This window comes from Zophobas morio, unplaced genomic scaffold, assembly GCF_036711695.1.
Source record: "Zophobas morio isolate AGI-343-1 ecotype UQ-CSIRO unplaced genomic scaffold, CSIRO_AGI_Zmor_V1 ptg000017l, whole genome shotgun sequence".
NCBI classification, from domain to species: domain Eukaryota; kingdom Metazoa; phylum Arthropoda; class Insecta; order Coleoptera; family Tenebrionidae; genus Zophobas; species Zophobas morio.
Window position 1 is genome coordinate 12,717,765 of NW_026972122.1, and position 72,089 is coordinate 12,789,853.

General features: G+C 35.7%; 4 protein-coding genes and 2 long non-coding RNA genes across 6 annotated transcripts; 3 read left to right on the forward strand and 3 right to left on the reverse strand.

Moving 5' to 3' along the window:
* The first annotated feature begins 4,706 nt into the window (after positions 1 to 4,706).
* Positions 4,707 to 5,359, forward strand: LOC135130692 (uncharacterized). The gene is made up of 3 exons (XR_010280833.1): positions 4,707 to 5,052; positions 5,107 to 5,256; positions 5,309 to 5,359. It is a non-coding gene; the product is annotated as an uncharacterized LOC135130692 (long non-coding RNA).
* Positions 5,360 to 13,188: 7,829 nt separating this feature from the next.
* LOC135130098 (uncharacterized) lies at positions 13,189 to 14,966 on the reverse strand. The gene is made up of 2 exons (XR_010280677.1): positions 14,788 to 14,966; positions 13,189 to 14,737 (listed from the first exon to the last, which is right to left on the reverse strand). It is a non-coding gene; the product is annotated as an uncharacterized LOC135130098 (long non-coding RNA).
* A 3,893-nt stretch (positions 14,967 to 18,859) lies between these two features.
* Positions 18,860 to 21,193, forward strand: LOC135130492 (piggyBac transposable element-derived protein 3-like). The gene is made up of 2 exons (XM_064057889.1): positions 18,860 to 19,100; positions 19,329 to 21,193. Exon 2 carries the CDS (start codon positions 19,334 to 19,336, stop codon positions 21,077 to 21,079), a length of 1,746 nt encoding a protein of 581 aa, XP_063913959.1. The 5' UTR covers positions 18,860 to 19,100; positions 19,329 to 19,333; the 3' UTR covers positions 21,080 to 21,193.
* Positions 21,194 to 21,249: 56 nt separating this feature from the next.
* LOC135129947 (putative nuclease HARBI1) lies at positions 21,250 to 22,097 on the reverse strand. Its single transcript, XM_064057216.1, has 3 exons — positions 22,075 to 22,097; positions 21,757 to 21,996; positions 21,250 to 21,706 (listed from the first exon to the last, which is right to left on the reverse strand). The coding sequence occupies exons 1-3, from the start codon at positions 22,095 to 22,097 to the stop codon at positions 21,250 to 21,252; spliced, it is 720 nt and encodes a 239-aa protein (XP_063913286.1).
* LOC135130220 (uncharacterized) lies at positions 21,991 to 23,720 on the forward strand. The gene is made up of 4 exons (XM_064057574.1): positions 21,991 to 22,330; positions 22,500 to 23,006; positions 23,066 to 23,325; positions 23,644 to 23,720. The coding sequence occupies exons 1-4, from the start codon at positions 22,246 to 22,248 to the stop codon at positions 23,653 to 23,655; spliced, it is 864 nt and encodes a 287-aa protein (XP_063913644.1). The 5' UTR covers positions 21,991 to 22,245; the 3' UTR covers positions 23,656 to 23,720.
* LOC135130219 (putative nuclease HARBI1) lies at positions 23,710 to 25,267 on the reverse strand. The gene is made up of 2 exons (XM_064057573.1): positions 24,682 to 25,267; positions 23,710 to 24,616 (listed from the first exon to the last, which is right to left on the reverse strand). Exons 1-2 carry the CDS (start codon positions 25,032 to 25,034, stop codon positions 23,818 to 23,820), a joined length of 1,152 nt encoding a protein of 383 aa, XP_063913643.1. The 5' UTR covers positions 25,035 to 25,267; the 3' UTR covers positions 23,710 to 23,817.
* Positions 25,268 to 72,089: the final 46,822 nt, after the last annotated feature.

Genomic DNA, 72,089 nt, shown 5'->3' on the forward strand with positions numbered 1-72,089 from the left:
TGGTTTAGGAAAGAAGAAATCCCAAAATAAGGAAACAGGTGTTATCGTAGTGGAAGCAAACGTTGAAGATTGGTATTGTTTCCTCTGCCAAGAAACAAGACTAGAAGTGGCTGTAAGAAGTGGGTGCATGAAACCTGCTCGGGAGCCGAATCTGGCTCCAACAAAAATTATCTGTGTGATTATTGTCACTAAATCTTGAGAATTCAGTCAGTGTATTGGAGAAACTTGCAAAAGAACGAGAAGAAAAGGAAAAAGGGAATAAGATTAATAAAAATAAACCTAAGATGAAGACTAACAAACTATAACAAGTAAAAAGAAAATATAGTTTTAGTGACTCGGATTTTGAAGAAGCCATGGGAGATCCAGTATTCGAGGATACAGACGATGATATAGACCCTGAGGTATTTGACGAAGAAGAAGAAAAACAAGAGTCACTCCAAATAACTATAGGAACCTGGGTTATAGTAAAATATGCTTCCAAAAAAAGTATTAAGCATTTTGTTGGACAGATTAAAAATAAAAAGATGAATCATGGCAAGTTAATAGAAGATACAGACACTGTGGCTGAAGAAGACATTATCAGAGTTTTGCCTAAACCAGTTACAGGCCGAAGAGATCATTTACAGTTTCAAGTTGATTTTGCTGGTATACATTTATAATTTCTAAAAGTTTGTAACATTTTTCTTAATAAAGCTATCAAACTGAGTAATAATTTTTTTTCTAAATTTTCACACTTGCCCCTTTCAGTCTAAATGGAAGTACGATTTGGTGCAACTATAAGCCATTGTCACACTTGCGCCTCTTGGTTGAGAAAGTGTGAAACACAGACATTGTTTTAAAAAATATTTAATAGCTTTTTTGTCATGTCTGGAATCATTTTGAAAGAACTACGATACAAAATCCTTATGTTGAGACCTAATGTAAACAGACTTATGACTGAAAAATATATCTTTAGGTAACGAAAAACGTCTAAACAAAACCAACTATTGAAAAATGCGGTCACGCTTACCCGAGCTTACCTTATTAATATTTTATTATCTCAGTTCTTGTAAACATATAATTACATAGTTGGATACCATACCTGTCGAACATTGTACGCTATTAAAACTTTATACTTTGTTCAAGATAAATAATGTTATATATTGTACGTACTGGTACATTTTTATCGGGACAGTAATCGGTACGCGGTCGTAAGTTGAAATTGTACTAAGAAATTATAGTAAATCTTGATTTCGACCATCATTTACAAAGAAGGAGTTGTCTCGAAGAAAGTTTATATAAATAAATACTTTTTGAAACTCCACAGACAAGAACTATTTCCTCGCCAACAGTTTGGGCTAATTACTGTAAGTTAGGATTGAGCAGTGAGTGAGCTTGTATCATTTTTCTTTTGCGTTTTTGAAAATTAGCTGTATAAATTTGTTGAATCTGGACTAAGAAATGAGTTCAATAGAACTACTGGAAGCTCCTGACGAGATTCAGAATATTGCTTCAAAAGCAAGAGAAGAACTGCTGCCGAAGAAATCTAAAATTTTGTATGAAAATGCGTACAAGACATACCGGCTCTGGTCTACAACGAACAAGATTATTAAAACCACCGAAGATTGCCTGTTGGCATATTTTAATAGTGAACTAGTATCCTTCAAAAGTCGTCCCTGTGGACGAAGTACTCTACGCTTCGATCCACAATAAATTTGCAAGAGGGTATAGATATTAATCGATTTTATGGTCTCATTCTTTATCTTAAAAGAAAAGGAGAAGGTCATAAGCCAAAAAAATCCTCCACTCTGACTAAAGAACATGTGGACGCCTTTCTAACACAAGCTGATGACAAGGAACATTTGTCAAACAAGGTATGTTAATGGTAATGTCGAATACAAACATCTAAGTTAATAAATTGTAGGTAATTTTTTTTAATAACATGTTTTCAGTTATTTTATTCGCCAAAGCTTCAAAAAGTATCTGTTTTCTTGTATCTGTTATCTAGATACATTTCGAAAAAATCGAAAACAATCTGTATCTAGATACTTTTATCTTCCATATATCTATATCTGTATCTAGATATTTTTAAAAGTATCTGTCCCCAACACTGTAAATGACATTGTTATGATTGAGTCAAACATAATAGTTATTTATGTACCAAGGGCACAAAGAAGATGTTTATGTTCGAGGGCAACGTTTACAAAATCGAGGGCCTCTGGCCCGAGATTTATAAACATCAAGTCGTGCCCGTGGTGCATACAAACTTTTATTTTTCACGAGAAAATCTAAAAAAAAAGACTAATTTATATAATTAACTCGTAAAAAAAAAATTACGTGGCGTTGATTTTGTTGTCAAGGCGATTCTATGTTTATTGCAAACACGGCGTCTATTCACGGTGTCAACACGTATATTTTCGACCGCGAAAATGAATGAGGAAAATTGTGAAATTCCAGAAAACATTGTGAAGAAAGCGCAAAAAGCCAATGAAAATGTGTTACCTGGAACATCAGGATCCATATATGAAAAAGAATACAAAATTTTCCTTAATTGGAAAATTAAGAAGTGGCTTACTTCCAAGAATTGGTGAGTTATTCTGTTTATAAAATAATTATTTAACTGTGTTCTTCATTTTTAGTCAGAAAAATATTCACCCAGTTCCTTATGGTGAAAATACTCGATGGTCAAGACAACTTTAAGAGTAAATGACAACATAGACATTTCTAATTATCATCGTTTGACATATTTCTATAAAAAAACCCAAAAGGTTATGTGGCAAAAAAATCCCGAGTTTTGACTGGCAAACAAGTCATACAATTTCTAAAAGATGCTTCCGACAACACATCTACTTCAGAAGGTAAACTAAGTTATTTTTTGATGATTGTAATTAATTTAAATACTAATGTTTTATGCTGTAAAGGTAGTTGGAGGATGAGTGAACACAATTCTAGATGTTTATATAATACGTTATTCGGTGCGAGCAGAATGGAAGCAGTGGCAGAAATAATTCCAAGAGGCACCTCCGAAAAGTTTAAGTTTACCTGAATAGTTTGGTATGAATAGCAAGTTTGTAAATTGTAATTTGTATCTTCGTTATTAAATAAATTGTCAAAAAATAAATAAGTAGTTAAAAATAAACAATATTTTTTTTTAATTTTTGTTTAATTTGGTTTAGCAAAATAGGGCATAATGAGAGGGCGTAATAACTTTTTATGCCCGCTCATTGTGCCCCGGATATAAGATGCCGCTTTACGTTTATCAAATCATGGATATAAAACAAACATTATATACGAGTGAAAAATAAATTTCATCACGAAATTTACATAAATGCCCACTCACTTTTAAACTCACTTCCGTGGTAAAACCATTTGAGAACAGCATAAACATACGCAACGTATTTGACACAGATCGAGTCTATAGTTACTCTTTTTTGTTGCTTTGGATATTATTAACGTTTGGCCAAGATTATAGGCCAAGATCAGCAGATTCGACTACCAAAGCAGAAGATGGTGAAGTAATAAATGGTTGTTTATAAATTTCAGAAAATGCATTGGTTTAAATTGATGCATTTAACAATACGCCACGCCACTGATCAAGTGAAATTCGAATAATTTCTACCCTAACTAAATCATCGTAAATTCAGAACATCATAACAACAACAGTGAATACGGGCAATTCTGAATCAAACCTGTTAAAATTTAAAGGTTGTTAGAAAGAAAGAGCCAATCAGATTTACCAGTTTGATTCAGAATTGCCCCTAATGTTCCATAAACATTTGGCCGATGTGTGCAAGTGCAAGTTGAATACTACTTGCACGTAACGCCGAACTCTCCGTAAAATCACATAAATGAGAAGAAAATCCTACCTCTACCATGGCTGTCGTATAATCAACTTTGCAGACGACCTCTAGAATGATCCGAAGATAATTCGGGTCGTTTTGGCGAGCGTTTCATTTGTTTTTACGGAATAAATATCATCACAACAAAACACGTGCACCACAATGCATAAATGTGTACTGACAGTACTGACACTAGTGATGCCCATTCTCGATTCGATTCTTCGATATTCGATTATATTTTTAACAAAATGATCGATTATGAATCGATTATTTGATCTGCACGATTCTCTGGGGATCGATTTTTTTTGAGTGAAAATCGATGCTTTTTTAAATTGTGGAAAGAAATCATTTTTTTACTCAAACCACAGCTCAAACAATCATCTTAGTAACTTTTGCAATTTTAGAATTAACGGTTGGTATCTACTGCGATTACGAACATTTTTCTGAACTTGAACGTTAACGTTAAAACGTTTGATTTGATCGAATTACCACCCCTAATTTCGATGTACATAAAGGTGAGAATGGCAAAATGTGCCAATGTACGCGCCAAATAGTTTCTAGCATTTTCTACTTATCTTTATTTCTAGTGGGAGTTCGTTGTCTTTGTTTGATGTATTTGTAGTGCAAAGCACATCTTTGTTTAAGTCGTGGTGTGAATAGGACAAAAAAGTAAAAACCGAAGAATTGCGATGTACATGTACATGTAGTCAACAGTCATCTGCATTCTGCATGTAGGGCGGTAGGGTAATCCGGTGATTATACATCATAGTTTAGAAGTGATTTAGAATACTGGTTCTACGTTAATGTAAATATGTGGTGAATATTGTGCTTTGGATTTGGAAAACAAGATTAACACTTTTGACCATTAACAGTAGGTTTGTAATTTGGTTATAAAAGTTGTTCGGCATTTTGTTTACTTTTAGATTAGAAATGTCAGAGTCGCACATTGACGTAAAATGCTATTTCACGAAATTTACTGCAATTTCATCAAGGTGCAAAATATGTAGCAATGTTTACAAGCATCATAACAATACTACAAATTTACGAAACCACCTGAAACGTAAACATTCAGAATTTTTAAATATGGGATTGGCACAAAACAAGAGTCAAAAACGTCTAAAAGTGATAAATAACAAAGGTTCAAAAGAGGATCAAGATCAGACCCAGACTACTACATCGTCACTACAGAATGATGTTTCTACATCATCACTACACAATGATGTCGAAAAGAGCGGTAAGTTGGTTAATGCAGAGAAATACCTAATTACATATTCCATTAAACTTTTAGAGACAAATTTATCAGAAGCAACAACAGTAACTCTCTGTGATCTTACTGATCTTAGTGAAATAGATGCATTGCCCAGTTTCGAAAAATCTACCCTTAAGTTCAAACAAAATGACATAGTATCAGCTTTCGATGAAATAAATTCATTTTCAGGTAAGTTCCAATTACTGAAAAATATTTTTTTGTATGAAATGCTTTTTGCTAGGTGGAAGAATGAATGCTAAAATAACCAATGCTTTGATTTATATGATCACAGTTGATCACCTTCCTTTATCTTTCACAGAACGTAAAGGATTTCAATATTTCAAAAAGGTCGCTTTACCACTATATAAGGCTCCAGGGCGTTCTACAATTACAAGACAAGTTGATGAAAAATATACAGTTTTAAGTTCCAAAATTAAAGACAAATTCAAGTTGGTGGATAATTTTTGTCTAACAACTGACGCATGGACTGATAGTTTGAATAATCGAAGTTTTTTGGGACTAACTGTTCATTATCTTCAAGAAACAGAACTAAAATCAATTACAATAGGAGTATTTTTATTAGAAAACAAGCATACATACGATTATATTGGAACTGCTTTACTACATTGTTGTCACGAATGGAATATTTCTAAAGATAAAATAACAGCAGTTATTACAGACAATGCAGGAAATATGGTGAAAGCTGTGCATGAATTTTTTGGTAGTAAGAAACATTTACCATGTTTTGTGCATACTACCAATTTAATTGTTACCAACAGTTTGAAAGATGTCAATAATATTATTTCTTCAGTGAAGGCTATTGTTACGTTTTTTAAAACAAGTCATGATGCGGCCCAAAAACTTCGAACATATCAAATACAGAATGGGAAAACAGAAGGTTCTTGTCTGAAACTTATTCAAGATATAAGTACTAGGTGGAATTCGACATACTACATGTTGAAACGATTTTTGGAGCTTGCACCATTGATTAGCATTATCCTTTTTGACAATCAAAATATTAAAATGATTGATCAAGAAAACATTGCAATTTTGAAAGAGTTGATATTGGTTTTAGCTCCCTTTGAAGCCATGACTGTCGAAATGTCAGGACAAAATTATGTCACTTCAAGTAAGGTTATACCAATAGTACACTGTCTAAAGCTTACTTTAGATAAAGTAGAAGTTAGCACTAACGTTGTCAAACAAATTTTGAATAAGTTAAAAGAGGAGGTAGCGAGGTTTTATTCGGATAATTCCAGCGTGGAAAAAAATAATTTGCTGTCAGTTTCTAGTATACTCGACCCAAGATTTAAACGCATACACTTTGAAAATCCATTAGCAGATACAGCAGCAGTTGCAAGAATAAAAGTTTTAATTGATGAACACAAAAAAAATGACTCAGTGTCAGTGTCACCACGAAATTATGACAAAAACCAAGAAAAACTTACTGACATGACCAGTACTGGATTAAATTTATGGGCGGTTCATGACAAATTATCCATTAAACAAAATGAAGGAGTTTGTAACAATTCAGGTATACCTTCTGAATTAAAAAACTATTTAAACCAAACCTTAAGTTCAAGAACAGAAGATCCTATCAAGTTTTGGACTTCGGTAATTAAAAATAGACTTTTAGCGGAAGCTCAGGTTTTAACACCCGCTGCTAAAGTGTGCAGTATTTTAATTGATGAAATGGCAATAAAAGTATATAAGCAAAATTAAATTATAAAAAGTAATATTTGCGTAATATCCATTTTTATTTTGTGCTCACAAGAGCATTTAGTTCTGATGCTATTAAGTCCACATTCAGTCAGATCCGAATGCGAGGAGGTTCTCAAGATGCAACTGATGCCAGAGATGCCAATGTTTCAGCAGACTGTACATACATCAGCAATGTTGAGCAATCTAAAATTGCAAAGGAACAAGTTCAAAAAGACAAATAATATACAGTTTCCAGAACATGTACTAAATAAGATACAGTTGATAAAAACCGTTCGGTATAATCTGAAACAAAACATAAAGTCTGCTTCACAGGCGTTTATTGCTGCTTATATAGTACTTACGATTCAAGAGAGGGTTTCTTGTGCAACTTGTTTGGGCCCGTTGTCAACGTCAGACATTACCAATCCTTTACTTGGACTAATTCAAAATCAAGATCGGGGAGGTTTAAGGTACCCTACAAAAGAATTTGCATGCTTAATATCACATATATACGAATTAGTTGTGGACATCATTCAATACTTGCCGATGTCGTGTAATCCGTCAAAAATTTTATATGAACTCCTGCTGGACCATCTAAGTGCCTCAAACTTCTTCACATGTGGAAATCAAGATCACAGAAGAACAATTTCCCAAATAATTCTTTCTAAATTATTGCTGCCAGTACTAAGTAACGTTGGAAGCACAAGAACAGACAACGATTCTGTACAAACACCATTGTACATACACCAAACCTATATCTCGCAAAGTGCACAAACTATAAGATGTAGTTATTAACGGCTTCGTCTTCAGTCCGTAAGATAACGTCATGTACGTCACGGGTGGCCATCCGTATTTCGGGAAAGAGTTGGAAGTCATCTGGTGTTAAAGCGTTACTCCATTCTTGCTCGACGGCGAAGGCGGCGTCGCTCATCATATAAGCCGATCGCGAAGTCTCGATACCGAAATGATAATGCGGCGGGGTCCGTGGTCTGGCGGTAACAGGCGTGGCTGGTAGCGGTGTTAAAATCGGCCCATATCCCCCGGTCAAGTCGGAGATGATGTTGGTGATTTCCACGGTTTCGGACGCATCCATGGGGCTGGCGACTTCTTGAGAGCGACTCCCTATGAACGTCTCCTTTAATATGTTGGCGTTGGGTGGGGGTGCTTTTAACTCGTGGAAAGCGATCTCCACACGACCTGGTGATTCCTCCTTCGAGATAAACCCGTAACACTCGTGACGATTTCCTGCATAATGCCACCTTTGGCTCCCATAATCGATGACCATTCTTGATTTCTGTACGAAATCGCCCCCAATGAGGGTTTTTGAATTCACTGCTTCTGGGATAACAATAAACTGGGTCGCTGTCGTGCGTCTTTTAAGTGTGATCGGCAACGTGCAGGTTTTTATGCGGCTATTCCCGTCCGCTTGGGTCAACCGGACCATAGCGTCTTCGAAGTTGTGGCCCTTTTTCTTAAGAAGACCATACAATTGGCAAGGCTGGTCCTTGCTCCGCTGTCCAGGAATGCCGTTCCCGACATCCCGTCAATGTTTATCTGTACGGCGGGTCGTTCGAATTTGCGGGCCTCCAGAGCGCAGAACTGGACGTTGAGTGTGGAAGCGTTGATGTTTTCTTCGTTGCATTCCGGGCAATTTCTACGAAAAACGCCCGGTTTACCACACCCATAACACGTTTTCGGGTTATTTTGGGATGGTGCCTTTGCAGAAAGGTGCCTCTGCTTTTTCCTGCAAGCGGAAGTTTCGTGGCCGAGGTGTCTGCAGAATTCACAATGAGCGCGTTTATCGTTGCGAGGTGGTGCCGGCGTTGTGGTTGGGACGGCACCTCGTTCAATGTTCCGGCTTTGTGCCTGCATCTCGACTTTGTTGGCTGCGACGAGGAGCTGTGCGAAGTTGTGCACCATTTCCCGTGGAACCCTACTCCGTATGTCCCACTTTAGGAGTCCATACACCATGTCTAGTTGGCGACTCTCGGTGTCGGCGGGCTCCACTTGTGCGAGCAGGGCCCGTTTTTGGCTAACAAACAGCCCCGTGGAAGTCCTCTGGTCTTGCTTCGTGGCAAAGACATCTAAATAAATTTGATACGCCGGCGGGGTGGGCGCGAATTCTTGTCGCAGCACATCATCCCAGGTATTTATGCCTGCTTTTACTCCTGTCCACCAGGTATAGGCCGTACCTTGGAGGAGCAATGGAAGTCCAAGGAGTGCATTTTCGTCCGTGATCTTTTCACTAATTTTGTAGAAGTCGGCGGTTGCCAAAAAATCCTCTACCGCCTCCTTAATGCGTGTACCAGCGAAACGTGCCGGACCGTGAGTAAAATGCTTAATTGTCTCTGCTGGCTTCAGTCTCTCAATTATCTGTTGTAGCTGGTCTGCTGTAATGGCCATACTTCTTGTTTGTATGGAGGTGGTCACTAGTGGCTTTTTTGATACTATATGCCAGGTTCACTTCGCGGATCGCGGTCGTAGCTTCGGGCTTAACGTTGGGCGACACTTGTAACGGTTGTAACAAATGTTTATTATTATTAATGTATATACAGGTGGTGGTATAATAAGCCTATTAGTATAAGAATATATGCAGTCCAGACAGAGACACTTAATTTAACAGCCCAGGTAAAGTCCGTCGCGTACAGGTAAAAGTCTGTCGCGCACAGGTGAGAGTCCGTAGCGGGACCGTAACACAAGGAAAGTCCGTCGCGAAACTATACTTCGGTACTTGCACATGTAAACTCCGTACTCGTACACGTAGACTCCGTACTCGCAACAGTCCAGCCACTTACCCCTCTCTGTAGGAGAAGTGAGTCCGCGGATCAACCCGGCGGGAAGTAAGTGGGCTAAGACTTCGAGTTTCAAATCGCAGAAACAAACACAAGACCTAGGAGTGGGTATCCAGCTCGCTGCAATGGCCTAGTGTTTTTTAGCTGAGAGTGGGAATCCAACTCTGGGGAAAAACTTTGATGCAGCTCCCTTTATTGGGGTGGGTTTGCACTGAGCATTCCTGTGCGCCGGTAAAGCTTAGGGGGGATATGATAAAGCTTGAGTCTGTTCGGGGGTGGCGATCGGAGTGCTATTCTAGTGGGCGCCCCGGGGATTTATTGAGACCGTTACAAGTATAGTTAATTGTTATCAGATATTACATACGTATCTATCTATATAATCAACATAAACATTATTTTAGGACTTCATCTTCCACTAACGAAAGAAAGAGAAGTATTTATTGGACACATTTTTTGACTGAGTTAAGAGAATTAATTGACCTCAATAGTGACGTGAATGAAGTAAGGAATATGTTTATCAAGTAAGTGGAATATAGGTTTGGTTCATATCAAACTTTTATAACGTACGCATCACGGTTTAAACATCATATATTTGAATCGAGCAAGGAGTTTTTACAAAAATTAAAAAATGATATAATAATAAAAGAAACAAGTAAAGTAAGTACAGGGGAAGTAGAAGCCACAGGCACCAAATATGAGAAAGTGGAGGATAAAAATGATGAAGCATTCCTACAAATGTAAACCAAAAAGAAACCAATTTCTTAATTTCTCTGAAGAGATATGAAGAGCTTCCAACAATAAATAGAAAAAGTAATCCTCTAGAATTTTGGAAAGAAGAAGGGAAGAAATTTGAAGAACATCGAATATTACCAAAACAATATTTTGGAAAACCAGCTGGATCAGTACCGTATGAAAGGATTTTTTTCAAGTCTGGAGAATTGCTGAATGAAAATGGAAGAAAACAAAGCAAAAATGTCGATGTCTTTGGATTCATTTGTAGTAAAGATATTTTATCCAACTAATATAATAGTGCTAAATCTAAAAGCATTACAGACAATTTAGTGAAAATGATACCTACTTTGTATGAAAACATGAAACAAGAAATTAAAGATAAGCTTGCAAAAACCTCAACTGTTCACATAACCTCAGACATGTGGACAGATACAAATAAACAATTTTCCTACATTACTGTTACTGTTCACTATATTTTCGATGACAATTTGTATTATCACACGCTGAAGACGACTCAATTTGAAGAAAGACATACAGGTGTCAACATAAAAAATGATCTATATGAGACAATGGTATTGTGGAACAATAATGAAAAAGTCAAAGTGGCAACAACAGATAATGGAAGTAATATCGTGAGTGCCATTTCACTATTAGGATGGACAAATTTGTCCTGTTCTGGGCATACCCTAAACCTGGTAGTGGATCAAGATTCATTACAAAAAACGCCTGAGATAGTCGCAACTTTAAAAAAATGTGACCACACAGCTCACATTTTTAAAGCCAGCTGTCTGGCAACATCCATCCTTGTAGATCAGCAAAACTTAATGAATATGAAACTAAAATCTATAAAAGAAAACGGATTGTTACTAGGCGGAATTCCACTCTAATCATGTTAAGTAATTTATAGTTAAAGCCTGCTCTGTTGCAAGCCTTAAATGAACTTGAGCATGCTGACGTACCTGCATTTACCTATCAAGACTGGGTTTTAATTAATGATATAGAGAGACAGAGGTTGGCAGTAACAGCACTGGCAGGTCCCGAAAACAGTACGAAGATATAGGTTATGTATATTAAATATCTTTGGTATCGTGTTAAAAATAAAACATTAATATTAATGCATGGTGTATATTACATGGCGCCGTCGTAGGGCAATAACATGGATGGTAGGCTTCCCGAACAAATGGGGTTTGAGGGTGATCTCAACGAAAACTTTGCAAAGTTTAAACAAAGGTTTTTGATATACTTGACAGCCAACGAGTGGGGCACAAAACCGGACAACATTAAAATAGCCAAGTTGCTGCATACCATTGGATCGCGAGGGCTAGAGGTGTATAACACGTTGAAGCTCTCTAAAGAAGATGCGAAAAAATTCGACAAAACAATCAAAGCCTTTGAAAAAAACTGCCCCCCCCCCAAAGGAATATACATTAGGTACGTTCGGCTCGCTTGTTCTTTTTTCACTTTTAACGCGAAACGCCCCAAAAATCGTTCGTGTGCGGCACTTGGTGCGTTGAGAGTTGACGCTACCACCGTTCGACTGTTTGAGAGCGGTGTGAACAGAACTCACTCCTCATGCACAAGCTCTCGAATGTGAGCTGGTAGAGTCGGCATGCGCATATTTAAACTGTCAAGGTGAAATGACAGATGTGAGGTTATGTTCATGGTTTAAAGCCCGCTCAATTTCCACATTTGCGATTTTATAATTATTATTAAATTTGTTAAGAAATATGGGAATCACGGTAGTGGAACTGAAAAATGACTATGTGGCGGTTAAAGATGGTAATAACTCTTTTATCATCAGTAATAATACATAGATTACTGACACAAAATAAAAAAAGTAAGTAATAAAGGTGATAAATTGTATGCTGATTATAAATTAATGTACTTGTTTTTATAGCAGGCGATCTTTTGTATGTTGAACTCTCTCAAGATGTTCAAGCAATATTTAATATTAGAGTTATAGAAGCTGATTGCAGTGAAAGTCCTGCTACAAGTACGAAAGAATATCTGCCTAATAGTGTGGATTGTAATGCAGGTCCTAATTCAAGTGAAGAAAATGATGCGAATAATGTTGATAATGAGGATGAAGATAGCGAAATCCTCGGTGATGACGATGAAGGGGAACAGACATCTGCCTCTGACCGATTGTGGACTTCAAACAATGTACGATTTTTAATAAAGCAATATGAAGAAAACCAAAGAAAATTTGAAACTTCAGTTAAAAAGAGTGTATGGATGAAGATAGCCACAACATGTATAGTCGTCGGCAAATGGATAAAACCACTTGTTAAAACGTCAGGTTGGTATTATTGCCATGGTAATTTTAAACCCCTCGGATTGGCAGCGCTTTGACGTTTGTAACTGACAATAACGTCAAACGACTCGTAAACGACTCAAACAACTTCGAACTAGCGCAGCGTGCTTCAAATTCAAAAAGAGAGCGTTTCAATTTGAAAATAATTATTATGAAGCCAAGAACGCGAACTTTGTTCAAAAAACAAATAAAAGCTGCTATTGTAAAATGTTACGAAGAGTTTCAACGGGCATATCCTTCGTCTTCCCAGCGTGAACACGAGTTACGACTGGCGAATATTTTTTCAGTACGAAATCTTGGTAGTAACTATAACATTTCCAACGTTACTTGTCCACCACACAGTTCACGTTGTCCATTTTTCACACCAACCAGTGACTCAGTAACATCCTTTTATCCTATCATTAACCAGCTCATTTTCCTGCAGTGTTCAAGAAGTCAAATAAGAACGCTTTTACTCCAACACAAATCCGGACAACTTCCCGAAGATCCTAGACCTTCCCCACGAAAGAAGTCAAAATGGTTTACGGATTTTGAATTCAAAGAAGACCTAAACTTTCACATATTTGAAAAAAATCGTCAGAATGAGTTTTTTACAATTCAGGATTTATTTAATTTTGCCACAGAAAATCTTAATTACAACGCAAGTATCCGGACTCTACGAAGGGTTATTAAATCCATGGGTTACAATTTTAAAAAAGTTGAAAACAGGAAAATTATAATTGAGTCGCCCCGCTTACAGGGATTAAAAATTAAATTTTTAAGGCGTTACATACAGTTAATGGAAGAAGATGTGACATTTGTTTATTTAGACGAGACGTGGGTGTATCAGCATGGTGTACCAGTAAGAAGATGGGTGCATGAGAGTGATCGGAGAGGCATGCCTGCGAAAATAGTAATGAATGAGGGTCGAAGGTTTACCATACTTCATGCAGGGGGTAAATTTGGTTTTTTGGAAAACTGCTTGCTATTTTTAGATAGCAATAATGATAGCAGGGACTATCATAAGACTATGAACGGGCAATTGTTCAGGCAATGGGTGGAAACACAGTTAATTCCATCTGTTAATTTTATTAACGGTAAGGTTGTTATCATCATGGACAATGCACCTTATCATTCGGTGTTAGCAGAACAATTGCCTCGTTTGTCTTGGATTAAATCAAAATTAAAATTTTGGCTTGCACAAAAAAAAATTCCTTTTGGCGATAATTTGACAAAAAAACAGCTTTGGGATATTATCAAACCTCTTTTACCATCAACTCGTAAATATGAGATTGATGAATTGTTGTCAAAGAGTAATATTGAAGTTTTACGTTTACCTCCATATCACTGCCACTATAATGCTATAGAAATAGTATGGCGATTCTGTAAACCATATTATAACAAACACATCTTGAAGCAGTCTTCCAAAAAATCGGAAATCAAGCACTTGTGGATTGAAGCTATGTCTAAATATACACCAGAGATGTGGACATCAAGTGTAATCCACTGTGAAAATATTATCAAGGATGATTGGCAAAGAATGATGGGTAATACCAGTGTTAAAGATATTCCTCCTGTCATAATATCACTTGGAGAATCTGATAGTGAATCTGATTTAAGTTCAGATGAATCAGACAGTATAAGTGATATTATGCAGGATGATGTATTAGCCAACAGAACATTAAATGTAAGTATGGATCCTGAAACCAGTATGAATGAAACACAAGGCAATATTAGAGAAGGCCAGCAGCTTTGTGTAGATGATGTTGAGATGTGTGAATGGATGAATGCAGAGAATGATATAGAAACAATTATTGTAGAGGTAATAGATGATTAATTTACCTTGCTAAGTAAATAAATGTCACACCTTTTAACAATTATTGTATTAATGAGTTAGTTAGTTAATCCTGTTTTATTCCATTGTTAAAGTTTTTGACAATACACTGATTTGTAACAGTTGAGACTACTGTTTACGTTCCTATAAATTATGTTCATTGAGAATTGTCTTTCTATCACATTTAGAACATTTCATTTTATTTAATTCCCTCCTGTGATTCAACCTTAGTGAATTGATCTGCTTCTTTACATCACTTCCTTTTGCTTCACGCTTTATCTCTTTAAATACTTCATGTAGTTTCTTATAAATTATAACCTACAATTTTCTCATATTTATTTGTATACAGTGGGCTCAAAATACTCAACAGTTCTGGTAACATTTCATTAAAATGTGTAAATCTTCTAATGACGCATTATTAGTACAAGCGCCAGAGTTCTGTGATTCAGAAGAACCAAGCCATAAGTCAGTATCGTCCATGGCAGCACAAATAAGACTGATGGAAATATTAATACAAACTGCCAGTCATGTGGTCATTCTTCGTGCACCATCCTTGTAGGTAAAAATACAAATAAAAGTTCCAATTTTCACTATACCTTTGAGTCGTAATTGCCCATTTTATTGATGTCCACCTTTTGTTAACGAGATGGTAAACTGTTAACTGCTTATACCATCAATTGTGGCAGTGCAGATTTATTCTGCACTTTCGATTCCACAGTTTGATAATGGCGGTGTATGTGCACTGAAAATTCGTACCCTAAGCTCTAAACCACATAAAAGAGCCCCTTAATTAATAAGCCGTCGCCTTGTAAGCACAGAACCTTGTAAGACGGCGATCAAACAAATGTAAAAAAAAAGTAACTAATGTCATTAATCGTCGGCCATTTTCTCTCTAAAAAGGTACGGAAAGCCGTTTACACCAGCGAAATTTTGAAAACTTACACTAGGGAGTGGTTAAATCGAAATGCCGACGACTGTAGCAAACAATTTAAGAAACCCTTTAAGTTAGAGACCCTAGATATACTTGGGAAAAGAGTTGTGACACGAAACGTCAAAATTAATGGTAAATTTTATTTTACTATGCTGGCTACGGATGCCTTTTTTGAGTCATGTTTTGACATTTTGTAATTGTCATTTAGTACATATTATAGACGTGGAAGAGAATAGTCGTCGTCTGTTGTGTACGAAACTGTAGAAATACAGAAGCAAATGGTTTCTCATTGCATGGCCGACTAGTATAAAGATTATGGCCTGTCCAAGAGGTACGATACGTGTTGCCATCTATTAATAATTACACTTAATAATTTAGCAAAATTTTAATTTGACTTGACATTATGGGACTTCAAAACGTGTAATGGTGGTTTGTTTGGGTATGAATGCCTTTGTGCCTTTTAAAAGGTGTTAATAATTCTTTTGTCGATTTTGAAGTATTAATAGATGGCAGCACGTATGGTACCTTTGGCATTCCTTTGGACAGGCCATAATCTTTATACTAGTCGGCCATGCTCATTGTTTAAAGGTCCCGAAAACAAGATATTACTTAACAAATGGAAAGAACAGATTCAATATCCATCTTGAAAAATTGGCAAAAGGGCTTACATTTGCGAGGTTGTTGTCCGAAATTGTATTTTCCATCTAATCCTTGGTCAACAGGTTCACTTCAAAAAAGAGAATTTTATATTTCAAGTGAATGCAAAATATGTGAGAACGCAATTCCAACAATTTATAATGTGGCTGAATTTACGTCAAAATGACCGGTTCTTGGCAAAAAAAAAAAATGTTATTGATGAAGTTCAGCCGACTGTTTTCGAAAAAGACAACTTCATCAAAAAACTGCAAATGAAAAAAAGTTACAAGAAAAAATAACGCGGGGTGCTGAAAAAGAAATTAATGTTTTGAAAGCAAACATTTCAAGTTTAGAAGGGCAAGTAAAAAATTACAAAAATAAGGACGATGCATAAAACAGAACTATAAAAGGGATTCTCAACGAGAAGCAAATTCAAAATTGAAGTGTGAAATGTAAACTACCAAAACGCTGGAACAATAAAACAATAGAAGAAGCCATTAAAATAAAAATTTGTCTGTGGAACATCAGGACATAACCAGTGACTATGTATTTAACATCTATACTCACTGACATAACTGTATCTTTTGAATATAAATTTTCCGTTACCTTCAAAGTGGAACCCAATGCCGTAAAATTCAGCACATTTTAATGAATTTTACATGAAATTTTTACCTATTTAACAATCAAAATTCAAAATTTTAACGAATAGGAAAGAGATTATTGTTTATTTTTAGGCGAAGCAGCAATCAATCCAGGTAAAGAATACTGTCGACGTTCCTCATTAATTTGGGAAACAACATTAACAAATTTAAATGAAGTCGCTACCTATGTTTTGTTTTTTATGTTAGGAGGTGTAAGCTTACGATGGAAGTAAATCGTATGTTATCATTTTACTGGGAATTCCACACACGGAGACACATTATCTAGAATTGCAAAAGAAATTAAAATCAAAAGTACAAAAACGCAGTTCCAAAATTCAATTGTTAACCCAAATAACAAAAGTAGGAATGTTGATTTTGCTGCTAACGCTCCACCTTTATCTAAAAATGTTCAATCCAACCTCATGTATTCTTTGGCAATTTAATTAATTGTTTGTGGAACATTTCTTAATTATTTCGAGTTACAGAAATTCGATGACCATGCTTGTTTTTGTATTTTTTTTTTCATTGTTATTTTAATTAAAAGATGTAACAAATTTTAACTTGTAAGTTTTATTTAATATAGAGGTACATGAATCTATATATTTCTACTGAGATTATTCTACATATCAGAGCAAATATTCATGATGGAAATGTGAGGACGTTGTAAACACACTGTTTATCATAGAGTAGTAGATAGAGAACCTACTAAACATGCTTCAAATTTCTTACCACGGTGCCGTTCGTTAAATTCCAACATGTTGTTTTGACCAGAAGCAAAACGATTAGATACTGACAATGTGATACACTCTCCAGATCTTAGCTGGGAACAACGATAGTACCTAAGTACAGAATGGTGTTTAAACTTAACTGCAAATTGTGATATAATCTTATAAAGTGTAAATCAGTATGATTAGGTATTCCGTATTTTTCTCTTTTACCAGCGATCCCGAGTGCAAATTGTAAGAAGTACTTAACCGCATAACACTTCTTAAATATAAGGTACTGTCAGTGTCAGTACTGTTAACAAAATTTCAAAGAAACTATTTGGAGCACTACGCCACTGCTTGAAAATGTAACTTAACCTATAAATTTCTTTTGAAGTTTTTGAAACTATATCACTAAATTAGATAAAGACAGCAATCACTATAGCTATTTCATAACTGACCGTCATGTAATAAAGATAGAGACAGAAAATGTCCGTGTCACAACTCTTTTCCAAAGTATATCTAGGGTCTCTACCTTTAAGTATACTGAATTGGAGTCAAAATGGAAAAGCCTACTGAGGACATATAGATCAATTGTGATTAATAATAGAACATCGGGAAAACAACGCCGGACCTGGCAGTACTTCAACTTAATATATAGTTTCATGTACAAAAAACCTGAGATTTAACCAATTGCGACGTGCAGCAGCGACAGTGGGTTAAAACTAGCAGAACAGTCAGAGCCAGCAGGCCCGGCAGCTGAAACAGAAGAACAAATGGATCCCAGTTCGTCACGATATGAAATCACATTTTAAAAGAAAAGAAAATTAAAAGTTAACGATGTAGCCAAGCGACATAAAGAAAAGATGCAGAGAATGGACCGATTCATTGACATTTTTGAACAATATGTCAAAAAAATACCAGACAAGACTAATACTGCAGAGTAGGGGAACTTGATAATAATTTGTTTTTTTTTCTTTTTTTTTTTTGGTACAAATAGAATTTATGTTTTTGATCAATTATATGTTCAGATAGTTTTAAGAAGAGAATTTAATTTTTTGTTACCTGGCTTTTAAATAAGTCTGATAAAATAGTTCTTGTTATATATTTATATATTTTTTTTCAGTTAAATACAACTTGTATTTTTCATAAAAACGACTTTACTTATTTAATTTATTGGTATAGGCAAAGCATTACAAAATGTTTTGTCGTTTTATGCGTGCATAACGATTTTCTTCTTCTATGTCCATGTCTCTATAGTTCTGGGGATTATTCGCACGTTCTTGACGAAGTTCGTCTTGCCAATCCAGAATTCCGTCCATTTAGAATACATACGATGTGCAAAATACAACCATCAATTATTAACAAAGCTATCAAATCCATTCGCACAATATATAATTTTTTCAATCTTCTAAATCGCCCCTTGAGCAAAGCGAAACAATTTTCAATTTTTACTAAGAATGGTGTTGAAGTTTTTTTGCAGTCCTGTTAAATTCCCGTAGTTTTGAAATCCTACCATTAACCTCTTAAGGTCCTGTGTTCCGAATCAGGAACATACCTAACTCAGACCAAAAACAATTAGAAAAGAGCAATCATTCCGCCAGTTCTTTAACTGACCGTTGTTCCTAATATATACCAATGAATAAACATTGATAAGTAACAGCAAACGCCATCTAGAGTGAAACTAGAATAAGTTCAGTCATACCTTTGCAGACGGAGCACGTTGTGTGGTGTTGAGTTATTTGTGATCGTAATTTTTTAATTTTTGGGTAAGTACCGATCAAACTAAAATTATTTAGGCTATTGTTAGACTTTAGAAGATATGCCTGTACCTTCCTAGTTATTGTAAATATACAATTAGTCTGTAGGAGCCCAAAATTCTGTTAGTTCCTCATATGGAACATTGGTCATTTAGATGAAAATTAGATTGTTCCTGAAATGGAACAGTGGACTTTTGGTACATATGAACTAATAGCAATATTGTTGGGTTTTTACAGTAAAAATGGCCTACATACCAAGCGATAGTGAGGACGATAATCTTGGAGACTCAGATGATGAGTTTGTTGTACAAAATTCAAGGGATTCCTCTTCTTCTGACAGTGACGATTCAATTAGTAGTTCCGAATCAGATGAAGATAATCAACCTGTAGATCATGTGGCTACAGCTACGAATGTAAGAGGAAAACCCACATACAAGTGGACTAAACTCAATAATAATGATGAAGAATTGCCATTGCCACCTTTCGTTGCGGAGGAAACCGAGGAGTCCGAAATTGGACGCCCAATTCATTATTATCAGCAATTTTTTTCGAACGAATTGCTTTATCTCATAGTGGAACAAAGCAATTTATATGCTATTCAAAATGACGTAAACAAGCCCCTGAATCTAACACGTTCTGAATTAGAAATTTTTATTGGAACTGTTATATACATGTCAATTTTCCATTTACCGCGACATAGACTTTACTGGAAGTCAGCTTGCAGAGTAGCCCAAGTTGCTGACTGTATGTCCAGAAAGAGATGGGAAGATATAAAAAAGAATTTACATTTCAACAACAACGATGACCTTCCCACGGATAGAAATGATCCAAACCGTGATAAGCTATTCAAGCTTAGACCCATAATAGATGCATTGACAGAAAAATTTAAAAATCAAGTCAAACCACAGATGCTTTGCGTAGATGAACAAATAGTGCCGTACAAAGGAAGATCTGCACTAAAGCAGTATAATCCCAAAAAACCCAACAAATGGGGTTACAAAATATTCGTATTGTGCGATAGCAGTGGTTTGGTTCACAATTTTGAAATTTACACAGGAAAAATATTGCCAACACCGGGAAAGGAGGATATAGGAGCTAGTGGAAATATTGTACTACGCTTGGCATCTGTGATACCACAACACAAAAATTATTTACTCTTCTTCGACAATTGGTTTACCTCTGTAAAGCTGCTTACCTCTCTTCAAGAAGATGGGATTTATAGTTTGGGGACCGTAAGATGCAACAGACTTCCTGGTTTACAATTCAGCAGCGACAACGTTTTGAAAAAAAAAGGTAGAGGCACTTATGAGGAATATAAGACAACAGTCAACAGTGTTGATATTCATACTCTGAAATGGTTCGACAACAAGAGCGTTTGTCTCCTTAGTACATTTTGCGGAAGCCAGCCTGTCGATATTGTTGAACGCTTTGACAGAAAAGGCAAAAGAAGAGTTGAGGTGACCCGTCCCAATATGATAAAGCTATATAATAACTTTATGGGTGGGGTTGACCTTCTTGATGGACTCATATCCTACTACAGGATAAGCCTAAGAAGTCGAAAATGGTATCTCAAACTGTTTTTTCATTTAATCGACTTGGCTCTAGTTAGCGCATGGTTAAAATACAAGACTGATATGCAGAAGAGTAACATGGACAAAAAAGATATTCTAGATTCTTTGGGATTTCGTGCTGAAGTAGCCGAAGCTCTTTGCCGAGTGGGAAAGGATGAAAATACAAGAAAAAGAGGAAGACCAAGCGGAAGTACTGAAAAGAATTATGAAGAGAAAAAGAGAAGGGGAGCAACAAAACCTATACCTCAGTTTGACGTGCGTACAGACAAGGTGGCCCACTTTCCTTCTTATAACAAAGAAAGGCAACGGTGCAAGAGACCATTGTGTGGACTAAAAACTTATTTCTATTGTGTAAAGTGTAAGGTACATCTATGTATTACTAAGACTAGAAACTGCTTCGCTGAATTTCATATTTGATTGCATAATTATGTCTATATGACCAGTGTTCCTGCAAAGGAACATATTGTTTTGTTGTTTTCTAAAGCAGAAAATAAATATTTTGAAAACTACAATTTGTTTACTAACTGCCTCTGGCCACTTTTTTCATGGAATGAATTTTTTAAATAAGATTCTAGTATAAGTGGACCTTAAGAGGTTAAATTTGAGGCTAGTTTATATGCCAAGTCGGCCACTAAATGACTATCTTCGTAAAATGCTACTTCTCCAGAAATTATTTTTGCAAAAAGATCAGATCTATAAAGCGTATAATCATGTATCGATCCGGCTTCACCTGTATAAACATTTGTGAAAAGTAGTTTCTGGTCACAAACACCTTGTAACAATACCGAATGGTAACTTTTTCGGTTTATATATGAATTGGGATATGTTTTAGGTGCAATAATTTCAATATGGCTTCCATCTACACAACCAATTATTCCAGGAAAACCAGCACATCCTAAATGACGACTGATTTCTTGCTGCCTGGCTTTTGTAGGCCAAGAAATTATTTTGAATGTCTTATTAACTTGCAATAGCAAGTGGCATGTACGATACAAAACATTCGAACATGTAGATTTGCTGATTCCAAATCTCTCTGCGACTGATCTGTTACAGGTAACAAAGCAATAAATAATTTAGTTTATCAAGGTTAATACCTAAAACTTTCTGGATTTCCTAAACACCATATTGTTACCGTTACTTCTTTTTCCAATAGAGTTTTTGGATATCCCACATGACGGTTATTGTTTTCAATAAAAACTATATTAATTTTTCTTAACATATCTTCGAATACAGTTGGTGACATTCTAAAATTTATGCGGAACTGACGATCAGGCATCAACGGCACAATATCTTCAGGAGTGCGTTCAGAAAATGTGACCGGGTCACTTAGGTTACTTAAAATCGTTCAGGAAAAGTAATATATCACCTCGGCACAATACTGCCGAGCGTTCAAGAATACAACAAAACATTACCTTGGGTCTTCCCAAATCGCCATGCTCTCGAGTGCGGTAAGAATAGCCACGCTTGCGTATTAAATGTTGTTCGAGTTTTCCACCGTCACCGGGCACCGGTATGGTTTAAGGTTAGATTAGCAATTTATAGCACTAACTGTTTTGTGGTTTGTTTTCTAAACTTGTGTAAACATGGAAATGGACAGTTATGCTTTTTTCGTCGTTAATGACGAGCCTGTAATCAGTGACAATAAAATTTGCTTGCAGAATGTAAATGGTACGTACATATTCGTAAATTTAGAATCTGAGAAATATCAGAAATTTTGTATGCATTCAATATTCTGATAACAACCTTAATATCCCTAATATTCTTCCATTAAATATGTATGTGAGCTAAAGTTAGGTTTCTACTTATATAAGTACATGGTAAAGTACGCATTTTGCAGATGGAAGCCTCACATTGGTGTGTCTAACACCAGAAATTGTGGATATTCTTGGGAACACTTTCCCTAACTACCAGCCTGCAGGACCTTCATCATTGTCTCAGTCTCCGTCGCCCCGAGCAAGCGCATCGGCCCTTGCCACAAGTATTCAGCCGAAGGATACAAAAGGAGAAAAACTCTGGTCAAAAGCTGCAACAGTACTACTTATTGATCTCCGCAGCAAATTTAGCAAGGAGTTTAAATCAACCACGTTAAAGAATGATCAAGTCTGGAACTTGGTTTCTCAAGAAATGAACAATAATAGCTTCCCATTTAGTGGACAACAATGCCGTGACAAATGGCAATATCTTAAAAAACGGTACGTTAAAAAACGCGATAATATGGGACCACGAGGCACAGGTGAAGATGTATTTAAATTTGAATATTTTGATGAGATGGATGCCCTACTGCGAAACAAACACTCTATAACACCACCTGCCATTGCATCATCAATAAAGGGCACCACAAAAGGTATGACATTGATCAATTTGTAAGATTTTTTTTAAACAATAATATTGCAATATTTATAGTATCTGAACAAAGTGATGAAGATGTACTAGGCAGTGAGACAGATGACTGTGAACCGAGACCCGCCAAGCAAAAGAAACTTTTACAAATTAAGAAAAAAAAAGATGTTATTACACAATTTCTAAGTGATTATAAAGAAGAGAGTCAGCAGAGGGAATTGAATCGTGAAAAGAGACACAAGGACAATATTGAATCACGTGACAGGGCCATAAATGTTTTCTCACAAAAAATGGATGCATTAATTGCGAAACTTGACAATAAGGTTTGTTAACTTACCAATGTGCACTGCTGTTCATTAAAATTAAGTATACCAAAAAGTGTATAGTGTATATTGGTTGTATGTGGAATCCATAAAAGTATTGTTAGAATGTCACACGTCAAATAATTTTTTGAAAGAAGGTTTCTGTTTCTCAGTTACTGAAATTATGTATGATACACACAACTAAATTTTTACCAAAATCATCCATAAGACTTGTTCTTAATTTTAATGTACAGCAGTGTACATATATATCGTAAAAACTGAAAAACAAAATGTATGAAAATATGATGTTTACATTGTATTATTATTTGTTGTTTTCAGGTAGTGCATTAAGTTTTACAGTAATGGTAATTTTTCATGCTGTGAAAAATAAAGAAAATAAAATAATTGAACGTCCATTTAATATAGTTTTGTTTCTTGTACTTATAGAGAATTATTAATGTTATTTTATTAAATGAATATAATTGTTTACAATAATATGCAAAATAAATACTTTCATATAAACAACTGACGACATAATTCATCCCGTTTGCGTGTTCCCTCAATTTCCTGATGACCATGCCCTTCGTTTTCATCATTGTGGTATATGTCATCTATTCCTTCTCTAATGTAGTTATCAATTTCTACATCTCTATGCTCTAAACAGATGTTGTGTAATACGCACGACGCCAGAACAGCTGTTGGTATTAGATCAGTCCGTTGCATGTCCAAAAATTTCAATCTTCTGAATCTTCCCATGAGAAGAGCAAATGATCTTTCTATAGTTTGTCGGGTTTTTGCCATGATGGTATTAAAATGTCGTTTAGCCGGCGTTAAATTGCCTCGATTAATATATGGCGGAATACACCATGACAAGCATGGATACGCCTTGTCGCCAATAATATACTCATCATCTGGGAAATACTGTTGTAGATGGTTGCGAACTGCTATGTAAATCTCGAAATTCCGGAAAATTCTATTATCGTGTACAGACCCAGGATAACCCACAAACACGTCTGTAAATTTTAAATTTGCATCGCAAATAGCTTGCAATGTGATGGCATAGTGGCTTTTTCTTGTAATATAAGACTCTGGATCTTCGTGTGGTGCCTTTATACATATATATGTACCATCAATAGCACCAATAACGTTTGGCAAACCAGCCATTTGTCTAAATTTTTCCTTCACTTCTGTCAACTTGTGACCAGTTGGCCACGTAATGATTCTTTGTGTTAAAGAACATAATATTTTTATAACTCGCATAAAACATACTGACAGTGATGATTTTCCCAAATCAAATCTTTCACCCACTGACCTACAAATAAAGTATAGCATATGCATATTGTTGTATTTCTATTTATCGACTACACTGTTACTGACCTATATGAATCAGGGGTTGCCAGCAACCAAATTACTGCCAACAGCTGCTTTTCAACGTTGATTGTAAATCTTCCTTTGTAGTTTTTTCTTTTTAACAGAGGGCCAACCATTTGTATTAAGTGTTCGTATGCATCTATGGTTATTCTAAAATGTTGTTGAAATTCTCTGGCTGTCAAATTGGGTACTGTCCGTTCAACGTAGTTTTCAATTCTCGAAGGTTTTCTTCTACGTTTTTTTGTTAATAAAACAACACTTACAATTTCATCTTCGTCGCTCGTTTCGTCGTCGTCGCTTAAAATGATATATTTCAATGCCATATCACCAACAATTGCAATGGAAAGCGCAACTTCCATTGTTTTATTTTTGTTGCTTTGTGTTTTAAATTGTAAATAACATTAATTCAGTATGTTTGACAGCAGCACTAGATATTGCCACATTGTAAACACAAGAGGTTAGATTAATGTCATACTTATACGTTATCTAAGAGTTACTAAAAATCGTTCACTATTTTCTTCACCTCAGTAACGTGACGTCAGATTACTCAAATTACTATCACCTTACCATCGCCGTAAGTTTCTGAACGCACTCCAGCATAGTTTTATACTTTTTCTGTAATTTGCGCATTCCTCATCTGAACTATCTTCAAACATTATCATGCGTGCATACTCCATAATAACGTGACGCCACTCATAAACCGTTCTAGCTCCACTCCAACATCGCTCTAAAGTAGCAAGCCGAACGTCCCTTATACTAAAAACGTTCGATTTGTATACAATAAAATTTTTTTAGACGACTGGAGTGCGTTCAGAAAATGTTACCGAGGATACTTTGGTAATCCCCAGCCGTTCAGAAAACATAAAACATTACCTCGGTGAGTTACTGTGAAGCGTTCATAAATAACCAAAGTAATTACCTCAAGACCCAAATCGCCACGCTCCTGACTGCGGGAAGAATGACCAAGCATGCACACCATCGTAAGAGGGGTAAGGTTATGTTGATGAGTGGTGACACAAATCAAGCATTAGAGTGGTGACTCCTCTTGTAACATGGACAACTATATTTTTTTTGTCCCCCGCATGTGCAATGATGTTTTCTAACCTAACATAGTTTTGTTTTCAACGTGCGCACATGCGGTGCCGTGTGCGTTTGGTGCGATACTTTTATACAAGTTGATATGGAGGTTCCATACACTTTGAACACATACTGTGTGGCATACAATGAAGACGGGACTCCATACATGACGATGGCAACCTCCTACTTCAAAGGAAAACAGGTACAATTATTTAGTGTTCCCAATGAGTAGTGTAAAATGTCAGTGTTTATTATTGTAGACGAGTCATTCCATTTTATTGCTGTTAGAGACAATGTGGTCCAGGAGTTTAATATTTCGAACATAGCTTTATCGTCTTCAAATACGTCAGAAATAATGCCAGAGACACTTAAAAAGTGGACCCGTTCAGCAACCTTGCATTTGATTGATCTAAAACAAAAATATGAAACGTTATTTCAGTCAACTACAGTGAAAAATGAGAAAGTGTGGGCAAAAATATGTGCTCAATTGGCAAAACAAGGCATCCAATGTACTGTCAACCAATGCCGCGACAGGTGGAAATACTTGAAACAAAAATATACTGAAAAGAAAGACAACACGAAGATGACTGGAGCTCAAAGAATAAATTTTGAATTTTATGATGAAACGGATGCTCTTTTAGGAGCAAAACGTAATGTGAATCCTATTGTTGCGTCCTCATTGGATAGTGCCACTGGTCTTGCCACTGGTACGTAAAGCCACCCAAAAGTGTATAAAAGAGAAACAACGTATGGTTATTGTTGCAGGATCACATGACAAAAATACAGTATTCGAAGATGAATTTGAGGAGTCAGCTGTTCAAGAAGTACCTGAGAAAAAAAGAAAGGGAGACCCCATTCGCCTGAGACAAGCAGAAGTTGATCCCATCAAGAAGATGTTAGGAAATCTGTGTGAGCAGAAAATTTAGCAGCACGTGAACTGATGTTTTTGCAGCAAAATTTGATGCGTTGTTGTCAAAACTTGACAAAAATTAATCGTAGCTGTTCTGTTATTGTAGTGCTAGAGACAATTTAATTTTGTTTTTATAAGAAAATGTTTTTATTTCATAAATATATTACAATTACAATGAGTTTCTATGATTGTGTTAATAATAATTGAGACAATAATATTAGTATTTTCATAGTTCAAAAGACAGTTAACTTTTGTTAGGTTTGATAGTGCTTACACTGAAAAAAATGAGTGTAATTTTACCCTACAAAAACTGGAATTTTACTCATTTTAGTGTTTTTACATGAATGAAGTGATTTTATCTTTTCTGAGTTATTTTATACTTTAAAGTGGGATTTCACACGTATTCGAGGTATTTTTACTACAAATGAGTAAAGATACTCTATTTGTAGGAAATTTTACCAACGAAGTATGAATATTAATGGACTTGTGTGTAATTATTAACATTACCTAGGCTTCTTAACTGCAGAAAACTACTATTTGCTATATTATAAAATCACTACTATTTCTGATTGTCATTTATTACAAAACGACATTTACACTCTGGTTGATTGGTGTAAGCACAATCGATTAGAATTAAATTTTGATAAATGCTTCATTCATTTTGTCACTGTATATATTTTTTAAGATGGGTTTGTCAATGACAATTTTATTTTGTTTATTAGAAATTTATTTTTTGTTTTTACTTAATTGTTTGGGTTTATGTTTACATTGATGTATTTTTTTTTAATCTGTGTTTGATTTTTATTGCATTAAAGATTTCTTTTTTAATAAATACCGCGGTTTGTATATATACTGCAAAATTATCGTACATTTTACGTTATCGTACATGGTATGTAGAGTCCAATTATCGTACAAAACGATAATTATCGTACAGGTTGGCAACACTGGTCTACACAGCCACTGGGGTTGTGTCTTATCAACCGCGACAACAACAATATTCTGTACATACTTATTTATATCTTACATTGTTTCATACGAATCGTGTAATTTACACTGACCGGCAAAAAAAGCCGACCACCCCGAAAAATTTCGCAAAACCAAACTTTAAAAATTTTTAATTTAACTAGTGATCGTTATTATATTAAAGAACCATTCACTATTGTCACATGATGTATAAATTATCAAAAAAAAAGAAGACAAATGAACGTAAAATTAAATTTAATAACAGAAACGTTACACTTAACAGGTTATGGGCCCAGCACGCTTCCACTGCGTGAAGGAGGCCCTACATTGGCAACGCTTCGTTCGTGAGCTGGGCTTCGGGGAATCAGCAGATCTGGTCGTTCTCTGCGACAATAGGAGCTCTCTGAAGCTGACAGAGAACCCCGTGCTACGTAGTAGAAGTAAACACATCGACATTCGCCACTACTTTGTGCGCGACGCGCTAAAGGAGCAGAGAATCAAGGTAGACTACGTGGCGACGGAGAGCCAAGTCGCCGACTTCCTGACGAAGGGGCTACTCAGGTCGAAGCATTCATGGTGCGCTGAATCGTCGAGGTTCATCTCTGCGGAGTAGAGGCGTGAGCGGTGCACGGATGAAGAACACGACCCATGTCTCGAGGGGGACTGTTAGAGCGCCACCTATGTGTCGAGCTGCGAGTCCTGGCTCGCGACGGTACCGCCGCCTATAACACATCACTTCCTGCCGCCATATTTTAGCCGCACTCTGTCACAGAACATGTATAAATAGAAATATAACTAGATACGATGACGCTTGAAAGAAATTTAGTTCAAAATTTTTCAAGCACCCCATTTACGGTTGAACAGAATTCAGTTGCTTTGACAGAATTAACCCATTCAGCAGATATATTTCCAAAAGAGGCAAATGCATTAGGTAACTGTTTTATTAATTTTATATTTTGTAGTGTTTTTTTTTATTATTGTTTTTTATGTTAATGTTATCAAATTGATAATAAACTGCACGTTCTACCAATTCAAAGAGTCCCCGACTATATTTGTAGAGGGAATAAAAAACTATATTATTCTTGTATTTCTTTTCAGATTTCATGCGAAGTGAGGCATCATGCTCTACACCTATCTGCGCACAAGAAATATCTATTTTAACAACAGAAGGGTCTGTAAATCAACAAATTTCAAAAAAAGATGATGCAGATGGTAAGTTTTATGACAATATCAAAAATTTTCACATATTCATTCTTCAGTTAAGTGCATAATATTACATTTGCTCTCTATTTAAAAATTAAAGGAATCGTAAAATGCTTATGAGTAATATACATCCCTTTGCATGTATATTTTTAAGATAATCCTTGATTCCTTCTTTTTTTAGTGTGTCACAGGAGAGGCATTTTGTCTAAAGTTGGTGTAACGCGCCAGGCGGACTTAACTCCAAAGTGCAGAAAATTTTACCAGCAAGTGTTGGATACAACTAAAAAAATATCTGCTGTTCGACGAAGTGCAAAATCTTTTCAAAAAAGGCTACATGAAGCCGAGAAGCTGGCAAACAATGCCACATTCACTGGCCTGTTGGAGCATGTGAACATCACTTACGAATTTATACTTCAACAGATACGAAACCAAAATATTAAAGCGAAGGCCCGAAAATATTCGCTGAATGACAAGATTCTAGCCTTATCTTTGATGAAGACATGCGGGAAAGGATATCGCATTCTTTCTAAAATATTTTCATTACCCTCTCGTAGAACCCTGACAAATTTGTTAAACTCTCTTCCACTGAAAGCGGGTTTGAATGAACAAATTTTCAGGAGTTTACGAAAAAGGGCAAAAAAAAAATGAAAGAGCTAGATAAGTACTGTGTACTTCTGTTTGACGAGATGGCACTGGAACCGGGGTTACAGTACAATAAGAAGGAGCGTTGTGTGGATGGCTTCGAGAACTTTGGCTCGTTCGGGAGGGCCCCGAAATTGGCTGACACAGCCAATGTATTTATGCTGAGGGGCATCCACAAACAATGGAAACAGCCCATCTCCTTCACATTTAGTTCGGGCTCAACTAACTCTATAAATTAAAAAAAATTAATAACGGAAAATATTGAGAAGTGCCAAGAATGTGGGTTCCAAGTCGTAGCTACGGTCTGTGACCAAGGGTCTGCAAATCAGGCGCAAATAATTTGCTACTGAAAGATACCGAACGCAATGATAGACAAAACCATTATTTTGGTTTCACAGTCAACGAGGAGGAAATTGTTCCCTTTTATGATGTTCCACATCTTTTTAAGGGCATTCGAAATAATTTATTAAAAAAAAATCTTCATTTTAAGTTTAATGGTAAATCAAAAGTGGCAAAGTGGGACCATATTCTGCAATTTTATTATCTCGACACATCTGATGAAACCAGAATGTGTCCCAAGTTAACGGACTCCCACGTAATACCTTCAAAAATTAATAAAATGAAGGTTTCATTGTGCACTCAGGTGTTCAGTGATCGCGTGGGATCTATGATAAAAAGGATATCCTCTTGGGGTAAGTGTAACATGTATTGATACGCATGATTGCTGACATTTTAATATTTTGCAGATACTGGACCTCACAAGTTAGATAAGGCTGCTGAAGAGACTGGAGAGTTTATTTTATTCATGGATAAACTCTTCAACAGTCTGAATGCAAATAACCGAATAGCTCCATCCAGTAAACCCTTAAAAGGTGCCGTCTGCGAAAGTTCCGGACATAAACATTTTTGGACGGAGGCGATTGGTGTGCTGGAATCTATGAAATTTTATGATTCTAAGAAAAAACGTTTCAAAGTTCCCCCTTCAGTCAAAAATTTAATTAAAACTGAAAAGTTTTATTTTTTTGACTGACAGGCTTCGTCCAATTATGAAAAGTACATTTTGCCTCGGGCTATAAACCAGAACCCACTGGAAAACTTCTTGTCCACTATAAGAAGTCACGGACGTCGCAATACAAATCCTCAGGTTCCACAGTTCATTGCATCTTTTAAGTCCTTATTATTTAATAATTTTCTGGCACGTCACTCCCCTGGGACAAACTGCGAAAAGGATGAATTAGTGGTATTGGACAATTTGCGCAGTTTTTTAATTGAAAAAAATGTAGCTGGTGTGGATCGATTGCCTGAAAATCAACTATTGTCACCAGAGGTACCAAATATTGTTCTTAGGCAGAAAAAAACTAGAATTGCAAAATGTACAATAGCATATTTTGCGGGATACATCGCAAAAGAATGTTTGGCACAAGTTAAAGGTTGTGTTTCATTCCAAAAAAACATTTTATTTTCCGAAAATAACGAAGATATTGAATTTATTGAAGCGCGACAGTATCAAAACTCATCTTTAATAAAACCTGGAACTTGTTTAAGGCGTTTTCTAAGTAAAGCATTATCTTATTTATTTTATGACATTCCAAGAAATGGTCATCATTTCAAATTCGACACAAGCATGATAAATTTTTTAAAAATGAAAATTAATTTCAATATTTTCAACTGTACAAATCACGCTGATCTCGGTGAATTCATTCCAAAGATTTTAGTTCGTTCAATTGTATACTTTTGGTGCGGCAGGGTCAATTTAATTTTAAAAGGGAGAGATTCAAAGTTCATTAATTTTTTACACATGAAACCTGATCCGTCATTAATAGATCCCATAAAACTAAAGGCGCACAATATTTTTTTGAAAAGATGTGGTCGAAAAAGAACCTAAGTGTTCTATTTAAACTGTCGCTTCTTTTAAAGCTATTTCTTAATTCAAATAGTTCCTTGTAAATATAAATTTATGTTATATGATTTTAACAACTCAGCATTATGTTATATGATCTTAACAACTACCTACTTTACCTCTTAATTTTATGTTTTTTGCTCTAAATTATCAGATTTAAAAAAAAAATCAAAGCTGTGTAAGAACATTTTATAATTTAATTTTGAAATTACAAAACGGAATGCTCTGAAATTTTGCACACGTTTTAAGATCAAATCAATCTCAAAATTTTGCCGAATATATCTTATCTAAAACAAGCAATATATTATGAGTCTATACTTGTAATTTATATATGCATTCATATTTTTTCGAATTTCTTATATAGGGTGACACAAAAAATAAAGGAAGAGTCAATTTATTTTAATAATTAAATCAATAACGGCTCACTCCATGTTTCTGAACATGTGGGAATACAGTACTGTTATTATTAGTATTAGACTATACCTATCCAAATTGGTACGTGTGTCCTTGTTAAAATATTGATGACGTTATGACAAAATTTTGTGATGGAAACACTTACTTGAAATATACATTTAGCGCCGGTTGGATAAACGCAAATCAAATTTAATCTCCGATTAACTCCATAGTAACCATTGTTATTATCATAGTAACAATTGTTCTTAATCAGAGATTAAATTTGATTTGCGTTTATGCAACCGGCCCTAAGTATGCTTCTTTACTTTTGCTTTAACAGTACACACATCTCTTTATTGTAACTTGTAAGCTTTATCAGTAAACAATAAAACCTCTGGCGTTCAAGCGATTATAAAAGGTGTTCCCCAAGGTTCAATTTTGGGACCGATCCTCTTTCTTTCTTTAATTTAATTAACTTTTTTCACTAGCAGCCTGGACGCATGCAAATGTCGACTCATTTAGTGGTAGCAAATTCAACTTTTGCTACCACCGGTTCAAAAAGAAAAATTGAGGTTATGTACGCAATGTTTGATGTGATTATTTCTTAAAAAATGAACAAATGTGTACTACAAACATTACTTGAGTATACGCATGGTAGTTGGTAGATGGTACAAGATAAAATGATTAACTCAGCGACAAATATAAACGGTTTTCTTTGTGTTGAAGATTTAGATTAAGTTTGATTAGGAATCAAAACAAAATCATGTTGTGTCAAAAAATTGAACGTTTATTTTTCAGTTTATTGTCTTATGGTTTCTACTAGTGAAAAAAATAGTATATTAACCACGGTTGCAAAGCCACTTCTAGACCTCGCACTTAGAGCCCTCGACGCTGCGCGTCTCGGGTTCTAATTTGCGCTCGGTCTAGAATGCTTGGCTCTGCAACCTTGGCTAATAATATACTATTTTAATGTTCAACCACACTCAGTAAAAATACTGCCATTTACTACTGTTTTTATACAGTAGGCGAGTATTTTACTTGTACTAATATATTGTAACTTTCTTTTATATATACATACGTAATGTGTTGTTTGTTCATTTATGTTATGTAATTTATTATCATGCACACCCCGTATTCTCTGAAAACGAAGAAAACGCCATCTTGAAGTCCGCTGCCAAATGTTCTGAATGGGGTTTTCCTCTTATAATACTCGACCTACGTACGTTTGCAAAAATTTTGTTAGACAAGCAAGGAAGAGCGGTTGAAAAATTTAAAAATAATTTACCTGAAATCGATTGGGCATACTCAATTCTCAAAAGACATAGACAGGAATATTCCCAACGCGTAGCAACCAATATCAAACGTGCAAGGGCTGCGGTATCTCGCGAAACACTGATTGAATATTTCACTCGTTTAGAAGAGACAGTCAAAGATGTGCCATCGTCCAATATTTTTAATTATGACGAGTCCAATTTTAACGACGATCCTGGCAAAAAGGTAGGAATATATAGACGAGGGGTCAAATATCCCGAAAAGGCCATGAATTTCACAAAAAGCGCCACTACTATTATGGCTTGCGGTTCAGCAGACCGTGTTCTTTTGCCACCATACATAATCTACAATAGTACACATTTGTATAACACCTGGAAGGAACGAGCACCTTGTGGGCCTCCACCTATCATTCGGTGTTAGCAGAACAATTGCCTCGTTTGTCTTGGATTAAATTAAAGTTAAAATTTTGGCTTGCACAAAAAAAAAAATCCTTTTGGCGATAATTTGACAAAAAAACAACTTTGGAACATTATAAAACCTGTTTTACCATCAACTCGAAAATATGAGATCGATGAATTGTTGTCAAAGAGTAACACTGAAGTTTTACGTTTACCTCCATATCACTCCCACTATAATGCTATAGAAATGGTATGGAGATTCTGTAAACAATTCTATAACAAACATATTGTTACGAAATAAGCCCATACGCCGCCCCGCTACGACGCCTATGTGTCTTCTAGTATGTACGCGTTGTTTCTCGCATGTAGTCTGACTCATCGGCCGCGCGGATACAAGCGGATGTCGCGACGAGCCCAGAAGAAGTTTCGAAGCGGCGCTCGAAAAGCCTGGAAGCGGAAGTCGCGAATACCCAATTCGAGAAAGAGCTGGATCGCCGAAATATGGATTTAAATAGAGGCCACCGTCGGGAATGATTCATTCATTTTTCAGTCAAGAGTGGAGTGCATTTAAGTTGCGAAGTTGTTGTGTACGTAATCGCAGTTAGTCGTGTAAATACCAGTTAAAGAAATAAATTGTTGAGTTTTTACCTACGCCCGAATAATTATTCGCCCGTCAAACGTAACAATATCTTGAAGCAGTCTTCCAAAAAATCGGAAATCAAGCACTTGTGGATTGAAGCTATGTCTAAATATACACCAGACATGTGTACATCAAGTGTAAACCACTGTGAAAAAATTATCAAGGATGATTGGCAAAAAATGATGGGTAACACCAGTGTAAAAGATATTCCTCCTGTCATAATATCACTTGGAGAATCTGATAGTGAATCTGATTTAAGTTCAGATGAATCAGACAGTATAAGTGATATTATGCAGGATGATGCATTAGCCGACAGAACGTTAAATGCTAAGCATGAATGAAACACAAGGCAATATTAGAGAAGGCCAGCAGCTTTGTGTAGATGATGTCGAGATATGTGAATCGATGAACGCAGAGATGGAAACAATTATTGTAGAGGTAATAGATGATTAATTTACCTTGCCAAGTCAATAAATGTCACATCTTTTAACAATTCTTGCATTAATGAGTTAGTTGTTCCTGTTTTATTCCATTGTTAAAAGTTTTTGAAGATTGACTTGTAAGACGGCGATCAAACAAATGTCAAAAAAAAGTAACTAGTGTCATTAATAGTCAGCCATTTTCTCTCTAAAACGGTACGGATAGCTGTTTACACCAGCAAAATTTTGAAAACTTACACTAGAGAGTGGTTAAATCGAAATGCCAACGACTTTACTTGGGCTACGATTTTGAAAATTTTCGGTTCTATTTATCGGTTGTCAATCAAATTGGTATTTTGTTTCTCTTCTCAACCGAAGCGATAAACGGTTTGACAGATAGAACGAAACGATAAATAAGGGCGCTGTTGTCACATGTATTTCTGAATTGTTACTAATTTCACTCTTATTTGTAATTTGAAATAACGAACTTTTACACTGAAACGTTAACGCCAAACTTAGCAAAATGGCTCGCTTTTTCTCTTAGATAAATAACAACGGCGGAAATAATTACTTGAGTCGCCTAAAGTAACGTTTGCGCGACGAAAATGACGCATTTGATTTGAGAGACGATCGGTAATAGTTAAAATTTTATTCAATTGTTTAAGATACAAACATTTCTCTAGTTTCTTCCGATTGAACAAAGAAACCATGAGGGAACTGATTAATATTCTGGAGCCTCATCTGGCTGGGGGTACTAGCAGGCACAAGATTTCAAAAGAACAAAGAATTTTGGTAGCAGTGAGGTTTTTCGTTAGCGGTAGCTACCACCGCTCGGTGGGACAGGATTTGTTTTATTAATCTGTCACAATCTCAGATTTCCCTTACCATAATCGAGGTAGCTACCTATATTGAAACTCATTTGCATGGTTTCGTCAACTTTCCAGGCCAAGAAGAGTACCCTGGAATTAAAGCAATGCATTTATTGCTACAAGTATCCAAAGATTTCATTTACCACTTTACTTTATTCATATAGAATTATGGAACGTTTCAATGTGCCAGGGGTGATTGGCTTTGTTGATGGCACCCATATTGCCAGGTCGATATAGAACATCAGTACCTGAACCGTAAAGGATACCATTCCAAAAACATTCAGATTGTATTAACTGTTATTTTATGATCTTTTTTTTTAATCTACAGTTTCTAAGATATGTGGGCCCAACAATAAAATGTTTTCCATAAACGTGGCGCAAGCCACGACGCCTTTATATAGAGAAACAGTAACATAAACGATGTTTTACACCAACGTTTCGTAAGAGGTGACAGGACGTCTTGGTTGCTCGGTATAATCTAAAATGAGCACATTTTAAATATGATAAGAATGAATTTAACAGGTGATTCAGGTTACCTTTTACTACCATAAATACTGACCCCCAACTAGGAATTCCCCTGAAAATTCACCCCAACATCAATTCAATGTCGCCTATAGGTGGGCTAGATCCCGCATTGAGCGATGCGTTGGAATTTTAAAAGCAAGATTTCGGTGTCTGATTAAGGAGAGAATGCTAAAATAATTCTCCAACGAAAGCGGGTTCTATTATTATCAATGCCTGCACTATTGTTGCCGGAGAGCGTGACCGAGGCCTGATTTCACAATTAATTAAGTTAATGTAGGACCTTATTTAAGTTTTTAGGATAATTAATAAAGTAGTATTAGCGTAGAATAGGTTCGCGTGCTGCGGCGGCTGTTTCCAGTCTGGCCGCCCCGCCAACGGTGGTTATATTTAATACCTCGGTCGGGGCCCCGCCTACTGGTGCAGAATTGCGCGGCGTGTGCCGTCAGCTCGCGAAAAAATAGGTTAATTAGGGTAAGGTAATTAGTTGGTAATATATTTAGTACAAAAAATTAGTTTAGTGTCAATAGGCGATAAGTAAAGAACAATTATGCTCCGTTTTCTGTGACAGCTGGCGACAGCCAATCCGCTGCCCAGACGGTATCCAGAAAACGGTAAAAAAATATAAAAGGCTGCTAAAAATCCCGCTCAGCATCACTTGTCAGCTAGCGGTGAGAGTGTACGCTTCGGCGGCTGTTAGAGTCACAATAAACCGCTCTGCATTCTTTAACCGAGGGTTTTATTACCCCAAAAAAATCCCTACACAAATAAAGCACGCAACCAGTTCTTCTCAGAACTTTCAAATCGGAGCATACCCGGCTTCCTGGTTCGGGCCGGTGTCTCGACAGGTGAGGACAGGTCGTCCCCGTCAACCCGCGACTTCGCGACGCCCCATCCCCTAACACTATCTTGCACAATATTATGATTGATCGTAATTTACCACTACCTTCAGAATACGAAATCCAAAATTACATGGACGACGACAAGGACGATCACCTTCTTTTTGCACAACATGTTGAAAATGAACATGAAGCCCGTTTTGGAAATATGGCCTTGCAAAATCGTGCTAGGGAAAAATCGCAGAAAACTGCAAATACGAGGACAGATAGGAAGAAAACCTGTGACATGCCTAGTTGTGGAGTGGGGGACGTTGCCCTTCAAATGACACACCAAATTAACGTTCACGCAAACTTTAGATGCGGTCGTGGCGGCAAAATCAACAGCCAATCAGGTTTAAGAGCTCCGAGATCGGTGTAACGGAGATATCGACAGAGCACGCGACGTCCATTACGCAGGCGCAAATAAGACAGACAACATGGACGCATCTGTCAAACAAAATTTTAGGACTCGAACAAGAACAGAACTAAAATGGGAAGTAAGCCGCGCTCAGTAAGCGGTCGCTCAAACCCTGTTTTAGGTGCGGAGAAAGGCAGGATCCGTCAACATGCCGATTCAAGACAGTCGAATGTCAGTATTGTAACAAGATAGAACACATCGAGCAGGTCTCTACGGCTAAAGTAAAGGAGAAACAAGCAAGGGGAGCTCGGGTGCACCAGGGCGGAAAACTTCAGGGAAAAGAACATATTCAACATCAAGCTGGAGGCCTATGCGCCCTACATCGTTGACTTAGAAGTCAGAACTCAACAAGAAGATGTGTAGAAGAATGAAAATCGACAGCGGTGCCGGGTACTCATTAATTTCACACGAGAGTTCTGTTTAGTTCAGCTTAGTTTTGGGTTCAGATCAGATTATCGTCTACGCTTGGTCCAAGATGAATGAATAATCAACTACACAGAACTTGAGGAACCTGCGAAAGTAATATTGGGAAATAACAATGAGATCAGTGAAATAGGAACTGGTGACATCTAATTAGTAGCTTTCGATAGGAAAATGTGGCAAGAAATAACCTTGCATCTTCTTCATACAAAAGTGCCGATAGTAAGAAAAACTCCAGACGTGGTTCTGCAACTTTAATAACTGGTACTCCTTATAAAATGCCGTAAAAGCTAGTTTGGAAGAAAAAAAGTGTCAAAAAAGCTGCCCCGCTTGAAAGGCTTGCTAATACACTTGTATTATAATATACTATTTTAGACCGCGGACACTTATACTAGGGACAAAATTTATTTCCAAATTTGTTTTATAGTTCATGAAATTGGTCTGGTTCTCCCACTACCTTCCTAACTTAGAACGTTGTTGCATATGCCTGAAGGATGTTGCAATCAGTGGTTCGCTTGTGTATGTTGTGAGTGTCTCAGAGTCCCCTGGACTCCATAACGTAATAGTTTACGTTTATTTTTAAATATGGCAAGTCAAAAGAAAGATTTTGAGGATGTTGCGTCTAGATAGTTTGATCAAATTAATAGTGACATATCAGACGCAGAAAGTGACGGAGAAATAACACTGGTCAACAGCTAAGCTCTAACTTTTATTATAGCAGCCAATTATTATTTAATTAACAATTTTAAATGATATTATAAACGGCTAACCCAAAACTTAGCTCTCATTTAAAAGTAATCTTAAAATATTATCCTTTGAAAAATACAAAAATCGTACTATTAAGTAATAGGAAACTTTCTATAAGGTGTAATTTTTTGTGATCAAATTGCTACAAACTTCTTGGGAAACAATAAGAAAACTACGTTTAGTAAGTAGAAAACATGTCATCATCATATAAAAAATTTAAAATTAACATATTCTTAAAAATGAATTTTATGTATTCGCATCTCGATTTTTTCCCAAAAAATTATGACGACGTGAGTGACGGACATAGAGAACGCTTCCATCTGGGCATTTTGTCGATAGAAAAACGTTACCAAGATCGATGGAACACCTAAATGCTCGCAGATTACTGCGGAACCATCAAGCGAGAGATCTCCAAAAAAATCCATAGGAGGCAACCGAAAAACGTCGTTCTTAGCTGTTTTTTTTTGTTTTTTTCGTTTTTTAAACTACAATCGTTGTTTTTTTCTTAATTATGGTTGTTCTTTTGTTAATACATCACCTTTTGCCAAAAATTAAAAAAAATTTCAAAATTCAAGGTAGTATTCATAGATATTCACGGTTGATTGCATTACAGTACGTATGGATGAGCGCTGCGCGCTCACTGCCCTCTATCTCAAAAACGATTGAGCGCATGAAAAAATGTTTCAAATAAAATTTGTCCCAAATTTTGTGCTCTACAATTATGATAATAGATGTTAACATCACTGGAGCAATAGAAACCGAGATAATCGCAAAAAACTGTTTTTCTTCATCTTTGACCTTGAATAACTTACGACGCAGACACGAGATTTTATGAGACTTTTGACACAACTTTTAAAACGCCAAAATTAAGGTATATACAAAAATTCAGCTTATTATATCTCATTCCGAGATTGATCCCATTTTTATCCTAAAATGACTGGACTACACTATTCACAGTAAATTAGGAGGAAGTATTCCCTGTTGGAATTCCTCAAGATACTATCGGATTTTGGAAGAAAACAAGTACATTAGAAAATAGAACTGATCAGTATTTCTATTTCAAGAGTTTTCCAAGTTTGTTTTTAACGTATTTTGTCTTCCGCCATCGAAGCCTTCTATTGAGAGAACCTTCTCTATTACGAACGTTGTAAAAAGCAAGTTACGAAACAAAATGATGTTGCAATTCTTAAATGCAATCATGATATTAAAATCACATTTTTTTTGGAAACAAAACCATGTCAAGAATTAATTATAACCAATGATATGCTTTCGAGATTAACCAGCAAGATGTATGACAATAACATTAGGAGTGCGTTCAGAAACATCACCCAGAGTACCCGAGTTACTCAAGGATCGTTCAGAAACCACGAAAGATCACCCTACCCCAGAGTGTACCCAACTTTCCCATCTTGAAACATGGTTGAAACTTCCCCTGACTTGGGCAATGAGAATTTAACGAAACGAGCGGTCAAAATCAAGAACATCAGAGAACCGTTCAATGCTATCGCGAACGTGTTTGGTGTTGATAGTTTTCCCGGGAGTAAATTTGTTTTCTCGGCCCACACTACCGTGTTGGGCGAATAATGGAAAACGAAGATAGTGCCCAAGACGCCTACGAAGTGGTGAATGACACTGGGGGCCAACACATTCTCAACGAAAACGGATACCTGCTAGTTCGAAATACAAAAAGTAAGGTTATGATGATAGTTATAAGAATAAGTGTAAATAACTGACGGAAACTCTTTAGTGGATACTCTGCAGTTTATGCCGGTGCAAGAAGCGGACGCCACCAAAGACATTGCCTCATACAACACAGAAAATACTTCAAACAAGGCTTTATGGACAAGAAGCTCCACGTTAATACATGATCCTTTTCCGAGTTGAAACCGTGTTAATTGAGTTTTTGGGGTCAACGTTTCGCAAACTTTCGTGAGTGGCATCTTCAGCAGCAGGGTTAAGAATAAGGCAAAGAGCACGGTAACCCATTATGTTAACCATACCAGAGTCGAAAAAAACGAGTGTCGGAGGTTAATATGGCAATTATAACGTTTTATGAAATAAATTTCGAAACATGATACAGGCGGCATTTTGTCAGATTTGACAATTTTAACTAGCACAGTTGAACTTGGATAAAAAAAGAGAAAGAGGGCCCCAAATTTTACACAAGAAGAGAAGCCTCACTGCTTGGATTTAATATCCAAAGCAAAACACATTATAGCAGGAATAAATTCGCAGATTATTTATGCAGTAAATAATCGTCCAGAAAAACTAGTATGAAGACTGTTCCTTCGTGAACTTGGACTATCATTAGTTAAGTTGGAAATCCAAAAAAGAGCAATGAACAAACATATTCCCAGAGCATTACGACAAAAGGCTGCTAGAATGTCAGAGGCACAAACGGATGTTCATTCGCCTGGAACAAGTACGTCGCAGCCCGACGAAATTTGTACCCCCAAATCAGGCAGATGTGTGATTTGTCCCAGGAAAAATGATGTAAAAACAAAATCTTATTGTGTAAACTGCAAAAAACGCATGTGTTTAAAACATATGTTCAATATTTGTTATAACTGTCATAAAAATATAGATAAGGTGGTGTCTGAATAGATATACCGGCTTTTTTTAAGTTAGAATAGCTTTTTTATAACTTGTGTGTAATAAAATTTAATTTTTATATAAAAAATTTCTCAATTATCAAGATATTTGAAAGAAAAACTCATTTACTAAACCCTGGTTTTTAAAAATTTGTGGGGTGTTGGGGACGTTATAAAAGTTCACCTCCCCAGTTAAGGGTTTTAAGGGGAACTAGTGCAATCGGCTATGAGATGATAGGTCGAGAACTCAAGGGAGACGACAAATATGTCTGCCGCCAAGTTCAACAATAATAAGACTTGGGCAATTTCGTCCTTTAAACTCGAATCGCCCGTCGTACCGCAGATCACGGCGACGTCCATTGAGTAAGAAATACAACAGACCATCTGGAACTCGTCGGAACGAATTCAGGTAGGTTATTATGCAGGTCGCCCCTTTCTGGAGTGAGGTAACCCGTGACTCGACTGTGTTAACTGGGTAAAAGGATATACAATACCGTTTCTTAAGACGCTAGTAGGTACAGCACAATCTCGGCAATATATGCAATTATTCACGGTCGGAGTTGTCTGAATTAAACTCTGAAGTTTTTAAGCTCCTGTCAGTTGGAGCTATTGGGGGACAATTTTTATCTACATATTTTCTCGTCACCAAACCTAATGGTGCCAAACTTTTTATTTTAAATTTAAAATCCTTGAAAACTTTTATCCATCCACCACATTTCAAGCTTGAAGATTAGCGCTCTGTAAGACGTTAGTACAGCAGGGTTGGTTTATGGCAACATTAGACCTCAAGGACGCATATTTTTTGGTACCTGTTGCCCCTACGAATCCAACATTTTTGGGTTTTGCTTCAACAATACGCTTTACCACTTCAAGTGTGTTCCATTTGACCTCTGCACGGCTCCATATTTTTTCACAAAAATTCTTAGACTTGTAGCCGAAAGCAGAGCTTTCCAGGAAACTACACCAATAACGTACGGCAGCTCTTTGAAAGACGTCTTGCTCCTTTGCTTTCGATTGTAATACTTCATCTTTACTACTTTATTAGTTCTTTTGTAAATGCACTTCCGCTAATACCACTTGCCATATTTCTGACGTTCAGTTAAAATTGTGTCGTGGTGTAAGTTTGGTGTTCACTTGTGAAATAGTCTTAAACACTGTGATGCCTAAAGAAAAAATCTATAACACGGTTAAGATTAACCAATGGCTCAAATCCGCGGATGATGTCATATGTATATCAAATTGTCAACGATGCCAGCGGATTATTCTGTAAAGCATGTGGCAAAGTGGTACGCATGTAATTACGATGTTCATCAATTTGTTGTTGTTTAAGTTGAATATTGAATATTCAAGTTTAAGTGTGAAAAGATGTCTCATACGGATCAGCATAAACGAGGAGACATTCACAAAAAGAACGTAAAGAACTCTTTGCGTCAAAGTTTATTATACCAATAATCTACTTCTGGGTCAGTAAATTGGGAATACAATTTGGAAATGTGCAACGCGCTAATTGCTCCAATTACATCAGTTGATGTAGAAAGATCTTTTTCATGTTTAAAAAATATTTTAGCACATAATCGCACATAAATGACACGTGAAAATCTGGAGCGATATATAGTTTGTCATGCGAATGCTCGCTTGAGAATTTTCTCAAATGTCGTAGTTTTATGCGGATACCGCAAAAATGGCAGTCTAAACATTTTATATTAAAGATAGGTAAGCTGATCTGGGAATCAAATAGAATTCTATTTAGAAATTAAGGAAAAAAATTTCAGTTTTGTTCAGATTTCTTCGAAACGTTTCCTTTAAATATTCCTGTTATAAATAAATTCTAAACAAATAATATGTTGCAGAAGTCTTCATGGCCATAAAGACCAAAAACGTGCTATAATATTTACACGTTTCGCTTTCGCGGTAGAAGTACTTTCTGTATAGATTATTTGTTTACGAAGGTACAGCTACGGTTTCCTCGAACCCGTCCATAAAGTCTATGAATATGGTTTGTCGAAGTTTTGACTCCAATTACTGACCTGCTGAATGATAAGGTCAAGTTCCGGTAGAACAATCAAGTACAACGACATTATACATATGTATCGTAACTAAAAAAAAAAATATGAAGAGTCCAAAGGAAAACAATGTTTAGAAATCATAAATGCAGAGAAAAATATAAACACGTATATATTACAATATACAAAACTTTGCACTGATATTAGAGCATAGAGTAGATGGATTGAAGCTAAACCACACAAATATAGAACAAGAGAGCAGGCTTTTACAAAATGTCCCAAATATAACATAGTATCAAGAACATAGATATCAGATAAAATGTACACACGAGTCAAAAAAAAAATCAAAGAATGCTAAGAGACGTGCCATTGAATGTTAATGATTTCATCAATTTGACTGCCCATGATGTTACTAATAATTTTGAATTAAAAAATTTTTGTTTACAAGTAATGCCATTTGAAGGTGAAAACCGTTCTGGAGAGATCTCTGATCAAGTTCTAGCAATTGTAATGGCTTATTACAACACGAAATCATAAAAAACGTTATTCTTGTTGCCAGAAAAATCAGTTCAGTTCATATCAGCAACAGTTCTGTTTATTTCGTATTTCTACAAAAGCTCTCGTTTGCTATTGTGTTTTTTTAGAGTCTAACTGTTCGGTCCAGTCAGGTAGACCGAAGGAGAAGGGGTGCAGGAGACTCCACCCTCTCACCCACCACCTCCACTTGTGAATAACATCTAAATATTTTTAGTAGATTTGAATAAACCGTCAATCAGAAAGGTCCGTGTCTCACTGAAACTATATTTACAGTTTCATCATCATTTGGTCATCCATTGTGACTAACATTTGTGGTCACCCATTTGTGACCGTTGGTCCTTCGAGAACACACAAAACTTCCATTAAGTCACCCATTTATGACCTAACACTAACTTTTATTTAATAAGAACTTTACAACACCCAATTTTAAAAACCATTGGTAGGTATACGTACAGTAAATAACCAAAATGTCGCACTGTGACAGCAATACTCACGTAACTCAAAACCAGCGTGTTTCGAGTAATGATGATTTAAAATTCCCAAGTTATTATATATTATTTGTATCTTAAATACCAATGGCTTCGAAATACATTATAGTCGTATTGTCAATCTATTATTAATCGTGTTTTTATTCCTTTAGAGTAGACCCTTCTACTCGTTATAGAAAACAAGAAATTTTGACTTACGTGACTATTGCACTGCTACACCATATCAAATATTTTGGCTTGCGTGTTAATAAATTTAAGACAAGAGCAAACTAGCAACACATTGTAATGAAAAAAATGTAACAAAACACAAAACAATCACAGTATTAATTAATTCAACATCTACACTGATCGGCAAAAAAAAAACCGGCCACCCTGAAAATTTTCGCAAAACCACTTTAAAACTTAATTCAACTAGTGATCGTTATTTTATTAAAGGATCATTCACTATTGACACATGATGTACAAATTAGCACAAAAAAGAAGACAATTAAACGCAGAATTAAATTTAATTTAACAAAATAACAGAAACAGACCAAGTACGATATTTTCTTAAAAAAAAAAAAAAACAATAAAGGAGGCTGTTGTTGTAAATAGTGTTTTTCATCGTTTGATTATAAATTTGGCAATTAATAAACGTTTTCACGTGAAAATAATTCCGTTAACTCTTACAGACGTCTTTCGTCGCTCTGTTTCTGTTATTTTGTTAAATTAAATTTAATTCTGCGTTTAATTGGCGTCTTTTTTTGCTAATTTATACCTTATATGTCAATAGTGAATGGTTCTTTAATAAAATAACGATCACTAGTTAAATTAATAATTTTTAAAGCTTCGTTTTGCGAAATTTTCAAGGTGGCCGGTTTTTTTGCCGGTCAGTGTATTATGGCTAAATTGTTATAAAATGTGTTATAATTTTATTTATTTCGTTTTTTTTTATACATAATTGATTCAGTCCATCGAATTTTTTTACGTATTGCTAAAGGACCTTCATAAATATTGTTTAATCATTTTCATTTAAGTCTGATGCGCCATTGTCGTAATGTTCGGGAATTGATTGACTATTATTTCCTGATATATTTTATACTTCCTTTCTATACGAAGTTACAAAATTCCAACGGAGTTTTTCACAAATTTTAATTTTTTCATTTCGCTCTAATTAACTTTCCTACCTTTCCTATTCAAAGAAAAATTGATTTCCATGTTTTCGGTCAATTTTTAACTATATCAGAAGACATTGTACATTTGTTGTGTTCAATTTGTACCTAAATTAGTAGGAGTATCAGATTATCAACATCGACTGAAATCTCATAGCTTCATAGCTTACGTGCATTTCACTTAGTTTTGAGATACGGCAGTCTTGCATTAAGCGCACACGTAATGTTCGGAAATGCAATACAAACATTTTGATGAATTTGAGCATTGCGTAACTATTAAAAACCATTTATACTTTTATATACTAAAACTACATTAACTTTTTTATGCATTAATAATAAATTTAAGAATTCGGCAAATTTTGACTTACGTGGGTATTGCTCTCACAGTGCGATGTATAAATGCATTTTCTTAATATGCATAAAAGAAAAAGGTGCGATGTGTGGATTTTTTTTTCACTGAAGAAAATGTAGCGAAATGTAATATTTGCAGTACATAGTTTTATTTCATTATAAAATTTAGAAATCTCCAGCAATCAATAATCGATAATAGTGGACCTGCTAGCAGTAGTTCTAAAAAAATGCATCTGTATATTCAAAAACAAATTGATAGATCTTTACTTGAACATGTCACAACAGATTTTCAACCTTTTTCTATTGTGGATGACACGGGTTGTCGAAATTTTGTTAAAGCCTTAACTGCAGCCTACAATTTATCTAGTCGCAAAACTATCTCCAATGTTCATCTTTCGGCTGCTTACGAGGCAAGTTGTATCAGATTGAGAAAAAACCTTCCTGCAAAAAGTCTAAATATTATAACAGACTGTTGGACATCCTTAACTACCGAAAATGTTTTGGCAGAACACTTCACTTTTTCAATGAAAATTTTGAAATAGTTTTACATTTGCTAGAATGCTGAGGATTTAATGAAACACACACTAGTGACAACTTGACAACGAAATTAAAAAGCGTTTTAAATGACTGGGACATAAATGAAGAAATTATAATAATAACAATTTCCGACAATGCATCCAATATAAAAAAGCCAGTAGAAATAATCTAAATTGAAATCACTTTAGTTGTTATGCACATACGATAAATTTAATCGCAAATGACGGATTAAACATATTGAGAGACGTTATGTATAAAGTAAGTGATTGTAGGGCATTTTAAAAAGAGTACGTACTCTTCCCCGAAAGTTCTAGAACTTCGAAAACAACAAGGGGAAGATTACCAAAAAGCTTTTAGGCTTCGTACCTACACTGTTTTTTTACAAGCTGCAAAGATTTGTAGAATTAGAAAAACTAGTCCGAAGTACAATGGTTCTCATAAATAAAAAGTTACCAACAATATCCGCCGAGGAATGGCGAGTTTTTCAAGTCTTAAAGCCTTTAGAAGGCGTAACTAAAATAGTGTCCGCTGAAGCATACGTTACTCGACACCGGGGTACAAAGAGAAAGTCACATGCACACGGAGTTGTTCCGGATGTGAAGTGTGACGGAGCTAATCGTTGGATAAGTCGTCGAGATAAACAAAGGAGATGTCAATACGAAAAATGTACCAAAAAACCACTCATATATTGCGAGAAATGTGACGCAACGTTATTTACTCTCGATCTTGTGACTAAAATAAGGCGACGCCACATAGAATATGAAAAAGAAAAAATTAAAGTCAAGCTGTCCGTTCAGGTTTTCAGCAACAGTGTCGAGTTAGCCTTGAAACACTGTGACGTTGATCTGAAATTAACGGAATTTAAAGGAGTAGAAACTATAGGTAACTTTTGTCTTTTAATGGATAACCCTTTTGATATATTAAACACACGGCATATCATCAAAAATCCAATTAAAAAAAACATAACAGCATTTAATTTAATTTCAAATTTTTTTGAGGAATACATTACGTACATTTCAAATTTGCGTACAAATGAGAATATCTTGCAATCAAAAGGAAAAACTGGTTTATGGGAATGATGGTTTCATTGACCAGTATTAAAGGAATTGTCCAAGATTATATTTGTTCCAAAAAGTAAGTACTTTGATTATTTGTTAACTTATAAAATTAGTCAAGATCAAATAGAATTATTTCTTTCATCAATTCGAAGTAGAGGCGGTTTTAATAACAATCCGACAAGGCGCATATACAAGAGTACTAGTTCACGTTGAAATAAAAACATCAAAAAACGCAAATTGTGTGCCATAAGATTACGTGTCTATGTTGAGTGTTACAAGTTCAGATAAACAAATCAATCCTCCTATAATTTCAGACTTTATAAAGGATCAAGATCCAACTACAGAAGAGACACCAGCGTTGTCAAATTTTAATTGCGGATATATAACTAATGTAATGGAATACATATATATGGGTTTGTTGTGCGAAAATTATACAAAGTTATCAGTTGTAACATTTACCAAAATGCCTTAAAACTGAAAGAGGTAAATTTAGTTTTTTCCAATCTTTAATAAACAGAAAAAGTAGAGGTAGACTCACAGTGCCATCCCAAGATGTTATTGCCGTATGCAAAACGGCAGAGAAAAATTTTCGACTTTCCTTTCTCAAAACTAATTTGGTCAATTTAAATCAACTAATTGCTAGAACAGTTCAAGATATTAGTTATAAGAATCTATTTTTAGATATAATGCACCACATTCTCAATCATAGTCTTGATAATGATGGATCATTGATTGGAAATGAGTCACTTAAATCTTTTAGTCTATATATACATTAAAAACCTATTTTGAAATTAGAATTCACCACCAGAGTAATCCTTCAAATGAAGTTAAAGACAGAATTAGGCATTCCCTAACTAAAATCATTCATTTTCGCCTCGAACACTCGAAGCCGACGTTACATGCATCTAACACCGATGCAGAAATTATATGTAACATTTCAGTTTTATGCTACAGGTTCATTTGAGTGGCTCGTAGCAAGCAGTGGCCGCGTTTCACAACCTTCAGCGTCCCGTCTCATTGGGGAGGTCTTGCTCCACAGTTTATACGTTTCCTGACGCTGAAGAGTACCTGACAGTGAAACAAGCCTTTTACCAGATAGGACAGACGAAACACGGACATGGATTTCCAAACGTTTTGGGTGCAATTGACTGTACTCACGTACGCATTCAAGCACCAACAACTGCCCCAGAATAATACCTGAACCGTCATATTTATCATTCAATCATTGTACAGCTGATTGTAGGACCTTAGCAGACATGTTAGCCACGTACACAGATACAACCAAAATATCACCCTTCATGCTAGTATACGGTAGCTAATCTATACTTCCGTCTGAAACTAATCTAAGAAAAACCGTTGGGTATATGAAAAACATCGTAATATTTCAAGTATATAGTATGTTTACTCCCGCTCAAAAAGTCAGAAAAAGCGGGAAATTGTTCCATATTACATCACAAGAAAAACAAGCGATATAGATTATGAAGTACAAAAACTGGGTAATCGGTCTAATAATGAGGTCGTGCACGTGAGTAGAATATTACCATATAATGATCCTTGGACTAGAAACGTCTCGTCTGGCAAAAAGAAATAACGCTCGAGAAAACATATACCCTGTTGACGGGGGTATGCAGGAATTCCTCGACCTATCACCTGAATAAAAGAATTAAGAAAGGGGGTCCTAGGAAGTAAAAAGAAAAGAATGAATCAAAAATATTAATATTCATTTCTAGGTATATCAGTCTGTTTGCTTGTCCTGTGTCATCAAGGCCCACATTGAAGTGTCCGCTGGAGCCTTTTGAAGACCAATACTTGAAATTATGAGACCTCGATCCCGATACATTACACACCACAGTTGGACAGACGACATAAAGCGAAGACACCAAGATGCAAAGGGAAACTACGATGACGGAATATAAACTAAGATCAATTCAGAATGCAATTTACACTTCTTAGGAGAAGGATTATCATGGTGCTGTAGAATGGCAACTCAACGTAAATTGCATTCAATGCACATGGAGGAAGTAATACTACAAAAGCAACTTAGAAAGTTACAAGGAAGCTTGTCGGAAAATTTAAAAATGATCCGCCAAAACTCATAAGAATTCGTAAGTTATACTAATCAAGTTGGAAAAGCATTTAGGACAACGGAAAATCGTATCAAAACGGTAGAAGAGGCTTCAGAAATCAGACGAAGGGGTAGGAATGCTCTTTCGCAGCAATTATGAATCACCAGTTCCAAAATACGAGACGGATTATTTCCATGGCACGGGCACTTAAACAAAGGGACGATCTACAGTCATGTCATCAGCACGAAATACCGGCTAATCTACTATTCTGTCTCTATTTTGTTACGCTCAACTTTTAAATTTCGCGTTTTAAAGGGTTGCCTACACGACTCTCGCATCGAGACCGTAAATTAGTCTATTTTTGTAAAGTCTACCGTTGATCGATGATTAAGTCGATGGGATGCGTGTGAAGATGCGTGAGAGAGGAGGTCGGAAAGAGAGATGGCGAAAGGACGCTAGTGTGGTGCCCAGAAAATTCGGTCTCCATCCAGATTTTGTGAGGTTCCCGAAGGAACAAAGTTCGTGTTTTGGCGATGAGAGATTGTCTGGGGCACGTATTAGTAAGTTTGCCGACTGCAGTTGTGTAGCCACGAGTTAGTGTAAAGCACGTGGAGATCCCTTTTGATAAGGTAATTTCGGGTTGATTATGGTCTTTAGCTAAAGTTAATTACTTTAAGGATTAAGGCAGGAGTAAGGCAAGTGTAGGCTAGCTTGTTATTGAAGTGGATGAGTCAGATTCACCAGTATTTTTGGAGCCAGAAGTTGTTGGGTGATATTCATTCCACGTTTTTTTTTTTTGAACAAGACGCCATTTTGTGGAGAATAGAAATTTCTCAATTAGAAGCCGGAAAGCTTACTTAGAGGTCTTGTGGATCAAGCAGGACATGGTGTTGTGGTGGCCAAGCGAAATTTGAGCGTGATTGAAATTCGAGATCGATGTGATGAAGCAAAGACACGTGGAAAGGCAACGTGGCCATTATCCGTGGCACTAGGATCAAGCAAGAGCACTAGTAGGTAGAGCTTCGGTGATGGAGCTGTTGTTGTTGTCGAGGTTACCACGTAGTCGACTTCAGTATATTTCTTTGAAGTACGGATCGTAGCTAGGAGGAGCAGTCAGATAAGTTTAGTTTAGTTAAGTTCTCTTATTTCTGGAATTGTTAAAGAGTTCTAATATTTAACTTGTTTGGGGAAGGGTATTTAATAGCCCGAGCGGAGCGTTCAAATAAGTACTTATTTTTCGCGCTTTGATGACTATTAGTTCTAGTCAGATATTTTGAGAAACCCCACAGTATTAGAAATCTCTTTGAACGCTGTTGAGTTCCACGTAGTTCTTAGTAATCCGAAGTAATCATTTTTTTGTAAACTGCTTAGTACATATTTCTTAATTGGAATTGTTATTAATTTACTGGTGTAAATAAATCCATTTTAATAAGGGGATTGCTCGAGACTCATTAACCTGGTTCAAGATCAGTAGTACACACCCAGTTCAGTCAGAGAGTCAAGGTAAGTTCAGAGAGAGACGAGGAGAGTCCAACACACGTAGCTTATATTACCGTTATCGTTCCGGCAACGGGAACGTTAAGTGACTCAGCAGGTCGTTGCTGGCGCCCATAAATAAATCAAAAAATTGAACCACGAACCCTGCTCCCAGCGAAACCCTGAGTGCCGGTGCTTAATGCATGCTCGCTTCGTTGGGTGTAACAGCTCTGGGTCACTTAGACGTAGAACGAGGCGAAGCATAATAATTTCACACTGAAATGTTTACACCAAATAGATAATAATCATTGCAAACGGCCGAATATACCAAATATAGTCCCAGTAGCACCCAACTTGCTTAAAGAAAACCCCCAATACACCCCTGACAATACATTGTAAACCCCCTCTAACATCAGAATTGCCATCTGGAGAGAAGAGGTCGATTAAAAAAAATTGTACTTGGATAATAAGATAATAATTAAGTTAGGAATTTAGAATTGTAATAATTATCAAGGTTAGGACAGTAATAATTATTAGTAGGTAGGCATTAACAATCTCATTGTTTTATACTGTTTCATGATAATAATTGCTCCCTGACCGCAACATCCAACGGAGCACAAAAGGGAGACGTGAATACTAGTCGATGGAGCTGTAATCCCCAGAGATCTCTGCACTACGGTACTCTCGACCTGTCTCATGGTGGCGAAACATCCACAACCGAAGCACCAAGAAATCCAGTTGTTTCTATTATATTTTTGTGCCTTGCATAGTCCCAAGTTGATTGTTCATCAAGTTTAAGATTATAAATTTGTCATCATGAACAGTATTATATTAAAAAACGTTCATATGCGCCGTACGAGCAGTAAGTCGAATGTAAATTGTAGTGTGCACGGTTGCAATGCTGTAAACAAACGAAATCCTGAATTATCGTTTCATAACTTTCTTTCTGCTGGGCAGAAAGTGTTACATATTGATGAATTCGGCCAAAAACATGTAGTTGACGAAAAAAGTAATGGGAAGTTGTGCTATTCCTTTTAAGGCTGTTATGCTCGAAGGATGTTGAAAAAAACTGCTGTACCAAGCAAAAATTTACCACTACGAAAATTGTATTGTGATAAATCATCAGGATCTAAAGAACGGAAAAAGTGTTTTAAGAAAAGAACAGAACTGAAAAATACAAGTAGTGAAACATTTTCTGTAGAAGTAAACAATGAAGTTATACCAGTTGACAAGAAAAATGCTGCAGAAGCTTTACTTTTACTTCACCAACAAGATCTTTCTGGTGAAACACAAATTGCAGAAAACTATGGGGACCCTATCGGTTCAAAAACATTCAGAGATTGTGCAAGTCAAACGATAGAAACGTCTTTTTTTACTGAAGATAAATCTAGTGAAGTTGGTGTTCAAGTTAATATGTCATGGTTTTCAGTTGGTGATTTTATTACAACGGATAAAGCCTTAAATATCCTATCAGGAATTTCAACAATTAGTGTTTTGAATTTTTTAGTTAACATATTTTTAAGTTTTAAGGACAAAAGGATCAGTCGAATATCAGTGAGAAATCGTATATTACCAGTTTTTTTTTAAGTTAAAGTTGGACCTGACCTACTCAGCGTTGGGAATTTTATTTGGAGACCTTAATGTTGTAACAGTTCAACGAATTTTTGTTGAGACTATACAAGTACTCTCCGACATTCTAAAAATTTTTGTTTACTTGCCTTCAAAAGAAAGTATTCTTATGAATATTCCGAAATGTTTTAGAAACTATCAAAATGTAAGGATTATTTTGGACTGCATTGAGATCGCAGTACAAACACCTAAAAAACTTTGTTGCCGGATAAAATTATATTCCACCTACAAAGTACATCATACAGTCAAATTTACGACGGGTGTAACCCCTTCTGGTTTTATTTGTTTTGTGAGTCATGCTTATGGCGGCAGAGCCTCAGATAAGGCCATTTTTGAACAATCGAAATTGGTTGTACAACTGGAACCATATATTGATCACGTGATGGTTGATAAAGGTTTTTTAATTGACAAACTTTGCGAGGAATATGGTATCAAAATAGTAAGGGCCCCATTTTTAACGGAAAAAAAAACAATTAAGGAAAGACGAAGCTCGTGAAAACAAAAATATAGCTGCAGCTCGAGTTCATATTGAAAGAGTCAATGCTAGGATAAAAATATTTAAAATACACTGACGTCATCCGAGGTCATCAAGATGGCAGCGTTTGACAACTAGCCCGTTTTCTCATAAGAGTGAATGCTAATATTTTCGGAATTCATTTAAATTTGAGAGTGTGTCAACTGTGTTTTTATAGTTTGGTAAGTTTGTTACAGTTTCTAGACTGTGTAGACATCTGTAAAACGCACCATAACGTTTGAATATGCTTAAAAAATAATGTTTTCCAATGTGATGTACAGGTTAACTTCGCTGCATCTTATATTATTGTTTTTGCAGATTAATTCTTTGTTAATGTACATCAATGTTTTTTAAATACACTGACATCTTAATATGTATTATAATATTTTAATTAGTATTCTGTTGTGGGTTGCGCGAATCGAAGCACCAGAAATGCGGACAAATTTTATTTTCCTTTCCCAGCAATTAGCAACAATAAAGGTAAATATATACAGGATGGGGAAAAAGGCGGAAGCTTTGGTTAAAAGCCTTGAAACGAGTGGATTTAACGAATCCAAAGTAAAGTATACCTATGTTTGTTCGGATCATTTTATTTTAGGTACAGTAACTACCTATTAGATTTACAGTTTCTAATAAATTACTACATTGGTGCTCTTTTAGGTAAATCTGCAGATTTGTCGGATGTGGACCACCCTGATTATGTTCCATCACAAAATTTAGGATATCAAAATAAATCCACTCATAATACTTGTAATGTTGAAAGACACAGTCGTTTAAAAAAGAGAAAACTGAATAAATGCCTCTAGACTTTTGAAGGCACTAGTTTTATTGTGGGTTATTTTACTTACTCTAAAAATAAAAAAGTTTAGAATGGTATTCATTGTTATGGTAGGGACATCGTCTAAACACAGGATCTGACAAAAATCCAACTCCAATTAAATTTATGAGCGCTTTTAAAAAACTCTTTTGTTTAGATTATTTTCAGCATTCTAAAGGAACAAACTATGTCGAAGATCTAGACACATTTTTAATAACATTAGACAGTGGAACGATGAGTGCTTATAATTTTGACCATTTGTTTCCAGAGAAAAACGTTTTTACTCCTTTAACTGTAGAAACTGCAGAATATACAGATGTAGAATATCCAGTTGAGAATACCCTGTACTACATATGTGGGTATTTATTTAAGAAATGTTTATCACGTCATACTTGTTCCAAGTGTGTTGAATATGGGAATACTCAATATGAAGTGAATGAACTGACTGTACAGGTTTTCCACGTTGCACGGCATTATGATCGACCAAATCCATTTGAAGGATTAACAATGCCGTCATTAGAGTTTTACGAGTATATTAAAAACATGCATAACGTCTTATGTGAACATTTTCAGAGACTGACTTTAAGTTCAAATGTAGCGCTTAAGTTAAAGAAGCTGCTAGCAACTATTAATTTCACCCCCCCACGTGATAATTTTCCAATAGAGTATTTGCTGTCTTTATTTGTAAGAATTGAGAATATTCCATTTAACAAAATTTGCCAATATGGAGCTTTTAAAATCGGCACGACGTCAGAAGAAGCGAGATCGAATAATAGTTTTACAACATCTGTAAAAGTTGTCAAGAGTGGAACTTTCGTATTTGGGATGCACCTTTTAGGTGTTTATTCTAGTCATTTTGTATGTATGTATTTATTTATTTATTTATTTTATTTATTTATTTAAATTTTGAATGTATATATTTCTTCTAGTCATTTTTTATTAGCTGTATATATTTTCCGTATATTAGGTTGTGATATTTCAAATGACCTATATGTTTTTTCTAGTCATTTTTATTCAGTGCATGTATATTATGAGACTGTGATATTTTGAATTCCTGATCAGCTCTTTTTAGTCATGTTTTATTAGTTACTATAAAGCTGTAGTTTTAATGCACTTTTTGTGACATATGAGGGAGCCAAATTACACGAAGGCCGAAACAAGGCGGCTTTTAAAAATCAGTGCTACTAGGGCGCATATTACTGAAAATAAAACAACGATTCCGTCACATGGAAGCAGAAAGAGGAGGCGTAGAAAGAAATTGCTACCGAATACAACGAAATAATAACAGGCAAGTTATTTATTTTACATGTTTTATAAATTGTATTTTTATTATATGTATATTGAAATAAAAAATAGGAAATGTAATCCGAACACCCGAAAGGATTCGTCAAAAGTACGAAGCGACGAAGAGAGATATTAAACGCAAAGTTACGTTCAATAAAAAAGGAACTTACAAAACTGCTGGCGGATCTTCCCAATATGTGAGCTTCGAAGATTATGAGACCAAACTGTTAGAGTCCCTAACAGTGCATGTCAATGGACTGCCTTCAGAATTTGATTCAGACGAGGGATTGATTCCTATGGGTGAGAATACATGGACTGCATTCACATTTTTACTGTCACTATCGCTAATTTAAGCAAAAGTCTCAAACATTCCTTCAAAATATGCAAGTTTATTGCTCTAGATCAATTTTTTCTTCATAAAATCACAGTAACAATATGGATATTATATAAATAGATATTAATTTTGAAATATAAACAATTGTTTCAATGTTTTAGCAATGAATGGTGAAAATTGGATAACCCAAACATTGAAATTGCAGTCGATGAAGATCTTACATCAGATGCTCAAATGCCACAAGCATCAAATTTTCCACAAATAATAATTGATGTATAAGTTCTGCTTTAATTAGTCATTTGACTCTTTTTGCTAATCGTTAACTTGCATTTGCAGGAGGCACGTGTTGATCCATCCGAAACAGACGAATCCATCGTCCCGGGACTTTTGCACGTTTGCACGGAGGAGAGGTAAAGAGCCTATAGTCAGTAAAATATCATTTAACAGTTGCAACGATTGTAGGGTTCAAGTACTGGAGTGAACTCAAATGTTAAATGGACCGGATGGTCTCCTGCACAATTAAAAACAAAAAAAACATCCTCTCCTAACTCAAAAAAAGACAAAGGGGCACTGCACCAAGGACCAGTTAAACGTGAAAGTGGTGAATGTGGTGAATTCACGCCATAACCTTGTGGAATTGCAGGCTGTAAGGGCACTTCTAATTATGTCAAAAGTGCAATGTTCATTTGTGCCTAAAATAAAAAATCAAATTGTTTTTTGAAATTCATACGAAATAGAAGTAGACAATAAATGTTTATTTTTTTGAAGAAGTTTCTCATTCTTCGGTTAGTCACAAAGTAATCAACCCCATTAAAATTAATATCAAAAAATTGCAAAAAAATTAGATTTCAATTGTGGCAAACTTCAGATTTTTCAGGTGAATACAGATAAAATGTGACCGAAAGGGCTAGTCTGGAATTGAGGGATCGCAAGCCATCTCAATTGCTACGGCATATGTTGTCACTCGTGACAAACCGCGAAATTACACAGTTCATCCATAGAGTCCTTCGAGAGCTGTTTCTCCAGCAGATGCTAACCAGCGCACGTCCTATATTGGTATCTTTGGGAACACTTGAGCTGTTTCCATGGGCTGAAGTAGCGAACAAAATCATAGAAGCCACTCCACCGATTATTTGTGGTCGACCGGGAATCAAAAATACACTTCCTCGTTGACACCGGGAGTGACGTCAGCATAATGCCCGCCAAATTTAAAAACAATATTTCGCCTCAACCATCACAGTCCATCGACTTAAAAACTGCAAACGGTACGCAACTCAAGACTTATGGCCACCTGAACCTAAAACTTATCATGGGAGTCAGAAGAAACTTTCAATGATTATTTTTAGTCGGTAATGTGACAGACGCACTTATCGGTGCTGACCTTTTGAACCATTTTGGTTTGCAAGTAGATGTGCGCAAAAAAACTAATTAATCCTCTAACGACGTTACAAATGAATTTCAGCCTAAAAAACAGTGAACGTTCGGGAGTCCGGACAATTTTTCAAAATGCGGAAAAAAAATATCAGCAAATATTGCGTCAATTTCCACAGTTCTAAAATCAACTTCGCCGCGCGAACCTCGCCATAATGTACTGCACTATATCACAACAAAGGGTTTCCGAGTACACACCAAACTACAACGTCTTGCCCAAGACAAACTTCTAGTTGCGAAAAAGGAATTTCAGCTCATGCTGGAGGCCGGTATTATTCAACCATCCTCATCCAAAAGCTGACACGACTTGGAGACCATGCGGAGACTACAGAGGACTGAACGCACTAACTCTCCCTGACAGGTACGCAATACCACTTATTCATGACTTTAGTCACAATTTGCAGGAAAAAACTATATTCACCTCCTTGGACTTAGTAAAAGCTTACTACCAAATAGCTGTACATGAGGCCGATCGACCAAAAACAGCAATAAAAGCTCCACTTGGACTGTTCGAATTTAACAGAATGCCTTTTGATTTGCGAAACGTTACACAAACGTTTCAAAGGTTCTTAAACTAGGTACTTTTCGGGTTGGATTTGTTTTTGCTTATGTCATTTTGCAAGCACAATATTTATATACCAATTATGAAAATTATTTGGAGTTCATACCTTTACATTATAGTCTCATGTTTAAGAAAAGTTAGAAAACCGATAGCAGACCCAACTTCCGAGTCGTCACCTAATGACGACGTGTAAATGAGGGCAAGAAGCAAGATCTGCAGTAAACAAGAGACATTGTTTACCCGCAGTTGATGATGAGGGCGGTAAATAGCTATACGCATGCTTGACGAATATACCACAAGTATATTCTCACATTTAATTACAGGCTTAGATGGTCCTGTTTGGCATCATAATGAGACGGAGGTGACCATGGAAAAAGAATAAGTGCCCTGCTATAAAACAAATAAAAAAATTTGGAAATGTAACTGTATACCAGTAACAAATTTTGCGATAATTTCAGGAGGCGATTTATATTCCAGACTTTTAACTTCATATGCCTTTAAGGAGGTTGAAAAAACTCTCAGAAAATATCACAAAGAGGAATTTATACACGAACAGAAACTACTTGCATTTTCAATTCATTCATTCAATTGGTGAAGACTTAGAAGTAAATGGACATTAGTGTGAATGTGTGCAGTACTCGCGATCGGTCATATATAAATTGATATGTACATACATCTAATACAATTAATATACATTTATCAACCAGTGTTCTTTTCTTTCGTACCATGTACGACACGGCTATACGGTCTTTTGAACTTAGCCTGCGGCGCAATACCGCATTTGGTCCTACGAGCCGGATTGAATCAACAAATATCAACGACTAATAAACATCGAATCCACCACATCCGAAGTAAGTCCTATTTTACCCTGTGTGCATGCTCATTGTCATATATCTGTAACTTAATTCGAATTAAAAGGTCTCATTCAGTTCATTAAAATGACCCTAGAAACGTTAGCTGAATTACGCTCTACACGAGGAATTGCCAAATCAAAAATAACCCGTATTGAAAACTTAGTTAAAGGTTTCAAAGGTACCGATAGTATTTAGCATCTTGAGGTAAGGCTGCAAACACTAGAAACCGTCATGAAAAAATATGAAAACTATCAAACGCAAATTGAATTACAGGACAACATATATAGATAACGATTGAAAAGCTATCGAAACGCAATATTACAATGTAATAGTTGAGATTCGAGCAAAAAATAATCACTCAGAAACATCTATCAAACACCTACTTTAAATTTACCACCGTTTTCGGGTTCATATTCCGAATGGAGTTAATGAGTTCAAAGACACATTTTGCTCATTAACTGATGAAAACACTAATTTAAATAATTGTCAAAAATTGCACTACCTAAAATTTTCACTGAAGGGTGAAGCTTTAACAACAATTGACGCACTTACTATTTCAGTAGACAATTATAAGTTGGCCTACGACTTGCTAAGAAAAAGATATAGATATAATTATTCGCAGTGTTAACAGTCAATAGTTTTATTCACATTTCTAACATAGGAAAGTAAATGAATGAATTTAAAAAGAAAGGGAACAGCAAAATTTTTAATGTGGATAATGATTACTCATGACGAGGCCGATGGCCATGCGAGTGAAAAATAAGATTTGTGAAGGATTTAAAAGACGACAGTGACATGGACTTTGTCATTTACTTTGGACACCACGAGAGAGGTGTATTCCGAGAATCCAAAAACCAAGAAAACCAAAATGTAAATCCTTAGCTGGTGTGATCAACTCTTTTTTTAAGGGTTCCCGCACCCGTGCTGCCAGAATATATCCAGGAGGCTATAAGGAGGGATCTCGAGGAAGACTGGCAAGGCCTGGGTATTACCTACAAACCTCAGGCCTCTTGATTCACTGTTCTATCCCGAGATCGGTTGATCAATGATTATTTTCATTGGTGGCGGCACGTCACGGAAGACGGCCAAGTATATGAGGTGTTTTTGAAGTGGGGCCTGGGGTCCAACGATCTGAAGAAGGCGTCCGCCTGTTTCGAGTCATCGAAGTAATTAGATGGTGTGATCAACTCTTTTTTTTAAGGGTTCCCGCACCCGTGCTGCCAGAATATATTCAGGAGGCTATAAGGAAGAATCTAGAGAAAGACTGGCAAGGCCTGGGTATTACCTACAAACCTCAGGCCTCTTGATTCACTGTTCTATCCCGAGATCGGGTGATCAATGATTATTTTCATTGGTGGCGGCACGTCACGGAAGACGGCCAAGTATATGAGGTGTTTTTGAAGTGGGGCCTGGGGTCCAACGAACTGAAGAAGGCGTCCGCCTGCTTGAAGTCATCGAAGTGAGTAGATGGTGTGATCAACTCTTTTTTAAGGGTTCCCGCACCCGTGCTGCCAGAATATGTCCAGAAGGCAATAAGGAGGGATCTAGAAGAAGACTGGCAAGGCCTGGGGATTACCTACAAACCTCAGGCCCCTTGATTCCAATGTTCTATCTCGAGATCGGGTGATCAATGATCACTTTCATTAGTGGCGGCACGTCAGGGAAGACGGACAAGCATACGAAGTATTTTTGAAGTGGGGCCAGAGATCCGACGATTTGAAGAAGGCGTCCGCCGGATTCAAGGCATCGAAGTTAGGCGTTGACAATAAAGTAGTGTGGATTTAGATATGTGTAATATAAAACAATTTATACCTAGTGAAACTAATTTATTAGTTGAATTATTTCAAAAACGGACAACTTTGAATCCATTTGAAGTTAATTTGAGATTTGGAATTGATCCTGAAATATTTGAAACCTTGTGAGATGCGATGGTCATTTCTTCAGCATTACATTTCAACGAAAAAAAGGTTATGTTGAAGGTTTCCATGATTTTAGTCAAGGACAACGCAGTGAGGAAATCGCTGATCACGTATTGGTGTTTACGAATCGGGACACCAAATTGAAAATAAAGCAGCCCATTTGTTATTCCTTTTCATCAAAAGGTAGTGCCAAAGGTCATCAAATCAAGGAAAAATTGACACAACTTCTACGGCCTTCAATAATTAAAACCAATGTTGAAGTGTTAAACACTTTAATTAGAGAAACAAAAATGGATTGCATAAAAACAATAGGGACTATTCAGAAAGCTATTTTGAAATAGACGGTTGAATAAAGACAAGGAACTGAACCCAAAAAAACTGTCAACTGAGAACATATCGTCAAACTCTATGAAACAGACAACGCTACTAATAAATACCATTGACGGACTGAGGGCACGACCAAATTTAAGTGATGAACACATACAAGAACAAAATAAAGAAAAGTAAAATATGCCGCACAAGTTTTTAGTCAACGTTTCGCTGTAACATTAAATCTGGCTGAAAAGATTGGTAAGATTATTACAAATGCATTAAAGTGGAAGCGTGGAGAACACTGTTCGATTTTTGGTATTTCTTGACAAAATGTTCAACTCTGTCAATGATGCACAAAGAACCCTGCAAAAAGGAAGAACTTGCGTTGTGAGGAGGCATTACCATTACTATCCTTAATAAAATTTCAAACTTGAAGTCAGCAAGATAAATAGAAACCCTCAAGTTTGAAAAACTGGGTATTTACTTTAACAAATTTTATTAGAGTGTGAGACATTTTAAAACACCAAGGATTTCAATACCTATTGGAGCGTTATCTCAATCAGAACCCACTGATTTTTTTTGTGAAGTTCCTAATCATGGGATCCAAATTCTACATCTGCGAAGTTTACCTCAATTTTTAAAAATAATACCAACCTACTTGGTTACACAGAAAAAAGCATTATGGTAATGAATCAAGGGCTTGAGGTACACAGTGTATACGGACTTCAGTAAGGCATTTGATAAAACTAATAATGCAGTCTTGTTATAGAAATTATCAGCTTATGGCATCTTTGGTTCTGTTCTCTTTTGAGGTGGTTTACTTCGTATCTTGCGAATAGGTGTCAGTTCATAAAAGTTAACAATTGCCTTTCTAGTGCACACTGCGTACCTTCGGGAGTACCACAAGGATCCATCCTCGGTCCATTGTTATTCTCCCTATATATCAATGACGTAACATTTTTCTTATGAGTTCGCCCTCTTTGCAGAAGATCTAAAGATATTTGAAATCATTCGAAGTATTAGCGACATAAGAGTACTCCAGCGCGATTTAAATATTCTTTTTAATTGTGGTAATGATAATTTAATGGTACATAACTTCGAGAATTACATAGCCATATGTTTCTCCCACAAATTATCACCTTGTTCCGCATTATTTTATTGATGGTAAGAAAAGATCTCAGAATATTTCTAGATAGTGGGTTAACGTTTGTACCTCATTACGGCTCTATTGTCTCACGTGTCAATAAAGTTTTGGGATGTATAAAGAGGCATCGTCGAGACTTCAAAAATATTCGAACCTTGACCGTTTTGTTCTCAGCTGTTCGCTCTATCTTGGAATATGGGTCCATAATTTGGTCGCTCATAAGGTCCACAAAAACCGAATCGAAGCTGTGCAGGACAAATTTGTTACATTCCTGGGCTTGAGGTTACCCTGTAATGTACGTAACGATAAAAAGCTTACCAAGACTTACATAGGGCTGAGTTTGCTGGAGACTAGATGTGAGTTTGTCAAAATTTGCTTCATGTTTAAAATTTGGAGCAACATGTCTGACTTTTCACGATCATTAGTAGCATTTGCAATTTTATCAGGGACATTTTATTTAGTGATGAGTCTAAATTTTCCAGCAAATGTTGTGCCATTTTTGAAATGCTAGTGTTAATCAAGGAATAAATGAATTATGTATTTCTGGTTGCCTCTATCTACGAACCACATTCGTCATTTAGGCCGAATCACCCTGTGTAATTACTGTATTTTTAAAACTTATCTCTCTTTTTATCAATTCCAATTGACAACAATTAATACATTGTTTTTAGATGAACCTTTATCAGATATGGACGAGAAGTTGCCTTGTGAAACATCAGAACCTCCAAGAGAGTCAACTATGAGTGGTCAAAATACTTAATTTTCATAATTTCGGTCATTGAAATTTTATGAATCCATTTTTAGAACAAGACAACATAAATACAAATATTTTGGATGATTATGACACGCAGAATTTCCAGGAAAAAAATTGTCAAGGTAGTTTTTTCGTTTACAGATAATCCAGTGCAGTGAAAAATCAAGTAAATATGTTATTTCTACAGACGACGATTTTTCAGATGTCGATGAAAACTGGACTCCCAAAAAACACAACGTCAAAATTTAATCTACAAAGATGAGTACGTTGTAACAAAGATCGACAAAAAGTCTATTTCTTCTCTACAGAAGAGACGTATTGTGAGTGAATGAATTTACCTCACATATACGGCGAAAACGAGTACCAACTTATGAAGAATGTTCACAATCAATTCGCAATGTAGCTGAATTTGCTTGTTTGTCGCCTATGAAGCTGAGGGCTCTTGTAGTTCATGAAATTGATAAAGAATGTGTCGATGAAGCACAAAATAGTAAGTTTAAAAAATGGCTATTGTAGCTTTTTATTTATTTATTTATTTATTTATTTATTTATTTATTGATTTAGAATATGCCGTATGAGACTTAATTTGATAGAAATAATTCTTTAATTTGTGGGATTCCAAATTTACTTAATTGTGCTGTCAATTATTACGTTGAGTATCTTCTTGCATAAATGCATCACCGTGTGTGAGTTTATCAATCTTTATAGCCTACATGGTGATTCTAATTTATCTTATATCATACGTGGTATACATAACGGGTGATCAAAAAGTTTTTAGAATAAAGTTGGCCATGGAAATATTTGTCATGTCTTTGATTAAACTGCAAATGTCAGGCATAACTTCATTTGTGCTTCAATAATTTGGATTTTTGACATTTGCATTTTAATCAAAGACATGACAAATATTTCCATGGCCAACTCTAATCTAAAAACTTTTGACGTGACAACGTCTTATAATTCGATTGAGCCGGCTGCACGCACGAAAAAACATGACTCATGCGGCGTTACGGCGTTACCTCGCTCTGAGGCGTTCCATGTAAGGCTTGAAGTGCAAGCGAGAACGCGGAACGAGCGACAAAGAGGCACAATCGGCCTTCGCGTTCGGCAGCGTTCGCCATCCGTCTCTCTCCTTCTTCCGTATGTTTATAACAGCCACTATGTACATCCCATCATGGAAGTTGATACCGATATACCAATTCTTCTTTGTGGCGACTTCAACACAAATGTGAAAAATGACGAAACATTCATCAAATTCATGAAAGACATGTTTAATGTCGATTGTGCATCAGACGTTAATAACTCAACAACACTAGGAGGCACCACCATCGATTTGACTTTTTCAAGACACATTAAACTCGAAACACTCCCTTTCATTTCCTACTTTTCCTATCATCGTCCTATTCTAAACAGAATAACACAGATTGTAAGAAATTAAATATTACACATGTTTAACAGTTGTAAAACAATTGCTCAACGCACATTTATACTTGTAAAAACTATTAAATTGTAAAAAAAAATTGACATAATTGTATTTATGCGTATAAATAAATCTAACTTGATCAATTTCATTGTGATTTCTAATTACCTCCTTCTCTATATACATACAAATCTATTAAACAAATGAAATTAAAATTTTCTTTTGAAAAATGCTACCATTCCATCAGTATTTTCTTAAGACCTTGTCACGTTCAACTATCGTCAGTAAACCGACTTTACAGACAACCGATTTTTTTTTTATCAATCGTTAAGGTTGAAAGTTGAAGTTTTGTTAACGCGTTTTACGTATATCAGCGTCAAAAAGAGAGATTAACACAAGATTAATTTTTCGTTTTCCATTTTTTTTTTGTGACAGTTTTGTACCAGTTTTATACATGTCCACCCATTGTACATATTTTTTTATTAAAATTATTTTTTTAACTGCACAAAAAGTAGAACAGAAATTATTGCAAATTATTACTCGATTTGACATTTTCTATGCGGTATGAATGTATGGCCGTTTACTTACATAACATACTGTATAATAGAAATCTAAACCTCCGTCGAATGGAAACGCATACAGTTGCATTTTAGTTGTGTAATTTAGTCTTTAATTAATATACATTCACGGACGAGTATCTTAGATGTCATTTTTCTGTCATTTTGAAATGAAAACCATGATGTACCTAGTCTATGCCTCACTGTCATTTTGATGTTTAAAGTTTAAAAGATTTGTCACGTCGCATCCAGTATTAGCATGTCCGCAGTGTCAAAAATGATAAAACTAAAAAAAATAGGGTTAAAATATTTAATAGGTGTTTTCACACTTTGCAACGGGGAATGACATTGACGTCACAGATTCTGGCCGCGACTGTATATTTAATCTGAAACACGTTATGTATGTCAACCTAGTAGCAACAATGAAAAGCCATTCTCAGATAGATTTAAAATTAGAAAATTTGCTCCAAAAGCTTGTACACTTTTTTTTGCACAGAATTGTACACATAACTTTTGGTAAAATTACGGGGGGTGTGAATGTGACTGCAGTAATAAATTTTGATGATGATCTACCGTCTTCTGAAAGGTCACTGCAAAAAGAGGCAGCAACGAAATCTGTAGCTGTATTTATATAATAAAATTCAACTGTTCGGTGATAATTGTTCTGGAGAGAACAACAAGTATATGCTACTTATGCTCAGATATTTTCTATTGTGTTGACTTATCTTGTAGCTGGGCATACCTATATGCCGGTAGACTCTATGCTTGTTGTGATTGAAAAAAGTTAAAAAAATAAGCTCGTGCAAGCTCAAACCATCTGAGTGGCCCACCATACTGAGAAATGCGAAGATAAATTCAGAGCCCTACATCATTAAGAAACTTACTTTTTTGGGATTTTTTTATCTTAAATCCTTATTACCTGCAAAAACAGCAAATTTAAAATTGCAATTATTAAAAGACTAACAATTTTAAAAACTGAGTACGATTTGAAAATAAATTAATCTTTTTTCAACCCCACGGAACGAAATATATTTCTGAAAATAAACGAAAACTGTATGCCAAAGGCAGCTTACACTAGCGATCAACCAACAAACAAATTAAAATTTGAAAATTAAGAACACCTTTCCCGACAATTGATAATAATTAAACCAGGATATCATATTGAATATTTAATGTTAAAGACTAGTCCCCCAGTGCCTGACCAGTAAAGCGTGAATTCTAGGCAATTTGCCTTTTTGTTCTATATTTAGGCAACTAGAAAAAACTATTACAGAAATCCTGTCTAGGCCAAATGTGATCGTTTGAGCTAAAGTTTATTTTGCCCAAATACCTAAAATGGTACAAAAGACCTAAAATGAGTTAATTCGACCTTTAATTTAACCCCCTCAAACATCAATTTTAATTTATTGAATTTTAGTTTAATAAGTTTTAACACAATAAAATTTATATGCCGTGTCTTTTTGACATAGTAAAAAAAAAATTTTTAAATCCCCTCAAACATACAGGTTTACAAAGATACGTTGCCGAACAAAGCAATCCTAAAACGTATACCTTTTCTGAGGTTTTTAAGACCTAAAATCCGCCCTTTACTGATCAGTTAGAAGAAACTGATGTGGAAGATAACCCAGAAAACTGATAATTTTTGAGAACGAATATTTAATTTTTTTGTGAAGTCGGAGTTTTATTATTAATATAAGAGTAAATTTTATTTTCGTTAAATGTTTCTAAAAATTAGAATGAAAAAATAAATCATTTTGAATAAAATTTTGTGTTTGAATAATTTTTGCCGAAAACGAACTGTTGCTTGCAATCTTCGTTTTGGCATAACTCCAAATAAGCAACATTTTCATTCAATTGTGACAATTTATTAAGGCACAAACGCCTACGGTAATTTTGGCACAAAAACCATTTCAGCGTTCAATCTGACATAAACAACAAAATTCTGATTTTATCAAGATTTCAGACAAAATTATGCGAGAAAAATTGAAAAAAAAATTAGAAATATTTTAAAACCATACACATTTCATTAAATTGCTTTGGTAATTAATACTCTAATAAAATAGCCCTCCTAAAAAATTTACCAAATGGCACTTATGCCGTTCTGCCTTGGAAGCGTCAATGTAATGTTACGTATGATGGTGATTTTTTATTAAAACTCTTCAAAAGGCGATGTTTTTATGATGTTATGTTGTTGTTAAAAAGTGGTATTTGCCCTGATAAATGGCAAATGTCTTATATTTTGCCATTATTTAAATCTGGTACAAAAAATGATGTGTGTAATTACAGACCAATTTGTTCCATCTCACCTTTGTGTAAAGTGTTGGAATGAATTATCACTGATAGTTTCATAACCATATATAAAAATACAATTACTATAAACCAACATGGTTTTATGCCCCAACGTAGTACCGTTACTAACTAATATTTTCGTTTATACTAACTATATTATCGAAGCGCTGGAACGTGGTAACCAAGTTGATACGCCGATTTCTCCAAGGCGTTTGATGGGGTAAACATTAAATTATTATTAACAAAACTAACGAAATACGGTGTAATCGGAAATATTTTTAAATGGTTAACTTCATACTTAATTGGTCGTACCCAAAAAGTCAATCTTAAGGGTTTTCTGTCAATGTCTCATTAGTTTTAGGTCTAAATTACTTTGTAAATTGCCTATTTGGATTTTTCTGTTGGCAATTAAGTAACAATAAACAATACACAATGTTTCAATGTATAAGGTAAAAAATGCCATAAATAAGAATTAATAATACGCTGAATTGAACTGAAATTGTATACTCAGCACATATCATAAATAATTGCATTCAAACTGCTTGTGAAACGCTACCAACTGTTGATCAAGCGTTTTTAATAAAGGTGCACTGACACTTTTACATTTTCGCTGTAAAAGTCAATTCTCTTAAAAAATCTGTGACTTTATAAACAATGAATATCGCAATATTACTCCTTTAAAAATTAATGAATCATTATGTATTTGAGATTTTTTTTATAAAGTATTACATATATGTCGGCTTGCAATTTTTATTATTAATAATAATTTCGCAAGGTATTGAGTATGTCCTGGTTTTAATTCTTCAAAAGTTGTTCACCGTAACTTAGAGCAAAATATAACCTCATCTCCACCGAATATTCAAAATTTTGAAGTTAAAATAATTGGTTTAAATATGCCAAATATCAATATCTTCAAAACCGCAATGTAAATTTTAACTTTACATAGTTTTTAGTTTGGAATTATCAGTTTAAATAATTCTATTTCATTGCGTTAAAAACTGATAATTTAATTAATTATTATTCGTAATACATTAGTTTATTTTTTAATGCACTGAATAATAAAATTCCGCTTGCACTGTTTCGTTTTTTGTTTAATGGTTGAGAAAAACACTTACCCAAGTTTTTAGTTGTTGGAATCGCTTGTTGAATGTTCTCCATCCTACACCACACCACACCTAACCTAAAAGTGAAAGAAATTACTTAAAGATTTGTTTCCGTACTTATTACTTACTCTTCTTTATTAACAGTCATATACAACAAATTATATAGTACTTTATACTTTCACCAAAAATAATAGTGGTTTAATGCCTTAATGGGAAATTATATTATTACAATAACATTAATTAATATTTTGGCACTCGAGAATCAGTTTTGCCATGATTTCTAGCTTATACTTTTGCAGGTACAAAGCCGGGAAATGAGCTGTCCGCGACAGTTTTACAAAACCGGTAATAATGGACGGAGGCATGAAAAAGTAACAAACATACCTTTGTAAAAACGTGCATCTTCCAAAATCACAATTCCACATTTTTTGCGTTGAAAATCCACTATAACGACTACACATATTTCATCACACACAAAAATAATCGTAATCAAAGTTCCCTGGACACAGCTTTTTAATTTTATTATTTTACGCGTCAAAAACAGTGTTCAACACTCGACAATTAATAAAACACCGGTACCGAAACTGCACATGCTCTGGCGGCTACAAAGTGCGATAACAGCTGATGCATGCTAAACCTGGAAAACTCTGACTAGAGGTGGGCTTGCCGATACGTGACTTGAACTGCGTTTCGATGTAAATAACACCTACCGATATTCCACATTCGATGTAAGGGCAGATGTAAAGTTCCGACTTTATTTGTAGTTTAGATATAGTTCTATATTTTTTTATCATAAATGGTTTACATTCTAGCTATTACTATTAATTAAAATAAATGAAAAATGTTGCACTTTTTAATGTCTTCACTGTAGTAATGAATACATCGAATAATAGCGATTAGAGTACTATCAATGTCATTGATATTTATTTTTTTAATGTCAATATTGTATCGATAAGAGTGCAAGTCGGTGAGCCGATCTTTACCACCAACTGATACTGAACATCGAAAACGTCGATTCGTTGCTTGGTTCTGTTATGTCACTGTTGGAACTTGCGCATTGAGAACTTTGAAATTCATTGTGCACAACAGGTGCCTTTTGCCCAGAGATATGTAAAAGACTAGATACAGATATTTAATGTTCTCGTGGACATACGTTTAGGCCCAAGATGTCAGTGTACGTTTATATCTCCCTCTTTTTCTCTAGCACGTACAATGGTAACCCGATATCTGAAGGTCTCGCTCTGTACGGCGCAACCAATCAGTTGGCGCAACGTTTGTCGTTGATGCCGTTCTTGTGTTTGTGCCGGTCCCTGTCAGACCAATCAGACTGTGGGTGGTTATAATTATTTATAATTGCCGCCATCAAAACGGGCCAATAACAAGACAACCACCTTTTAGAGAGTGATGGATGTAGCCTACACTTGGCAATCCATAGTACTGGTGCTGATATAGAAAAGGATAGGCGACACAAAGTATTGCTACTCTTAGATCATAGATGTTGGCCCTAGATCGGGAAAGCTATAACCGCATCTGTCTTTTACATATCTCTGCTTTTGCCAGTGGCGCAGATATCATTTGCATTCTAAAAAAAAATAGAACAGTTTTCTAAAGAAAAATATATTTTTACAGAATATAGGAAAGACAGTTCTGAAAAGAACTAATTAATAATAAACACCAAACATTCATAATGCACCAAAATCGAAACGAAACACTGGTAGGTTAAATGTAAAGACAATTTATTACTAAATGATCGATAATGTTAATGTTTGTAATACACATAATAGGCCTAACTGCACCGCTTTTAATTAAGCACTAAGTTAGGCTTAGAGTATTTAAGCCAACTACATCGTTGGAACAGTACTAAGCTCAGCTTAAATGAAGCGGTAGTTCAAGTGGCGCTTTAATGGTTTAAGTAACAGATGGTTTCAAAAGTAAAGTTACACGTATAACGTATAACGGAGTGGTGGTATTTTGTGCTGTACGCATTGTGTTGTACGTTTGTAAACAGACAATTTATTCCTACAAACATATTTATATCTTTCCTCCTAAAAGCGTTCGGTGAGTACTACAAATTGTATAATAGTGACAAAGTATTAGGTTCTGTTTAATTTTAGCTGACCATGGACTTAATAATGAATGTTGAAATATTAATTTATTAATTAACTGAATTTGGTGTCCCTAGAGTCTAGAGCAATCTATACAAGAGCCGATCATTTTCACAATATGAGTATTATACATTTTGCGTGAAGGTTTCGGATGTCCAAAGAAACAGTGATGTTTATTTTACCTTTTAGAGAACATCATTTGGAATTTCCGTTGGATATGTAAGTTTGGAAGAAACGTAGTTGCACAAGATAAATGTTTCACTTCCAGCAATCAGTGTGTCTCTCCGATAAACCAGCTCTTAACATGTTTACCGTATTTCGTTACTGGAGCGAATTGAACAACAGCAGTGAGAATAATTCCTAGAGTGTCTAGAGCAGTAGCCACACCGAAGATTTGTTCTAATGCCCCAAACAGCAAAAGAGCAAGCAAATGTGAAGGAGATCTTTTGTCAGATAGCTCGTTTTCCAAACATCATTGGCACCCTGGATTGCACGGAACCTCCCTATTGAAGAATAGAATTGGAGACGTCAGTGTCATCCTCCTCCAACTGAACACACCGAATTTTCCTTGTACCGCTTTGGCTAATTGGGAATCATTTTGATCCCCATCAAACAGGCTGTACAGTCCGACCATTTTGCTATATCCATTATTTGGTTAAAGCACGGACCTTTGTTTTCTTGTGTTTCTGAGTTCTTTTTTCTTGCAGGTTTTTCAGTTTTTTCGTACTCCATTATTTAATTTAACGAACAAATCAACACAAGAGAACAAACGAGAATTATAAAGACGTTGTAGACTAGATATTTCCCGCCTATATATATGTCTCAGAAATAAGTACATTAATTTTAACCAGTAACAGAACTCGTGAAACGGGGCAATTTTTTATATAGTATTTTTTTCAAAACTCAAGTCGAATTTAGAATTTTCCCACGCGTATATTCACGAGCCGTCAATGTTCATACCTAATAACAATAACGCTACAACAATAAAGAAAGTACCCTAGTAACCGTTTTGACACTGACAATCATCTTCATGTCAAGTTAGTATTCCCTAAAAATTATTGATTATTATGACAGGTCATATAGTAGTGTAATATTTATTTTATTTGGTTTCTTATTCTGTATTTAGGGGAGATGCGGGCGAGACGGGGCAGCCGCTCTATTATGACCTTCTAGTCGCGCGGACATGTTCAAACTTGCACAGACGATGTGGCGCCATGACGGCCTCAGTCAGCGATGTGCAAGTTAGTACTTTGGTACTAAAACTAGTACTTCCCTTAGTCGTTTAGTACTCTAGTACTCATCCAAGCAATTCTAGTACCTAAAAGTAAGTAATTTGCTGTATTTTATTTCAGTCGCAAAATGAAAATTGCTATCTACTTCTATTTACTATATGTCTCTCTCTTACTGTACTGCATAGGAAAAGGAGCTCTTTGGAAGTGCCGTGCGTTCGTGCGTACGGGCCGTAGAAAATAGCGTAAGCGTAATGTATGCTGGTTTAAAACTTTACGTCAACGCGTTCAACGTGTTGGTTCAACCCATAACCTCGCAACTCGCACTGTGATCACGGCTGTAGAATATAAGGTTGGTACACTAAGGGAAATTTGGTGGAATAAAATTTGGGTGTCCTAGGCGGCTTTGGCGCGCTTTAGAACGTTTCGCCATCTGTGAATTACGATTACACACTAACATCTTTATGAATGAAATTTTCCACTACTGCAATGGCAAATTGACAACTGACAGGCTGCCAAAACTGTCATTCTACTTCTAGTTGACGTATTATGATAGAAATTACTGTTTAAATTGGTTTAACGAGATCGCCAACTCAGAGAGGAACGTACATTTATACATAGCAAACCTCGGCAACCGCAGGTTTGTTCGATATTTCTAACACTATTGTTTCATGTAAACAATCATTAAACAAGCATGTGCGATGACCAGATAAACACAGATTCCTTCGAAAAACAAGTTGACAATGTACTGGTTAAGAACTTTTCGGTAATTGATTACATTAGCCACCGCGATTTTGCTGAATCCGCCCCCACAAAAGCCTCATACAACACCCCTGATCACGTTCCTACCTAACCTTCAAATGTTGTACAAACATTTCTCGTAACATTTGAAGAGTAGGAACGCGATCAGGGCAGGGGCGTTGTATGAGGGTTCTGCAAAAACGGTTTCAGAGAAGTCGCATAGTAGCTAGTGTAAACAATGGTCAAAGACGCTTCCAAAAGATTGAACGTTTAACATAAAAATTATTATTAAATGCTTTGATTAAATGTCAAAGTTGTCATTTATGTCGGTATAATCGTATCCTTTTGATGTGGCAAAAATTAATGCCTCTAAATACCGTAAGAGGGACCCATTTGACAACGCGCGTCATGGCCAACTGGTACGGAAAGAAATTATTCCACCTACCGGAACGTGAATGAATGAAAGATACTCAACCTATCTATTCTACAG

Excerpts from the sequence above, each read along its gene's own strand:
- LOC135129947 (XM_064057216.1), bottom strand. The coding sequence starts at position 22,097 with ATGGCGATTTGGGAAGACCCAAG. Across the intron at positions 21,997-22,074 it reads GCGATTTGGGAAGACCCAAG|TAACCTAAGTGACCCGGTCA; the intron begins GTAATGTTTTGT and ends AACGATTTTAAG. Across the intron at positions 21,707-21,756 it reads GGAAATCCAGAAAGTTTTAG|ATCAGTCGCAGAGAGATTTG; the intron begins GTATTAACCTTG and ends TACCTGTAACAG.
- LOC135130220 (XM_064057574.1), top strand. The coding sequence starts at position 22,246 with ATGGAAATGGACAGTTATGCTTTTTTCGTCGTTAATGACGAGCCTGTA. Across the intron at positions 22,331-22,499 it reads TTGCTTGCAGAATGTAAATG|ATGGAAGCCTCACATTGGTG; the intron begins GTACGTACATAT and ends CGCATTTTGCAG. Across the intron at positions 23,007-23,065 it reads AATAAAGGGCACCACAAAAG|TATCTGAACAAAGTGATGAA; the intron begins GTATGACATTGA and ends CAATATTTATAG.
- LOC135130219 (XM_064057573.1), bottom strand. The coding sequence starts at position 25,034 with ATGGAAGTTGCGCTTTCCATTGCAATTGTTGGTGATATGGCATTGAAA. Across the intron at positions 24,617-24,681 it reads GCAACCCCTGATTCATATAG|GTCAGTGGGTGAAAGATTTG; the intron begins GTCAGTAACAGT and ends CTTTATTTGTAG.
- LOC135130492 (XM_064057889.1), top strand. The coding sequence starts at position 19,334 with ATGGCCTACATACCAAGCGATAGTGAGGACGATAATCTTGGAGACTCA.